The sequence below is a fragment of the Calypte anna genome, chromosome 1, assembly GCF_003957555.1.
Source record: "Calypte anna isolate BGI_N300 chromosome 1, bCalAnn1_v1.p, whole genome shotgun sequence".
Taxonomy (NCBI): domain Eukaryota; kingdom Metazoa; phylum Chordata; class Aves; order Apodiformes; family Trochilidae; genus Calypte; species Calypte anna.
In genome coordinates, this window is record NC_044244.1 from 184,130,391 (window position 1) to 184,202,479 (window position 72,089).

The following is a 72,089-nucleotide window of genomic DNA, read 5'->3' on the forward strand; positions in this document are numbered from 1 at the left end:
TGGAGTTTAAACTCTTCCTGGCTAGATTTTGCATACACATGTGAGTACCAGAAGCTATTTCTGCAGAGTGGCATTGTAGGTGTGTAAGCTTCACGGAAGAACTCTGCACTCAATTTTTAGATTCATTTCACCCACTCAGTTAGGGGCATCTAACAAAACTATATGAGTAGAATCATTATCAAAAAGCTCTCTCAGAAGTTCACTTACTCTGGGCTCAGCTGGCCGAGTTCTGGGTCATGCTGACCCTGAGCCTATCCATCTCCTCACAGGACTAAGGAGGAGGCCTCTGCCCTAGTGTCAATGCTTTGGTCAGGCGTCTGCTCTCAGGGCAGAAACTCAGTCCCCAGCAGACAACCTCAGCTGAGCCCCAGCAGCCTTGCCAGAGTCTGGCCCTGTTTTAGCTGCCCAGAGAGAGCATTCCCCCATTTCCCAGTGTGGATGGCCACCAGGCATGCTGTCCTCCTGAGATCTTTCTGGTACCAACACAGTGCTCGTAAGCAGGAAGCAATTTTAGCATATATCTCAAGAGCACAATATATTTATAATCTCTCCTTTCACAGCTCTACAACCCTACCAGCTCTGTGGGATGGGGTTTAGTTCTCTGCACATGCATCATCTCACCTGCCCTGCAGAGCTCTAGGTCTACCCTAAATCCCCATGTCAGCCTCACACAGAAGACTCATACACAGAAAGCTCTCCCCAATGGCTGCAGATCTCTCTCTTTAGGATTCCCAGAACCTTCACTGTCAGCTCTGCTTTCAACTCATTTCTGGCATGATGGGGCATGGATGGAAAGTGGGCCCAGTGTTGGAGTGGATCTGATGCTGGGTCTCAGAAGGCTTTACACCAACAGCAGATATGGAGGACAGAGGATCTTCTCCATTGAAGGGAAATTCCATCAAAGTGTTTGATCCAGAAAACCTCAGCATTTTTTTAAACCTTGCAATACCAGAAGGAGATTGTGAAATATGAAGTAATTGGGTAATTCTCTGAGAACAGTGGAGACTGATTAAAAAAAAAAAAAAAAAAAAAGTGGCTTGAAAACACCTTGGCTCAATTTTTATAATGAGTTTAAGTGTGCTGAGAGAAGTCTTTTCATTTCTGTGGGGGACTTCCACATTTTACTGCAGACAACAAGAATTTTCATCCAGGTGAGATCTGCACCAAAGGAAAATTGAGTAAACAAAAGTATTACTTCAGCAAGCAGGGAGTTCCAGCATTAAGCTTCTGATTTTGAAGGACTCTATCACTGGAAAAAATGATGTCACTACAATGATCTCCAGAAGTACATCCTCCTGTATACACACCTACAGAACACACAAGCAAACACTAACCTAAACAAAACAACCTAGATATTTTTTTCTACTTGTGATGTACAGTTCTGCAACTTTCTGTGAGTGTTTTTCCCTTTAGTACTTCAATAACCCATTTGAAATCAATAGTGACTTTGAATAGAAAGAATAAACAAGACATTTTATGGCTTTTGAGAGCAAAACTACATTTAAAAACTTAAAGTTAATGACCTTATAAAAGAACCCTAAAGTTCTCTTACCCTCTCATTAATCATATTTTCATGTTGCAAGATCTGCCCAAGGGTGGGATCAGATGAAAGACAGCATTATTCTTTTTTATGATAGAAACATTGTTTTTCATGTGTTCTGTTGCTAATGAGAAATTGTGAGAATCAGTTGTTCAGGGACTGAAAAGCTTTGTAAAGCAAACACACTGTATAAATGTGAAGCAAGTGGGCGGCAAACTACAAACAAGAGTTGTCTAAAGGCAAGTGAAAATGAGAATGGAGTATATCCCATTTCTCCTGTTGTTACGTGCAGCCCTTTCTTGTGCTTTTCCTGCAGACACAAGGCAGAAGAAAGAAGACATGGAGCTTATCCAGGTGAGGAAGGTACTTATCTGGGGAGGAGATCTTGAGGAACTGTTGAGCACCAAGTGTTGTCTCTGGGACTGGCATATTGTAGCTGACAGGTTAGTTCTGCAGATTCTAATAGAATGAATAACATCACTGAGTGTCTCAAAATAGAGGGGGGCTGAATTCTCTACCATGGTGATAAAGTCTTCTTCAGTCCCCACTTATTCTTGTTTTATTTTTTTGTGGAGACCAATTAAAATTATGATGCATCAATTCTGTGCTAATTCTAAAAATGATTAAACACCTGAGTCAGTCTATGTTTGATTTGTAATCCAGGTAGAAATGAGGTTATTTATGTGAATTCTGGTATTTTGAGACACAAATAAATATGAGACTCTTCATAAAATATATTCTTTTTTCTAGATTATTACTGTCAAAAAATATAGGGAAATGGGATACTACTGCTGAAATACTGTATTCAGTCATGTATTTCAAACAGTTTCTGCACTGCCTGCTCCAAATGACTTTGGGTAACCCTAAAGTACAGCGTAAGTGGAGGGTACCTTACCAGAAAGTAATCCATTCATTAGCCAAATGCTAATTTTTAATATATTCTGAGTAAACAAACAACATTTATAGTGCTAACATAATGCAAAAGGTCATTAATAGAAAAATATTCATTCAGGTTTTGGCAAACTCTTTTACCCCAGTTCCCATGGAACAGAAAGAAAAGCAGGAAAGAGACATGTCTGAAGTGGTGTTAGTATAAATTTTCATTTATACTAAATGCTTCAAAACAAATGCCATCAACAGTCCTAAAATGTTTCTGGTTTCGTTTTTCCTTTGTTTCATTAGAACTACGTGGAAAACCACTATGGCTTTTAAAAGATAGAGAATCTTTAATTTGGAAAAAACATAGTCAAATGATAAAAAATAATAACAGAAGCGCAGTAATTCTTTGGGCTAGAGGTGACAGGGAAACTGGATTCTGGCACTTTGGACCTGATACAGAAACATCACTGTGGATTCCCTGATGTAGCTGGATTCTCCACCTTTGGAGGAGAACCAAAGTGGGCAAAACAAGTGCTGGCATACAAGTAATTATAGTGCATTTCTTACTGTAAAGACAGTGTGTTACATAGCATAAGTTGGAAGAACATAGCTTTTTTTCTGTCCTGTATTTTAAAGGATATTGAACTACATACTGGACCTGCATCCAGCAGATGTCAATGCAGCAATCAAGAAAGCCTGAAGAGTTTGGAGCAGTGTGATCCCACTGGAATTCATCGAGAAAGACAGAGGTGATGCAGACATAATGCTCTCCTCTGCAGGCAGAGGTAGAGCTCCACATAACCATTATGAATTACTCTCAGGTTGCTATATGGAGCAGTTGACCTGGAATTTTTTCTTGTCATAGCTAACGTGTGCAAAGTTCAGTGCGAGGCTGAACAAGCAAACAGAAACATGAACAACAAGAGGCTTAGGGCTTGTGGGATATCCCCAGGTTTACAGCATTTTGGAGTGGGTAACTCCAGTTACACTCCTGGGATTAGTCATGTGCTTTGTGTGAGCTAAATAAATTCTAGACAGACTCCAGGCTTGTATTTCTGGCACTGCCCTCAGGGTAGACTTACCAGCAGCCGACCATCTTTAATAAGGAGTCTTACAGACATATCCTCTTCTAGTCACCTCCTCTCTTCCCACTCAGATCCACTCCCAAAACAGATACCAACACATTCCTAAACATATCCACTCAGCTGGGTTATGCAAAGTGTGCAGGCACCACACGTAACCTCTGAGTCCATAAATTTTGTTTTGTAGACTACAATCAAGGGCTTACAGTCTTCACAGGATCTTTCTTATGCTATTGTCACTTAAAATACCAGTCAGGTTCAGGTTACCACCTGATGGCTGCTGACACAGAGTTCATGAAAATTTTACCTCACAAGCACAATAAGGAAATATAGTTCAACCTAAACCAAGTTCTCCTCCTTCCGTGTGGCATTAGCATGTAAATGTTCACCCATTTCTTGTGGGAACCAAGACTTCACTTCTAATATCTAAGCTCAAATTTTCCTATGTTTTCCCTGTGAAAAACAGAGGTTTTGGCAGATCTATATGAACGGGGAATTTGAATATCCACAAAATCAGCAGAATAGAGAGCTCTGTGCATAGCTGAGATCTGCTATCTCTCTAACTCCCAGTCATCTGTGTATGGGACTTGGTCCTCAGATCCCAATGCATTTATCCCCTTGGATGTCCCAGGAGGGTCCATTGCTCATACCCTATGCTCCCAGCAAGGACTTTGGTGCAGATGCTCACTTTGATGAGTACAAAACCTGGACCAAAAGCACAGAGGAAACTAACTTCTCCAGGCCCTTCCTGAAACAGGTAGTACATGAAATCAAGGGTGCAGTGTCTGTCTCCTCTCTTTAAAAAAATGCTTAAAAATGGGGATTATTTCCACAGCTGTGAGAAGCCTCTAAGCCCCCTGCTTTAAAGGCCCCGGCTGAACTTCTGCCACAGACTGTGTGGAGATTTCTATGGAGGGAGCTGAGGGACCTTGCAAACCCCTTCTCCCCACTCCTCTAACCTGCTTGTCTCTACTACACTAACCTGCACAACTACATCACAGCACTGGTCCAGAGCCCTTCTCTCCCACTGACTTCTGCAGGTACTACAGACTATTTCCTTGTGCTCTACTGTAATTATTTATTTTTCTTTCTGACTAGAATTTAATCTCCAATTGAATTTCCCATAACATTTTCTTAGGCAAGCAGTTTTGAAAGCTTCTGACCTACCTCATGTCTTTCATGTTTTCAGGACTAATGAAGACACAGCTCTCCTATTATCTGTGTTGTTTGTTGTTTTCAGGTACAAATCTGTTTTATGTTGCTGCCTATGAGTTTGGCCACTCACTGGGGCTTTTCCATTCCCAAAACTCCAATGCTCTGATGTACCTGGTTTATAGGAAATTTGACCATTCAGTATTCTGCCTTCATCAGGATATTAATGGCATTCAGTGCCTTATGATAATTCATAATTATTAATCAAGTGATGCTTATAATTTCAAAGACTTTGGAATATCTTTAAATGACATTTTTGTGTACTGAGTTCTGACTTTTAATTTCTTCCATAAACTGCTTCTTCTAGGACCATCTTCTAACATCCTACAATGACCAGAGGGAATATGCTGAGATTAAAAATCAAACTGAGCCAAAAGATCCTGCCCTGCCAAACACTTGTGACTCCAGTTTAACTTTTGATGCTGTCACTACTTTCCATGGAGAAAAAAAGATACTATTTTGACTAAAGAGTTCATCTGTTCATCTTTATCAGGTTAGAGGAATCCCACCATGGAAATTGCCTTTTTCCACTGACATTACAGGGAACTTAAGGTAAGAAACTCGATGTACATGGCTCGGTTTAGTCAGATAAATCCTGCCCCGCTTGCCATGACGTAGGTTCATTTAATAGTGTGTACAAATGTCTGATGTTATTTAAAACTTGTTCTATCTTATGTAAGGCATTTTTGGCACAAGCATCCTAAAGTCAGAGCAGCTGATTTTAATCTAGAATCATTCTGGCCACGGCTGCCACCTGGTGTTGGTGATGCAGAAGAAATTCCTGAAAAAGACAAAACCTTTATAAAGGTAAACCATTTGCCTGTGCTGGTTTTCCAAGTAGCCTGGAGAGCTTGTGTCTGGTTTAATAAACATTTAAGTTCCTGTAGGAATTCAGCGCCTTTAATTTATTGCAATCAGTTGGTGAATTTCAATGACAAAGATAACAAAATATTATCCACTATAAGGAACACGTATCTTTTTTTTTCCTATGTCAATATATCAAAATATTTCTTTGACAAAATGAATGTAATTTTTTTTCTGTAAAATTATCTTTTGACTTCAAAAATGATGATAAATGCTTCTTGTTAGCTTGCAGAAAAATAACCTAAGTATGAAGGACAACTGAAATTTCAGTTTTCATAAGATTTGGTGTCCAGAAGTATTCCTGGATGGTTTTTTGGATTCTAGAGCTAGCATGCAGAATGTTTTAAAGGAACCAATATTTTTTCTCTGCATTTTTTCATTAAAAGATTAGCTTTTGTGAAAAGTATTGTGTCAGACCTGGAAGAAGATTCTAATAAGATGCTTTATCAACTTTTCATAATGGGAGTGAATTCTGGGTTATGAGAGGAGATACTTCCTGGATATCCCCAAGAAATCTACAGCCTGGGCTTTTCAAAGGATGTTACTAAAATTGATGCTGCTTTTAATAATGGATATGAAGGGAAAATGTATTACTTCATAGTGGGCAAATTTTGGAGGTAATATTTCCTGTGCTGCTTTCCTAAATAGAAGCAAACATCATCACATGATCAGTATCCTGTCGTGTTTTAGGATGCATTAGTCACACAATTTTGGTAATTTCTTTAAGTGTCACAACTGGCTATAGAAAAACATTTGAAAAGGTGCTGTGCTGAAATTGTGGTTTAGCTTTCCTTTTAGTAGATTTAAATATTTAGCCATTTATTTATTTTCATTTCATTTTTATAATAAAAAAAGAAATGGGGAAAAAAAAAGAAATCCTACATCTCCACCAAACAGGTCAGGAAATCAGTCAGAACCTTACTTTTTATATCAAATATATTTCTCTGTGGCCAGAAGCAGTATTCTGCTCTTTTTCCAGTTCATAAAGCTGCTGATAAATGCCACATATTGCAAAGATTTATTTGCTCTACATGTTTATTTCCTCAATGAAGTCCAGACTGTACTGTTCTGGTTTGTATTACAGGACATACATTTCTAATATCTGAAGGAGGTGCTCCTGTATTAGAAGCAGTAGGTAACCTGAACTTTTGCAGATGAATGACACAATTTCTCTTTCCTACCAGCATAATGCTCAGGTCAGAGATCATCCTGCAGTATCTGGTCAGCAATATACTTGAAGTTCAAGCAGGTGAACAGACTTCTACATTTTAGTTCAAACTCTCACAGCCTGAAGGGATTCATCTGAGCAGTTTGTCTGATCTTTCAGTCTCTTGCTCAGCAAAGGTATCAGAAGGAACATGCTCTCAGAAAACTTCTTATTCCAGCACTGAGAGATATAACTGCCTGCTATAAGTAACGTAAATAAGATTACTTAACTTGTAACTTTAGAAAAAAATTAGATTGTTCTTGATAAACATTTCTTACAGAGAGGGACCACAAAAGCAATGTTTTTATAATCTTACGAATCTAACATGTTTGAGATAAGATTATCTACTTCTCCCTTAGGTACAGCCACTTAGAAAAAATATTTAGAGGATTTATGATGGTGGCTGAAAATATTAGGTATTCTTACGTGTACCTTAAAGCAGAAATAGAGATGATTCTCGCAGTGAAGCTATATATAGAAATAATTATATATGACACATCATGTGTGCCTTGGCACTACCTAAATGATACTGAAAGTCTTCAATGAGCTAAACTAATTGTTGGTAGGTAGAAGATAATGAAGAGAACTGTATTAATTGGGAATTGATTTCAGTTTTCATTGGCACTGGGTTTTTTATCATTTTTCTCAGTTTTGGTAAAAGAAGTCAGTCTATGGACAAGAATCCCATGCTGATAAGAGATGTGTTTCCAGGAGTTAATGGGAAGATCGATGCCGTTTTACAACATGAAAGCAAGTAACTGTTCTTAATAAAATTTGTATGAAATGCTCAGGGTCATGGAGCTGAGAGTGCTTTGACAGAGACACTTCTAATTGCTGCTCACAGCCCTCAGGAGAACCCACAAGACCCTGAAGCAATCACATAATGTTCCCATGCTTCAGTTTACCCCTTTACAAAATAGTGGTGATTTATCTTCAGCAACAGGCTGAAAACCACTGCACAGCTGGAACGGCCACTTCTAAGGGCTGACTGATGTATTTGTATTCATGCTGAAGTGCACCTCACACCCTGAAGAGCAGCAACCAAGACAGTGGTGTCTCAACAACATGAGACCTACCTGCTCTGAGCAAGGCTGGCTGCTCTGCCACAGCCTGGCCCTCTGAAACAGGACTGCCTTGAAGATAATCATTGGCAATAACTTCTCTGGTGTGAGGGAGAGTATTACTTAGACATGAAGATGCTGGAAGAGACTCAAGGGTTTCATCCAGAGAGACCACTGGAATTTAGTTCCCTCTTTTTTAATGATACTGAAAGCAGATATTCAGATCTTGAGAAAGGTTTGCTATCTAGTGCAAGCTGTGAAGCAAGAAGAATGGATCAGGAGAGAACAGAGTGTGATTATTAGGGGACCTTCTTGCCTCCTAGATGAAGTCCATAAAGGGACAGCACTGACCACCAGTATTGCACAAAAGCCCAGGGTTTGTAAGTGCTGTGCCTATTTAGAAGGCATTAATGAAATCCTGGCAGTCACCCAGAGTAACACTAAAGTGTTCAAACTGCAAAAGGATATAGACAGCACTTTGCTATTCACACTTACTCCCAGCAAGCCCTCTCCTATCCTAGAGGCACTACTCTAGCCAAAGACATCTTACAGGAGTATGGTTTACCAAAGCATCATCTCATAGAGAAAATAATAACTGGAAATACCAAGCTGTGGCACTGGAGAAAAACTGAAATAGCTGAAGGTAGCACACAAGTGGGGTAACTTAGAGCAGTCTCCTTAGCTGCATAGCAGGGGACTAACCATATCTACAGTGATTCCTTTGCTGTCACAATCTCAGTTTGGTAAACTGACAGCTGGAAACTGCTAGAAATAGGAGAACAAAGGGTGTTGCACAGTGGTTGGGTAAAAGGACATGATGGTTGAAATTCTATCACTGCTCAGTTTAACCATCAGGTAGACAGCCTGACGTGGCTGTGACCAATTGATGTCACAGACACTGATCAAGAATGGAAGTACCTACTTGAGTGGTTACATCTTAAATGTGGTTACACTGGACAGGCTGATTTGTATGGAGAAGGCATAGCCTGAGGATGGCTTGTATCAATAGAGCTGTGTGAACAAATACTGACTGCCTGTTCAGTGTTGTTCATGACTTAACAGAGACCATTCGAGTAAGGCACCTCCATGACACCTCTGGGACAGGAAGACATTATGGAAATCCTGGCAGATTGACTACATTGGCCCACTGCAACCACCAGGTGGGAAAAAGCATGTCCCAGTAGGAACAGAAGTTATATCAAGTCTCACTCTGGCTGCTGGTTTCACAGCAGCTACTCGGGAAAACGCAGTGAAGGGTCTCAAGAGAGGGTTCAGTAATCTCCCTGTTCCAGAAGAAATTCAGAGTGATAATTTTACATCTACAGTGGTACAAGATGGGGCCAAAGAGGAATTGATTAAGTGGGTATTTCACATCCCCATCTATTCTCAAGCCAATGGCATTATTGAACAGACTAATGGATTGGTTAAGCATTTTGCAAAACTCATGAGCCCAGCTGGCATCTGCAGTTATGTGATGCCATCTATCAGTTAAACAATTGGTGGAGTGGAGATGGCTGTCCCCAGACTAAATCTTTCTGTGTATCCATACCTACAATCACTCTAAAGGTTCAGGTCGAATCAGAAAAACATAACAGAGGAATTTTACACTGGACAACCTGTGTTGGTGAAAATGTTCCAAACTGGAATAGTATCAATGGTGCTAACTGCACCCATAAATCCTTATGCATGGGAAGCCAGAGAACGTACATAAAAAACACACTGAATTAGTAATTGGTGGATTTACCCTCTGATTAACCCTGCTGGTTCAGTAAAACTGAGCATTTTCCTTTTCTTTTGTATTCACAGGAACCCTGGACAAACTGCATGTGAACAGACAAAGTTAAATGCACTGACCTGTGTGATGCATTGTTTGCAGCTGAAATTTAACCAGCTGAAATTTAATCAGCTGAATTAATAATGTGGTGTTTCATTTTGATTCTGATGCTACTCCTTTTGAGCAGTAGCCTGAAAGACCTAGAATGGCCATGGTCCCAGGCTTATACCAAGTACAACCAAGATATCAGAAGGCCCAGTGCCAAAGCAAACTTAAATTTATTCACTGTGGTCATTCACTGAAACCAGGTGTTTTCAAAGCATGAGTGGAGCCAAAACAATGGACTTTCATCCCTCAAAGGAAAAGCAGGGGAAAAATCCAAGTGGGGTGAAGGATGATTAATGAGTCAGCACATGAAAAAGCCACCTACATATTCTCAGTAAACCTGACCCCCTCCACCCAAGCCAATTTGGTTCCACTCACAGTATCTGAAATACCTACTGCTGACTATCCAGAACTTCTGTTTGGAATTAGAAATCTACTTAGTGCTCATCAGGTCTGGATAGGGAATACTACACATGCTGGAGCACTACAGGACCAAAAGGGTTTAAACCTTTCTGCTCTGGTTATACAAGGAATAAAACATTCTCAATGGAGGGATGGGGTTGGAATGCTTCTCTAACAGGTGTTGGTAAACCCATCATATTGTCTCAAATGGGTGGAATTCTCTATGCAAGCTAACAACTCTTCAATCAGCCACTTGCTCACCATTTCTGAGCACATCTTATGCAGGGTGGTCAGTATGGTTCCCCAGAGAGGCTTTTAGGCATCTGAAACCACTAAAGAGAGATGGAACTGGTGTCTTAGGAACTGGACTGGGTGTTCTAAATAGCACTGATATGGAAGTGCTTGTTAGTAAACTAGTTGCAGTAACCAGTGATCTGAATGGACTGGGACACCCTTTTCAATCTTCTCTTACAGCCCTGGGAACCAATCGATGGTTTTTATCTAACACCCTACCTCAGCTGGGGGAAGAGAATGAGAAAGACCACCAGCTGTTGGTAAAGGCACTTGATCATAACCCAGGGTAATGTTTCTCTAAGCCCTTAGGTGTATCCAAGGTATCTATGGATGCAATCAACAGCATCTGCAATCATACGGGAGAGTGATGAAGGTGCCTTGCCCACTGAAATTCAGAAGGTAATTAGGGATAATGATACTGATTTTGATAGAAAATTCCAATCCTGGTGGTATCTGGTCAACTTCAGTTACAACCCTACTGAGGATAAAACCACTGTCTTTGTGCTGACAATTTGTGATGGTTTTGGTGTTTGCCATACAACCAATCATTGCACAGGGAGTGAATAATTTTGGAACTGTGCTCTATCCTATAGAACATAGAGTATGGGCCCAGCAAAATAGGAGCAGCTGGCAGCTAATATCAGTGCATGTGCTGTGTGACAACAGTAGGGGCTCATCTGTGAAAGCAACACCCTCAAAGCTCAAGACATTTATCGTGACACAGAGCAGAACATCTGTCATTTTGAATGCATCCTGACAAAACCCCACAGGCAGTACTTGTGTATACTGGAAAGGGATATGTTTGCCTGAGAACTGCTTGTGATTTTGTGCTAATAGATGGTGATACCATAGATACAAGTAATCACTTGCATCACTCATTTGTGTTTGTAATTTTGTTCATGTTGGAGGATGTGACTTCAACTACTCAGCTCCTGACATGACTCATCAGTTGTTGCAATCTGACTGCACCTTATTTTGAGGTCTGCTGCCTGCTGCTATTGGCAAGAATCTTGCCCTGATAAGAAAACTCCTGCAGCATGAGGACTTAAAGTGATTGCTGGAGCAAGTGCAAGAAAATGGACAAAAGACTGATTACTGCCCATCACGACACAGGGGAGATCCAGTGAGTACTGGAAAGAGTGAAGGAAGATGGAGAACTCAGCTGGTGGGACACTCTTTCCAGATCATCACCAACTGCTACAGGACTCTCTAACAAGACGTTACATCCTAGTGCATCTTCTTTGGTTCTCAATGTATTGTGCTTTATTTTGGCAATCTCCTTGTATGTTAGAGTGGGAAAAAGTTTTACTCATTTAGCACCTTCAGCAAGTAACTTTGTAATTATTAACCCTTGCAATAAAGCCTGTGGCATTCCCCATTTGCCCCAGGCATCATGAAGCTTGAATGACTATATCATGGGTTGGATTATGTGGAGGAATTGCAATAATTGCTAGAAATGACCCAGACTACTTTTTTTGTACTTTTTAAGTAAATGTACAGCGTTTGGAGCCAGTGGGATCTGGCCAGTGTGCCATGACTACCATAGATGTGGCTCTATCAGGGATACTCCTTGTGCCAACTCCAAAGGAAATGGCATAGAGGGTGGAGTAGAGACACTGCAGCCGTGCTCTGTGGCAACAATACCCACAAACTGCACTTTTGATACCCTGGGCTGATAACCTGACACCCTCTGATAAATCCTGTTCCCAGAGTGTCTCTATCAAGGCCTGAAACATAACGCTTTCAGTCTTCCAAGACAAACTCTGCTGCCACACCCTGCGGTGGAGATGACAAACAGGACTTTGCTGGTCAAGAAGAACTAGATTCAAAATGATTGGTTTTAATTGCAGCACTTTCAGAAAAGGAAATGTGTAGCTTTTATTGATGTCTGATATTGTGAAGGTCATGGAAGCAGGTTCAAGTCTTCTAAACTTCAACATTTCTACTGAATGCTATTCCTGCTTTCAAATTTAGTTTTTCCTTCATATTTCTGGTATGGCGTTTTGAGTGGTTTCACAACTGCAAGACTTTAGCAGTCCATATCCTCAGCTACAACAGTAAAAGCCAAAAAAAGTGCATGGATGATTTGCTGACAATCTGTAGATTTTTAGTTCTTTAAGTATGTTTCTAACCCCCTCTGAATTTGGGCCGATTTTTCCAGCTGTCCCTTCTGTTGATCCTCCCTCTGCATTATCTGTGCTGCTATTGTGGTTAACTGCACAGGACTGAGTTATTTTAGATGGGATAATGCTTTCTGGGTCTGATCTTTCCAACTTTTCTGTTTTTAAAATATTTTATTTCAGATGGGATTACAGTTCTCAGAGTAAAGCTTGCTTGTTCTAGACCTTCTATGGTTGTTCTTTTATTTTCCGTCTTCCAAATACTTAGCTGAAGTTCTTCCTTGCTTTTGATGATTTCTGATTACTTGGGAACTCTTTTCTTCCTCATTTCACTAACTGTGCACACAGGTGACCATACTAATTGTTCAAGTCTTGGATCTGTAGCAGAAGTAGAGCTTAACTGACTAATTCTATCTGTCTAGATATAATTTAGCTGTTTTAGTGTTGGATGTTGATGTCTTTTTTTGCTTCATAGTTCTTATTTAGAAAATCTCTGGTACTACTGACAAGTCAGCCTCATCATTTGAGTGAAAAAAGGTTTTTTATTGAAGGTCATTTAACTATGTAATCATGTCACTCTTTCTCCTCTAGAATTCACATCACAAAAATTTATTTTTCCTCCATGTTTTATTTATAACAGTCTCATTCACTGTGTTTTTCACCAACTTGTTTGGAGGAGAATTTGCCTACTTCTCAATGCATGTATTTACCTTCTGTTTGCCAAGCACTCTGTAGGGCATCCATTAGACATAATCCAGCAAGTCCAACATGGAAGGAAGACACAATGCTATCTACCTCACGAAAAAAGAGTTTTGTTTAAATATTCTTTCTTACTATTTATTTTCTTGGTTTCATACACTAACCCTGCCTGGGAGGGACAAATGCCCTTTGATACTGTTCTTGGCATGGTTACATATCTATTATCACAGTAGGTAGGGCTGTGGTAGTGAATCAAAGAGCTATTGTGTAATGATTTGGACCCAGAACTAAACGAGCCTAGGGAATTTACCACCTAGACAAAGGTAAACAAGACATCCTGGTAGAAAAGACCAAAACTAAATTTAATCCATTTAATTATTGTTCAAAGAAGTTGTTCCTAATAAAAAGTTGCCTTGATTTTAAAGAAACATTGTGGGAAAAAAGCCCGTTCTTGATGACAGGAGCAGCAGATTTGTGAGTTCAGAAGTCCTGAAGGCAACTCAGAATTGCAAAGACTCATCATTCATCTGGAATGGGAATGCCAGAGAAAGTAGTTAAAGGCTACCAGGGTTCAGGCTTTGTTTCTGGACTCCCTGGCAGCCTCTGAACTGCCACCTGGTTGGTCTCCAACCACTCCTTTCTTGTTTGCTCCCTGCCAGCAAAGGAACTGTGATGCAGGGTGACAATCACAGATCTCTCATGAGATGTTTTGGCGTTGCTGCTACCTGTCCAGCTGGGGGCCTGGGAGCCTGTAGCAATTCCAGGATGTCCCAGGTGGTGAGAAGCCCCAAGGCAGATGCAGATGGATTTTGCTGATCAGTTCAGAAACATTGATCTCTTCTTGCTGACTCTTTCAGGGAAAATTTTATATCTGCACAGCTTGTGGGACAACCACCAGGCAAAGGGCTTCAAGTGGGTCAGGCTGGCTCTGGTACACATGTGCCTGTGTGCAATCAGTGAAGTCTTGTCTGGCATGTGTAGCAAGACGAACCTCTTTTAGGGTACGGCACTTCAAGATCCAACCAGGTGTTCCAGCAGAGACTCACGAACAGTGCTCCAAGCCTATAGCCCACAGGGCTGACTAGCCTGGATCAGTGCTGTTGCTCTGAGAGCGACTGATCTCTCTGCTGGCTAGCTCAGGAGTGAGCCCCGCCTGTGTCTCAGGCCTCACCTTTTATTGGCCCCCTGGTCCTGCTCATGCGCAGTGGGGGCCCACCCTAATAGGGCACAGGTGGGCTTGACACAAGCTCATGCTCACACCCTGGCAGTTAGTGGCACCTGGCTGCCTTGTTACACTACAGGCATGCAACAGAGAAAATATGATAATGGTACATATCTGTATTTCTCTCTCACACTTACATGTATTCTTTCCCTTTTAAGTTTTCCAAGGATGCCATTTAACTCCAACAAGGACAGCAACATCAAAACCATTCTGTACTTGATAGCTTCTAAAGTTAGCAAACATGCCCATACATGACCATTTACTCTGGTGCTTGCAATTAGCAATGTGTTCCTGACTTTAGAGGTCTATGCTGGGGGTTCCCATACGTGTCCTGGGTATCTAAACTCCTCCTACTGTTGATAGAAATCCAGCCAATCAATGAAGTATAGAGAGCAATTCATCTTATCCTAAAGTCCAGTAATAGTCAGTTGAATCACTCTCTAGAATCTATTGTCCAGGATAGGAGACTAAACACCTAAATAACTTGTGGCTATCTACATTATATCTACGTGATTTTTAAATACTTAAATCTGATCCAGACTCATTACTTATTTGCATGAGCTTGAGTCACCCACCTAGGGCAGGCTGGCATGACACAGGAGATATGGAGACCTACATCCTTCCAAGGCAGCTGAGGGTAAGGAAGGATTCCCTAAAATATCTCAAATAGCACCAGTCCTCAGACAGTTGAATCCCAAACCTCATATCTAAACTTAATCATGATAGTTTAAGACCATTCTACAGTCTTGGAGAAGAGTCACTGCTTCCCTTTTTGGAATAAATTTTAATAGTTTTAACAGAATTTGTCATGGCTTCCCTTGGTCTTTGTTTCATGAAACAGTGAACAGAGAGTCACAAAATAGTTCTATCTTCCTTTTCCACATACAAAAATTCCTCCTAGGCTTCATGGATTCTTTCCAACAAGAGTTCATCTCTGCCTAGATCCAAATACACAGATGCAGCTGAGACCTTATCCATGGTGGCAATAGCATGAACATTATTTTATTTATATATAGGAACCCAGTTTATGCATTCCAGTAACTTGTCTGATTTTTTCTAATAACAGTAAAAAAAAGCTGAATTATTTTAGCACTCATTTTTGCTAGCATAACAAGATTTTTTTAGATAAAATAAGTTAGCTGGTGACAGCTCCCCTGGAGTTATGAAACTGATTATTCCTAGAGAGGATCGGTTCTTTGCACTGTCTTTTATATTTTATTATTACATGTTATGACAAAAAATTTGATGTGTTTTGTGACATATTAAAACTTGTGTATCATATGTATAGTGTAGTGTTATTCACTATAATGCAATGTTATGTTTTTGCTACAATTTCTTATTGTTACTCCATTTGTAAGGATCATAACCTAAATTCCAAAAAGAAAAAACCTATGAAATTTTGCCTGAAAAACATTTCCTTATTTATGAAAAATACTAAAAAATTGCCCAAAACCAGAAGGTTCAGGCATAGTAAGGACAATAATATTAGTTAAACACATTGCATCACCACCTGAGGATGAAACTGTTATGTGTCATTTTTGCTAATCAGAGGATATTACACAGCATGAATCAGAGGGGCACCGAGCTACAAATGAGCTACATAAACACAGCTGAGAATCATGTCCCATAGCTCAGAAGTGAAACTGAGGCAGAGAACCTTGGACAAGGATGAAGACTTTTTCGCTTCTCCTGTTGCTATATGTGACCATCTCCTCTGCTTTTCCTTTGGCTTCAGAAACAGAAGATGAAGGAAAAAACCTACAGCTTGTAGAGGTAAAAACTTTTGTGCATTTCTAAGTGGAACATAAGGCAGCCTGAGAGATAATTATACAGATGTACTATTAATTAAAGATGTACTGTTTTGCAGAGATTTCAATAGAAAACTTTTGCTGTCAGTCTAGAAAACATTTGAAAATTATGTAGAACTTATTTACCCAAAAGAAATCTGAATATTGCATAACATCACTTTTGATGTTGTCAGTAAACCAATAGTGAAGCTACCAGAGCATCAGTTCTAGCAGCAAGGCTCTGTGGCTGTGCAGAAGCAGCCAAACTCCACAACAATTTACTTTTCAGTATGTGCTTTGTGACATGATTGGTCTCAGTAACAAAAGTGAGGAAATGTCTTTGAATCAGGAATGTACTTCAGTGTTTTGCTGAACAGATCTTTTAAGGAATACTTTAAAAGATGGGACATCTATAAGAAATAGAGCCTTTACATAGACACAACGCTAATTATTGGAGACAGAACTGCTGAAATTTGGTACAAAGACCTGAGTTCCTAGTATCATATTTTGTACCTAAATATAAATGGGGTGATTCCCCAAGTGGTGACTCTCTAGGAGTAGTCACCTGCATCACTGGGAGTCCTGGCTGTGTGGAGTCTCACTGCCAAACTCCTGTTTCCATTTTCCATTAAATTGGGCTGTTAGAGTAATCAGATACCACAGATAATGTGGAATTAATTACTGATAGCAAATATTAGATTTCAAAGACATATCTTCATATATCCCATTAAACAATTCAGATCACTATAGGAAAACTCTTACATCTGATTCTCCACACGAGTTCCTGGAGAAAAAAAAAAAAAAAAGGGTCTTGCTCTTGGTAAACAAAGGATATAGAGATACAGAAATAGTTCAGGATAATTTTAAAAATTTAAGTGTGAGTGAAGACTGTACTGCCATGTTACAATGCTCTTTTTAAATTCTGGTTCAGACTTATCTACAGAATTTCTACAGTCTTGAAAGGGATAAGAAGCCTCATCTAAGAAACAGGGGTGAAAATGTCTTTGCTGCAGAGCTCAAGGAAATGCAGGAATTCTTTGGACTGCAAGTGACAGGGAAACCTGATCTTCACACTTTGGAGATGATGAAAAAACCCAGATGTGGTGTACCTGACATAGGACAATATGTGTTCACAGCAGGGAATCCCAAATGGAAAAAAAATAATCTGACATACAGGTAACGTTCCCTAACCTGGTTCAAAAGATTGTAAATGTGGCATCCTGAGTTAGGGGGGAATCTGAAGTACATTATGAAATGTACAGAAATCCAGAGCTTTTAACTGATTTCTGGAAGAAGACAGGTGGTATATAAAATGAAGCCATTATTAATTTTCATTCATAAAAGTTGTCTAAGATTTGTGATTTTTGCACAAGCTATTATATCACAGCTAAAATGATGTATTCTTAAAAATCTATACTGTACTGGTTTTGCCTTGAAGGATTTTGAATTATACCCCAAAGATGAGACAGGCTGATGTAGATGAAGCAATCCAGAAAGCTCTGAGCATCTGGAGCAATGTGACACCGTTGACCTTCAGAAAGGTTGAGGACAAAGATGCAGATATCGTGATCTCTTTTGCTTATAGAGGTAACATTAATATATTTATGTAATAAACAACCATCTACAATTATAGAATAATTTTGGATTCTTGCTGATTCTTTTCCTCTTCATTTTAGACCATCGGGACAACTCTCCTTTCGATGGCCCCAATGGACAGCTGGCTCATGCTTTCCAGCCTGGTGAAGGTATTGGTGGAGATGTGCATCTTGATGAGGAGGAAGCCTGGACAAAATATGAAAGAGGTAAGGACTTTGTAACTGGATTAATTTATAGTTTTACCCTGTACAACCTTAGCTCAGGTGTTGGTTCATGGGCATAGTTGCAGACAAAAAAAGTAAGCCAAAGTGGCAAAACTTATCCTTTTAAATTGCTTTGCTCTTTTTTGCCCTTTGTAGCAAATATTTCACAGAAAAGGCATTTTTAGGTCACAGTGGTTAAAAATAGCAAATAAGTCAGCACTTAGAAAGGTTTTTTATTTGTTCAGATGAAACCCAAAACTCAGATACAAGAAGACATGGTTGTAAACTTCTTAATTTAAATCTTTTTCCTTGCTTACCCTAGCAGTTAAGTTTCTGATGCTAACCAGGTATTCAACTATTTTCTGTTGGATCACCAAATCTCTGCTCATCACTGGCAGGATCCTTGATCTGCACAGTTTATGTGAGAGCAGAAGAAACGGGTTTTGTGTTTCTAGGACACTAGAGAAGGGACAAAGAGACCATAAGTAAGGCATGACAGTCTTTAAGTGCTCGTATAGCTCTCCTGTTTCAATATTTTTGATCTCTAATGTTAATAGAATGACTTACAGCCTCTCTTGTACCTATTTTGGGATAATGCATAAGTGTTTGCCATTTATCCAACTATACTGAATACTAAGATTTTACCCTGTTTCATATCCTTCAGGCTACAATTTGTTCATTGTTGTGGCCCATGAGCTTGGCCATTCATTGGGTCTGTCTCATTCAAGTGATCCTGGAGCACTGATGTACCCAGCTTACTCCTACACAGACCCTAATGAATTCCTCCTTCCTCAGGATGACATTGATGGCATTCAAGCCATCTATGGTAAGGAAAACTATTTTTATTTAATAATTCTATTTGGCAGGTTGGTAAACAGTAATAAGAATATATTTAAAATATGCTTATCCCCCCAAAAAAAGAAGTTTAACTGTTGCTGAAGAATGGATAACAAGAGCAAAAATTCCTGGAAGGTAGCTGAGTTCTTTAAAAAATCCTTTTGGAAAAGATGAACACAGCTATTTTTATTGACATTAAAATACTGCTTTTAGTAATCAACCCTCAGTTTAAAACCATATACTTTCTAATTATCTGTAAAGAAATGTTCTCAGAGACCTCTGAACACTGTCTTTATATTTTCTGGTGGACCAGAAGCTCAACGTGAGCCATCAATGTGCTCTTGCAGCCCAGAAAGCCAACCATGTCCTGGGCTGAATCAAAAGAAGTGTGGTCAGCAGGTCGAGGGAGGTGATTCTCCCTCTCTACTCAGCTCTTGTGAGACCCCACCTGTAGTACTGTGTCCAGATCTGGAGTCCCCAGCATAAAAAGGACATGGAGTTCCTGGAACATGTCCAGAGGAGAGCCACTAAAATGATCAGAGGGCTGGAGCACCTCCCCTTTGAAGACAGGCTAAAGGAGCTGGGGTTGTTCAGCCTGGAGAAAAGGAGTTTTCAAGATGACCTTATAGCAACCTTCCAATATCTGAAGGGGGCCTACAAGAAAGCTGGGGTAGGGCTTTTTACAAAGGTGTGTAGTGAGAGGACAAGGGGAAATGTATTTAAGCTGGAAGAGATTTAGGTTAGGAATTCTTCAATATGAGGATGATGAGACACTGGAACAAGGAAGTTGTGGCTGCCCCCTCTCTGGAAGTGTTCAAGGCCAGGCTGGATAGGGCCTTGAGCAACCTGATCTAGTGGGAAGTGTCCCTGCCCATGCAGAGGGGTTGGAACTCGATGATCTTTAGAGTCCCTTCTAACCCAAACACTCTATGATTCTATGATTCTCTTTGCCTGTACTAAAAGATGGAATATTCTTCCTACAGGGCAGTCTAATACTGCTGTGCAGCCAACAGGACCTGTAACTCCACAAGCTTGTGACCCAAATTTGACTTTTGATGCCATAACTTCCTTACGTGGAGAAATAATCTTCTTCAAGGGCAGGTAACACAATAACCATATTATCTCTTTCAGATATTCAGGAGTTTAAAAAAATATCTCCAGTTCATGAGGGAAAACTGTCCTCGTGGAAAGTAGTATAAAGGAAAACACTAGAAAACCAATGTGTATTTACACAAGCAAGAGTTCTCAAATTGTGAATCCCTAAATCCCTAGTCCACAAGAGCAGTGATGGAGATGAGGGTTAGTAGGTTGTTTCCCAACTGTTCTGATGACATGCTGTGACAGACCTGTCTCTGAATTCTATTCAAGAATAGCAAAGCAAGGACCCTCTTTTATCCCTCAGCAATGTGTTCATGGGTCTCACCGTCCCACACTGTAACCTTTCTGCTACTCCTCAGGGCAGAACTGAAAGCACTGTAATGGCTGTTAGGTGGTTACTGAAGTCAATTCTTCTCCTGCCTTTCATGTAGAGGGGCTTACATTCATCTTGTGATTTTTGGCATGTAACTGGGGTGCTGAAGTGTAGCGGGAGGAGAGCGAGGTTAGCCTGCTGCTAAGAACACAACCAGCCACTCTCCAAGCTAGCTCTAGAGTGAGCTTGGGTCTGGCTGGTTGTGTTCTTAGCAGCAGGCTAACCTCGCTCTCCTCCCGCTACATCTGGTGGAGAATGCGGGCAGCCTGCAGAAAACCTAGCTGGCACAGAAACTGCAAGAACATTCTCCCTGTAAGGTATGATCAACAAGCTCTCTGGACAGGAAACCCCAGAGCAGAGGGGAAAATCCCATGAGGAAGGGTTAAATCCCGAGGCCCATGAGGAAAGAAACCCCGGAACAGAGGGAAACCAAGCCAGAAGAGCAGATACAGGAGGGAGAATAATAACTAGAAGAACAACTTGCAGAGACTCTGTGAAAAGTGCCTGGTGCAACTTGCAGAGACTTTGTGAAATATGCCTAGGCTAAGCCCTTGAGTAGAGGGAAATCCCATGAGGAAGGGTTAAATCCCGAGGCCCATGAGGAAAGAAACCCCGGAATAGAGGGCAAGTGCCTGGGACAATTTGCTGAGACTTTGTGAAGAGTGCTCAGACAACTTGCAGAGACTTTGCCAGAAAGGGGCTGACATCGAGCGAATATGTGGGTATGCTTAATTCCCCTTAAAGAAAGAAGGTTGAAAGAAAGAAGGTTGAGAATTCTCCCCAAAATACGTGTAAGGGTTGAGAATTCTCCCTAAAAATATATGTAAAATAAGTTATATGTTATATGTAAGTTATATTTTTGTGTAAAAATCCTCTAACCTCTCGGCGCCTCCTCGATGCTCTTAGCTGAGTGTCCTGCGGGGCCCGAAGAAAAATCCTGTAAGTGTATTCTTGTGTATAAAAAATCGTGCTATGTAAATATGTAAATGTCTATGTAAATGTCTGTGAAAAAAAAAAAAAAAAAAAAAAAAAGGGGGGAAATGTAGTGAGACAGGACCAGGTGCCCTGAGTTATTGATGAGTGGGTGTGGGTTCACCTGTGTCTGGCCTCCCTCCTGAGCATGTGCAGGAACAGGGGGCCAATAAGAGAGCAGCTGACACCCACAGAGAGAGCTCTCACTCTTCAGTGAGCATGGAGAAGCCCACAGCTCGAGGAGCCCCAGGAGCAGGCAAGAAGGGGTAGATCCCGAGGCCACAGGAACAGCCCTAGGACATCGTCCAGGAATGGGCTAAGCCCCGAGGCCTCAGGATCAGCCCTAGGAGCAAGAAGGGCTCCTCCTTCCCGCTTCACTGAAGTTCAGAGTGCAATCTCTCTCCAGGTTTCCTATACATCACACTCACACTACACTCACTCTACTCCCCCACCCCATCCCCCCATTATATTCTAGGAGCTATAATAATTGCTTTGCACCTATGTTAGGAGTGGAATTATTTTAATATAAAAATTTTGTTTAAACCAGATATATGCTGCGCAAACACCCTGCGAGGACAGAGACAGAGCTCAATTTTATCTCACTCTTCTGGTCAAAATTACCATCGGGAATTCAAGCTGCTTATGAAAACGTTGAGAGGGATGAAGTTTTAGTTTTTAAAGGTAATGCAATCTGAAATTCTCTTCATTTTCTGACCAGTTCTTACTACCTGCTCCTTTGCAAACTATGCAATCACAGAAGACAAAGTGATTTTTAAGGAAGATCAGTGAAACAGAGAATTAACAAACCTGCAAATAATTACAGCAGAGAATTAGAGAAGTATAGTACTGTAAAGAACCTCCAGATGTCATAATCTTGAAAAATTGCCCCTCTGTTATAATTAATGCTCTCAAGAGCAAGATGTGCAAATAGCTTCTCCAAGCCTAGTTCTCCTAGAACAGCATTTTGCTCCACACAGAAGGGTTTTTTCTGAATTCAGCAGGCAAATAGGGGTATTTCTGCACTACTGTTATCAATATGCTTATTGGTATTTTGTATATTTTGGAAAAGACCAAACAAACCCAAAACAAATGCTGGTGGAAAAGTGTACTGTGAGAGAACTGTTCACTGAAAAAAAAAATGTCCTTTTCTTTAAAGTCTCAAATACACTTTAAATTTCTCAAATAACTTCATTATGCACATATTACAGTACATTATATATTACTTTACATGAATATACTCATTGCATCTAACATTACCAAAGCATTTTGATTATACAGATGTCCTTCTTAATTGTCTAATTTAATGCACATTTTCTAGTTTTCAAGACATTTTATGGTTCCACAATCATATAGCATATGATAATTTTTTATAATTACTTTTGATAAAATTTTTGATAAACTCAATATGCCAACCCAATGTCATAAGATTATCACATCAGCCTCCATTTTCCCCCAAATTATTACCCAGAAAAATATTCATTTGAAATATATCTGGTGAAATATAGTTCTAGTGTTTTACTTATCAAAAAAAAAACCAAAAAAGCCCCCAGTTCCACAATCTTGAATTATTGTATTCATAATATAGTCCCAGCATAAGAATTAGATCCATTTTCTAATGTTTGTTACCCATCTAAAACACGATGCTGTTAACAACTAGCAAATACAAATGAAATGTGCTTATATTTTTCAGAGAGTAAATATTGGGTTATCAGAGGATATGATGTTGCTCCTGGCTATCCTAAACCAATTCATCATTTGGGATTCCCAAAGACTGTTAAAAGAGTTAATGCAGCTTACAGTGATGAAACCACAGGAAAAACTTACTTCTTTGTAGCAGACAGATACTGGAGGTAAGATTTAATTATCATTTACCAGACAACATATTTTCACTTGCCCTTAGGATTTATGCATTACTATTATATACAAGTGCAATGGTGTTTATACCAGGTACATTCTAGAAATTTAAACAGGATCCTTTGGAATTTTAAAAATTTAAGCATTTGCTAGGAAAGTTAGTTTGCTATAGGATTTTTTTTTTTTTTTTTTGCCATTCATTATATTTCTAATATATGCAGTAACCTGCAACTGAATGGAATATCTGGCCAATGAAAGAGTGATCATTCACATTTGTTCCACCACAGTGATGCTTTTCTGTGCAGTGTTTTGATAGTGTCCACTTTTCACATTTCAAAGAAAATGAAATGCTAATAAAAGGTGTTGTAATTTAATTTCTCCATGGACAACCTATAAATATTCTCCAATTGTAGAGCTGGTTGTATTTATAACTCAACAACTCATGACAAATTTCAGAAATACATGGTTGACACTAGTACAGGTATGTTTCAGGACTGTTCTATTGTCTTCTAATTTTTATGTTTTGCTCTTATAATGAAGCGGATATGCAGTGCTTCAAAATATAAGCTCATTTTATGTGCAGGGGATGGCCAAGGCTCTGGACAGGCCAGAAATGGATTAATATATTCTTGGGCTGCATTCCCCAGGTCCTTGAGAGCCTTGTTGCAGACTTTACCAAAGGCAGGATTTTCTAATCTAAAGAAACTCATAATGTGAGAATCCTTAACACATAGTAGGAAGAATAAAAGAGTTACTTTAGCTAATCTTTATAAAGCACCTTAGTTACAGTACAGTTGTGTATGTGTATGGATATGCTTTGGACTTCCTCCCTTCTCACAAATTGTAATGATGTTTCTTGTGTTAAGATATGATGAAAACAAAAAATCCATGGATCATGGTTACCCCAGGAAAATAGTCTCCAGCTTTGGAAAAATTGGCAGAGTTGATGCTGCTTTTCAGAAAGATGGTAAGCAAAACTTACCTTTGATCTGGCTTTACTTGAATATTTGGGCTTTTGAAAATAGAAGTATTTGTTTTCAGAAATCTGTTATTAACCTTAAAGAGATGGGAATGAAAAATAACAAGTATACATGGAGTGTTTAGGCTGGGTTGTTTTGGGTTTTTTCCAAATAACTGAAAATAAGTAATTCATGAAATATAATTAGATTACATTTTATTTCCAGGCTATGTTTACTTCTTCCATGGAACAACTCAGTTCCAGTTTGATCCTCGCACCAAACGGATTGTCAGACAAATGAAGAGCATCAGCTGGTTTAATTGTTAATTGTAATGTTTTTCTATATGCACACTGTATGGTTTTATGTGCTGAATTTTTCAGCATTTCATGACTAATAAATCGGTATTGATGCCTGCCAAATTTATGTGGCAGTATAGCCTTAATAATTATTTATTGTAAAAAACATATTTTTATGGAATGTATCATGATTTCATTTGCCACATTGCAGTTCTGTAATAAATTATGTTTGTCACATCATTGTGTCCTTGGTATCTTAATTGCACTAGTACTCATGAGCTTCCAAACACTAAAAAATATATTCTGGCATGAAAAGTCTGAGTTTTTTCCCAAAGAGAAGGGAGCAGCCAGCTGGGTCCTAACTTCGTCACCCACAAAACCCCTGGTTAAAATATGATGAGTGATTAGGTCAGCTGGGGCTCATTGGTATCAGCCTACAAATCACACTTCCACTTTCTGTTCCCCTTTCCCAACCTTCCACACTTAGACTTCCCTCAGGGCAAATATCTTTGTAAGTGCATTTTTTTTTTCTCGTATTTTGGGGTTTAGGAACTACATGTAAGCCTGGAAATGTAGATTAGAAAGGACCCCAGAGGACACTGAAACCAGTCTCCTGCTATCACAGGTAGCTACATCATATAATGGATAAAGCTTTTTACTCAAGCTCTTTCAAGTGCTTACTGCTACAGTAGTTAAATCCTTAAAAGCTCCCCAGGTGGAGGCTTTGTTTCCAAATGATTCCCTGGCAGCCTCTGAACTGCCACCTGGTTGGTCTCCAACCAGCCCCTTCCTGTTTCCTCCCTTCTCATGGGATATTTTGGCATTGCTGCTGTGTGTCCAGCTGGGAGCCTGTAGCAATCCCAGTATTTCCAAAATGGTGAGGACTTCAGAGGAAGAAGAAGATGTATTTTGCAAATTGGTGCAGAGACATTAATCTCTTCTTGCTGTCTCTTTCAGAGCAAGTTCATGAAGCTCCTGAAGTCTCTGCTAAGGCAGATGAAAAATGTTGACATCGTTTGTGGCAACAAGGATGGCTTCACTGAGAACAAATCATGACTGACAGGTTTGGTGCCTTTTGTGATGGGGTCACAGTGTCAGTGGACAAGGGGAGAGCAACTGTCGTCATCTACCTAAACTAGCACAAAGTGTTTGACACTGTCCCACACAGCATCCTGGTGGTTTAATTGGAAAGATAGGGATTCAATGGGTGGACCACTCAGTGGATAAGGAATTGTTTGGATGGACACATTCAAAGAGTTGTGGTCAATGTCCAAAGGGAGACCAGAGACAAGAGCTGTTCCACAAGAGCTGGTACTTGGACTGGTGCTCTTTAAAAGCTTTGTTGGAGACATGGACAGTGTAATTGAGTGCACTCTCAGCAGCTCTGTGGGTGATACCAAGATGAATGGTGTGGTCAGTACACTGGAAGGAAGGGAAGCTGCCCAAAGGGACCCTGACAGACTTTAGAGGTGGGTCCATGCCAAGCTCATGAAGTTCAATAGGGGCAAGTGCAAGGTCTCTCACATGTGTTGGGGCGCTCTAAAGCAACTACAGGTTCAGTGGAGAATGGGCCCAAGGAGAAGGCCCTGAGGGTGTTGGCTGATTAGGAGCTCAACATGAGCCATAAATGTGTTCTTGCAGCCCAGAAAGCAAACTTTATCCTAGGCTGAATCAAAAGAAGTGTGGTCAGCAGGTTGAGGGAAATGATTCTCCCCCTCTACTCTGCTGTCATGAAACCCCACCTGTAGTAGTGTGTCCAATTCGGGAGTCCCCAGCATTAGAAGGATACAGAGCTCCTGGAACATGTCCAGACAAGAGCCACTAAAATGATCAGAGGGCTGGAGCACCTCCCCTATGAAGACAGGCTAAAGGAATTGGGATATTCAGCCTGAAGAAAAGGAGGTTCCAAGATGAACTTATAGCAACCTTCCAATATCTGAAGGGTAGGGGTTTTTACACAGGTGTGTAACTGAGAGGACAAGGGGTAATGTACTTAAGCTGGAAGAGGGGAGATTTAGGTTAGACATTAGCAAATGCTTTAGTGTGAGGGTGCCCAGCTTGCCCAGGGAAATTTTGGCTGCTCCTTCCCTGGAAGTGTTCAAGGCCAGATTGGGTGTTTTGAATAACCTGGTCAAGTAAAAGGTGACCCTGACCATGGCAGGGGGATTGCCACTAGATGTTCATGAATGTCCCTTCCAACCAAAACCATTTTGTGATTCCATGGTTCTATGATTTTTCTGTGTGTTCAGGAAACAGGTGCTTGGCATGGAAAGTGGCACTCCTTCCTTTCTCTTCACTGATGATACCATATCTGAGACTGTGCAAGTCACTGAGGTGTAACTCAAGCCCTGCCCCAGTCTGTGACTTGTCACATCAAATTGCTCTTCTACAATAGAATAACTAGGACTGAATCAGCACCTAACTTCCTGAGCGTTATCGTGGTGGACTTTGGACTCCAGCTTGATGCACACCATACCCTTGTGCTCCTAACATTGCACTCCAGTTCATACATGGAATGACTGATCATTCTCTTGGAGCAGAATCAACATCATTTCTATACAGGAAATGTTTCACCTTGGGTGGCGTTAACCTTGTGTGAACTTTAAAACATCTGATTTGGCATTTGACTTTTTCATCGAGGTATTAAAACATAGTTGACCCATAAAGAGAAAAATCCTGATTAATTCTCTAACTTCATGTGAATATCTGGCAAGCAGCTGAATATTGCTGTAGAACAACATGATTTATATCTACGACACTTCAGTCTTTGCATTGAAAAGTTTCATCCTTGAAGGGAAAAAGCTTGTTTCAGGATAACAGATTGGGTTTGCAGAAAGATTTTTATTTTGTTCCTTCAAAACAGATTGGAAGCACAGGAAGAGATTAGGATATGCATAAAAGCACGGAATGGACCTAGAAGTACTTCTGCAAGAATGAAGATCGTGCCACCTGCTACTGAGAAAGCAATTTTTAAACATTATTGTGGTGAATTAGAACAGTAAACAATTCTTAGAATTCTGAAGTACCTCTTTTTATTTTCGTAATATTACAATTACAGAACTAAGAAACAAAGTTCCTTTTTCCACACCAATTCTGTAGTGAGAGACTTTGATTTAGGGAAACCTCACTATGATTCACACTTTGAGCTTATTTTTTCATTATTTTGTCAGTGGTATGAGTGGAAGTTTGTCATTAGGGATAGAAGGATGAAAGCTATTAGAGCATTTAAAAATATAATTATAGGTAACTAGGGGAAAAGGGAAAAAAACTGAAGAGTCAAACGTAAGGCCTAGGTTAGTGAGATACAAAGCAAATGGAAATCACTGATATGGAAAATTGTGCAGGGCTGGGAAACTCTTCTGGGGAAATATTTCTCCTCTTATGCTTCTGTCTAAATGTCCTTTTCAGTCAATGCTGAAGAGAAGAAACATGCTGGGTAGGCTTCTGGCAATGCTTACATTCCTATGCAGACAGAAAAAATGAGGAGTGATGTGTAGAGTGCTGCCTGGGTGTACAAAGGAAAAACCCTGTAAAGTGTTCATCCTTTCTCAACAGCAGTGCCAAACCTCTCCTCCTTAGGCACCCAGTCTGAGTTTAGCAGAGTCTTTTGGGGTCACCTGAGCAAGGTACTGATGCCCATGATCCAGTCAAAAGCTGTCTCTGAAGAACAGATGGGTGTATGTTAGGGCAAAGTTTATTTCTTTCCATTGCTATAATGGAGATTTATTTACCACAGGCAGGTAAATGTCAGGCAGGAACAATGTGTTAGGAGTTGTTCAAATTTGGTACCCTGACAGAGATGAAGATGCTGCAGCTCCCTGTGCCCAGATTCAGCCAGAAACAAGGCTGAGAGTGTGTTCCTAGTAGGCTCAGGCACACATGCACACAAGTACACACACAGAAAGACACTCGGATCGTCCAGCATCTGCCCTGGGATGTGCTGGTGTTCCCTGCTACCTCACACACACAAAAAAAGAAAAAGATCTCTCCACCAAGCTCAGATCCCGTAGCCTCTCCAGCTGCTGGTTTGGGCTTTCTGTCCTTCCAGTAGCCAATCCACAGAACCCTGGTCCTTCCAGTATCCAGCTCTGGCTTATGGCCACTATGACACCCATCTACCAGACTCTGACCCTACTCACTGGCTCATCCATCTGGACCTTTGTTAGTGCTCACACACATCATGTGCACCCCACTGACATGGCCAGATGCTGGTCTCTCCAGTCACAGCACCACAAACACAGGGGTCTTCAGGGTGGCCAGTGAGTCCCTCCCACACAACCCAGCACACAGGACAGAGCTTCTGTTCCTGGAAAACCACAGGAAATGGGGTTCAGTGAGAGGCCAGGACAGACTGTGCTGGTCAGGCACAGGTGCAGCACCATGGTCCTGCAAGCAAAGTGAGGGACTGTGTAGACACTGGTTGGCACTCAGTACAAATTCTCCTGCGTTTTGAGGGTTCTCTATTTCATTTTGATACAGCTGTGTCTCCTTCTGTTCAGTTTTGAAGTTTTTTTTGTCTGAAGGCAAGTGCTTGGAGAGGCTGGCAATGTGATGGCTGCCTTAGCATGGGAAGAGCACATGACTGAGGTCTCTCTTCCCCTCATATGGAGGAGGAGGTGTGCTGAAGAACACGCAGCAAAACTCAGTGCAGACAGTGAAACAGGACATGATTTCATAGCCCAACACTGTGGAAATTCCCAAGGCAGAGAGGACACTGCTTCTGCTTCCTCTTCCTGATGCTGTTTAAGGTTTTCCAGTCAACGATTCTTTAAGTATGTAAACAGTTCCCATGGTTAGTGCTAGAGGCTAGGAATCTCTAGTCCTGCCACTGGCTGCACTGGTAAGTAACTTATTTCAAATTTCTCAAAAAACAACAAAATGCCCTCTCTCACACTTTGCCAGTATTCTCTTGATCACACTAAAATTTGGCTCTAGACCCTTCGCAGAAAAGTGCAAGGCAGGAGAACCTCCTGTTTTAAGCCATGATATGTTCTTAACACTCCTGTATCAGTCACGAGACACATCTGACTTATCTGACCTTATAGCAGTCTTCCAGTACCTGGTGAGGGACTATGAGAAGGCCAGAGAGGGACTTTTTATATGGGTGATCTGTCCTTTGGGTGACAGGACAAGAGGTAATGGTTTCAAGCCAAAAGAGGGTGGATTTAAATTAGATATTAGGATATTAGATTTAGATATTACTAATAAATTCTTTCTTTTAAGGGTGGTGAGACACTGGCACAGCTTGCCCAGGGAAGCTGTGGATGCCCCATTCCTGGAAGTGTTCAAGGCCAGGTTGGATGGGGCCTTGAGCAACCTGGTCTGGCAGGAGGAGTCACTGCCCAGGCAGAGGCTTTGAATTAGATGATCTTCAAGATCTCTTTCAACCCAAAGTATTCTATGATTCTATGATAGTGACAAAGGATGAGGAAAATCTGAGGAACTTAATGCCTTCTTTGCCTCAGTCTTTATTAGTAAGACTAGTTGTTCTCTGGGTACCCAGTCCCCTGAGCTGGAAGGCAGGGATGGGGAGCAGAATGGAGCCCCCATGCTCCAAGGGTAAGTGGTTTGCAACGTGCTGCACCACGTAGACACACACAATTCTATAGATCCTGCTAGGTTACTGAGGGTACTGAGGTTACTTGCTATCATTTAACAGCAGTCTTGGGTTACTGAGCTTGTCTCAGTTGACTGTAGACTGGCAACAGTGATGCCCACCTACAAGAAGGTCAGAAGGATGATCCAGGGAACTACAGGCCTGTCAGTCTGACCTCAGAGCCAGGGAATGTTATGGAGCAGATAATTTTGAATGTCAACATGTGGCACAACAGGAAAAACAGTCAGCATGGGTTTATAAAAGGCAGATCCTCCTTGACTCACCTGATCTCATCTATGACAGGTTTAGTGAATGGGGGAAAGGCTGTGGATGTCTACCTAGACTTTAGTAAAGCCTTTCACATTGTTTCCAACATCATTCTCTTGGAGGAAATGGCTGCTCATGGCTTTCATGGGTGCACATTGCATTGGGTAAAAAGATGGCTGGACAGCTGGGTCCAAAGAGTTGTGATGAGGGGAGTTAAATCCAAGGGGTGTCTGGTGAAAAGCGGTGTTCCCCAGGGTCAAGTCCTTGGGTTCTTTATCAGGGATGGGGGGACTGAGTGCACACTCAGTAACTTTGCAGATTACCCTAAACTGGGTGGAAAAGGTGATCTGCTTGTAGTCTGTCCCTACAGAGGGACCTGGACAGGCTGGATTGGTGGTCTAAGGCCAATTGTATGAGATTTAACAAGCCCAAGTTTTTGGTCCTTCCCTTGGGTCACAACAACCCCATGGAATGCTACAGACTTGGAGAAGAACGGCTGGAAAGCTGCTGGATTTTCAGTTTAGGAACTGGGTTTAAGCTTGAAAATGTAAATTAGGAAGGAGCCCCAGGATCAGTGAAACAAGTCCTTACCACCATAGGTTGCCTCATAATGTAACAGATAAATAAATCACTTTGCTCAAGAGTCTTTCAAGAGCTTACTTCTCCAGTAGGTAGAATTCCTACCTAATTTCAGTGGCTTATAGAATGAGGAATTTTACTTTAAAAATTAAAATAATTAAAAGAATGCTCCTGATTTTTATGAAAATATTAGAGGCCATCTGAACATAATAAAATTTATCTCACACAACATTTGTATTATTTCACATATTTCAGAGGAAGGTTTTAGTTTTATGTAGTGAAATTAATTCCATTTTCAGAAAAGAATATGGAACCTTATAAGAACATATCTGTTATGGGTTTTTTTAATTACTTAGCTGTCTGTATTAGAAGCCTACTAAACTATTATAAGTAAGTAAAGAACAGAGTTGTTTCTTAAATTCAGGTGTAAAAATTAGTCTAAGTACTATTCAAAGATAAATTTTATATCTGAAAATTAACCTGATTATATGATTTTAAAAAAAATAAAAATAAATTATTATAAAACAATAATTTAAAAATTTGAGGAAATCAAGTTCTTTTTTATGAATTTCCATTGAGCAGGAAGGCTGAGAGCTCAAAATGAGGTGATTTCTTTGTAAGAAATATTCCCCATTCTCATGTGAGTGAATATTTCCTTTGCCTGTGTGAGTGGGGGGATTGCTCCATCCCAGCCACAGGAGCAGGATGAGGCCATGCCTAACGCTGGCAGCCACTGCGTTGGGGGGGGGGTGTCACCACTTTTGGTAATTTGTAATCTGGGTGTTGTGTCCAGCCCAGTCCACCCAACTGCCTCTTGTTACTCCTTTTTAAATAAGTTTGTGATCCTTTTTGCTAATTACTGAACTGCAGTAGTGAAATCCATACCACTCCCTAGTGCCTGGTCACTATTTCTGTGAGCCGTCACAGCCTCATTGCTATTAACTGAGACTGATCTGCCCAGGCAGGAATCCAATTCCCTAAACATATTCAGTACATTTAAGTTCTGTAGGGTATTGAAATCACCCATGCAGGTGCCAAACAGGACTTCAGGGAGACCAACTCTTCCCAAAGCCCCACAATGTTTCTAGGCTCCTATGTACAGATGGCTCAATCCTGCACTCACGGGTTGCAGTCTTTGCTAGAGGTTTGCCAAGGGTCCAATACATTGTTTCAACCATTTCCCAGTGTCCTGTGCTTTTCACTCAAGCTTTGTTGTGTCTATAGTAGGATTGAGCCTACAAAATAATGGCTCAACTCACCTGCCTGAACCTGTACCTACTGCTATTAAAGTGCTTGGAGGTTTCCAGCTGGCCACCAACTAGCAATCTGGAAGCCACCTGTCCCCCACCAAGCCTGTGCCAATGTTTCAGGTTCACTAAACTGTTTCAGAAGCACAAGTTATGAATCTTAATTGCAATCTAAGTGTTTTTGCCTGATCTCAGGCTTAGGCTCTCATCACAGCCAATGGTGTTGGTCAAAGCATTTGGTGAGCTCCTGAGAGATGTACAAATCATCCAAAGTTTACTTCTTATATGTGGTCAGATGAAATACACCCTAGATACCATGTGACCATTTTAATTAGTTTTTTGTTGATACAATGCAAGCTTAGACAGTTAGCTCAGATGCAGACACCCTTGTTGTGCAAACTTAGGAAAGCTGAATCCCTGCTGGTATTGTGCTAAGATCACCATGATACAGCAGGATTGATGGTTCCTGTGATGCCCTCTGTAGTTTCACAGGGTATTACTGATGTGATGAGGATAGGCAGTGACCTTTCTGGGTTAAAATACAGGTGGCATTACTGCAGTTTGGATAAAACCAATTGCAGGATGACAGAAGTCATGAGATAGATCAGCATCCATCACCTAACCAGTGCCAAAGATAAGCATGAGGAAACCATAACCAGCAGTTGCTTATACAGTTTCCTCTTTTCCCAGTACACAAGGCCAGCTATAGGCATAAATGTGAAATATCACTTGCAAAGAAATTCTCTTAGGCATCTCTCCTACAAGCAGTGAGAACTGGCTGCAAGGATGTGTGGGTGGTCAAATTGTGAGTCCTAAAAGCACTTTGAGTGACATAGGTTCCCACCACCTGGAACTGCAATGTTTCTGAGGAAGCCCTAATGTAGCGTGAGCTATCAGATGTAACTAGAAATTCAGTCTAAATTACTTGTTTAAGCTTTTCAATGCTCAACAAAGACAGAGGCCAGTTAATCTTATTCTAAGATAGGTGGTTGAATCACTCTCCAGAGATGTGTATTTCTCCATGTTGTATAGAAATATGCATAACTAATGAAAGTATGAAGTTAGGTGCAACTAATCTTAACCTTGCTGCTTTCTCTGTCTTTCCTTCCACTGCTACTCAGAAAACAGCTGTGAGGTTTCTGATTGCCAACCACAATGCAAAGAAAGATAGCAGCTTCTAATTCACAGCAAATCTACTCATAGTTCTGGCTTGATATTTTACAAAATTAAATTCATATCAGCCAAAACATGTTTTCCAAAATGGTATTTTAATTCCACTGCAAAATACACTTGGTGCAAAAGCCACTGAACAGGGGTTTGCCTTTGTGATGTATACTGTGTACAGTCAGATGATAGCACCATGGTCATTCCTTCTAGATTTAAAACCTTTGAGACAAATAAATATATCTATCTATAAATAGTAGACAGATCTCAAAAAATACATTCTCTATTTTTGGATTAACCCCACTTGTCATTTTCAATGTCAGTTAAGCCAAGCTCCTCATCTCAGAAAATTTGTTGTCACAGTTTGTACCTCGGTTACAGACGTGAATGGGATCCAGGCGTCATGTGTCTCTTACTTTACAATACAATGATAATAAAAGCAAACTGAGGTGAGCATTTTTGGGGGCCTCTTTATGGTAGCTAGGAAATGCCATTAGCAAAGAAGTTTAACTAGCAAGGCTACATTGTGAAATTTGGGCAAGAAAATTCATCATTAAGGCCTCCAGCTGGAGAAAAGTTGGCTGCAAGTGACAACAAAAATGCCAAAAACATGGAAAAAAGGATTTCCTGAAAAAGCCACAGTTCAACATTAGGGTACTTCTCACAGCTGTTTTGTTAATGTTGAGCACATGCTGTCAGAATTCCTCTGAGGTGCCAAGCACATCCAGCTCCCATTGCTGCCAGTGGAAGAGGAAGGTGTTTGACCAGCACAGAGTGAAATCCCATAATTTGTCACAGCTTGTGTGACTTTTGAAACTTCCTTTATTCTGAATTGCTTAAGTCAGGAAATAATCATATCCCCTGTGGCTAATGTGGTTAAACTGAAGAAACGTCTTGTGCCGAAACAGCAGATAGATGATAGATCAATAGATAATAGATAATAGATAAGTGCAGATACATAAGCTTATTCACATCCTTTACACAGGATTTATAGGGTAAATCTTTTTCATTTACATATATCTGGGACTACAGCAGAACAATTTAAATGAAACACACATTTGCAAATATCTGGAAGGAATAGCTGGGAGTGATTTGGGGTCTTCATCCATTTTCCAACATACCCAGTCTCACTTTATGGATCAATTTTAAAAGAAAACTTTCTGCTTACAGTCATTTCTCCCAAACTTATAATTTTTTGGAATGCATTCCATAGCTGGTGCATAACTCACATTTTCAAGTTTAGAGTGGTAAGGATCCCTTACCACACATTTGGGTGGCTCCATTTCACACAGCTGGGTTGGGACCACTTTAAAAGTTTTATATTTTTTCTGGCATGAAATTGCTCAGGTTCAGTAAAATTCAGAGTAAAATAACTAAAACTGAGTGTCAGTTTTGAAGTGGCAGCCAAGAAGCTTATAAGTACTCAAATACTAACTGACTTCAGATGTCTGTGAAATGGGATGGGTTTAATTAAGTTTACTGTGGAGGTAACCAGAGCACAATAAACTCTGCGTCAGTCCACAGCTGACTCCACAAAACACCCCATAATCCTACGAACTGGGATGCAAGAGAGGATGCACAGGGAGCAGAAATCAGAGTGCTCCCCTACCAGGACAGAGACCAGGGTGAGAATGAAGGATCTTTCACTGTTTCTTTTAACATATGCAGCTGTTTCTGGCACTCTTCCCATCCACCCAGAGAAAGACAACCAAGAAGAAGATGCGAAGCTCGTTCAGGTAACTGCATTGTCTCTATGTGAGATCTACCAAGTCCTTTCAAGTTAGATATAGCCTGTGTGTACCAGCTACACAGCTGTTTGCTGTCTTTCTGAGACAATGTCTTTAACCAGAACTATGTTCTCCAACCCTTACTAAAGTAGGAAAATTCTGTACAAACTAGAAATGTCAAGTAAGTAGGAGTCAGAGACTCTGTTTCTGTTTAGCTAAAGTCCTAAGAACAACATCTGTTTTTCTCCGAAATCACAGGCAGATGAAATGCCAGCAAAGTACACAAAGAGTATCAGTCCGGAGATATTTTTTTAAGAAACAGGTCAAAATGTGAAATCTATTTGCTTTATTTTTTTTGCTAGGACTATTTGAGCAAATTCTATGTTGTTGAGGAAGATCCAAATCAAGGTGGTTGGAAAGTAAATGCTGAATCCACAGCTGAAAAACTTCAGAAAATGCAACAATTTTTTGGTTTGAAAGTGACTGGAAAACCAGACAGAGAGACATTGGAAATTATGAAGAAACCTAGGTGTGGAGTTCCTGATGTGGGTCTCTATGGTGTTACTCTGCCAGGATGGAAGAAAAACAAGCTGACATACAGGTAGGATTTTGATAACCAGTTCTTTAATTTAAATTTTGGCTTTGTGAGTATCCATATTTGTTATATTTAAGCATAACTCCTATAGCAATTGTTTCCAGTTGGGAATACAGAAATGTTTCTCTTTCCACAGTTGTTAGCTATGTGTATTCCTGAGAGAGATTTCTGAGAGTCAAAATGGGTATTTTCCATTTTCTGAGTTAACTGTAGTATTTTGCCTTCCATATATCATTCCAGACACACATTCTGTGAGCCAAAAGGATATCAGTTGCATCCTGTACAAGCCCCTTATCTTTAAAACTTGCTAAGACCAACAGTGTAGTAGTCATAGAAACCTGAGGAGACAATTCCCATCTTCAAGGACAACTTCTTGGTTTGGGGCCATTTTGAGAAAAACTGATACCACATACACAATTATTACTAAAAACACATGTTGGACAGTTATCATGTGACTAAAACTCACTCAGTCCAAGATTAATCTTGCAAGCTATTGGATGACAAGTTAAATTGCTTCTTGTACATCTCTGTTCATCATCTTAATGATATTGGAGATTTTTTTTCTGCAAACCCCAAGTATTATTTCTTGAACTCTCATAACTGTAGAATTGTGAACTACACACCAGATATGAGCAAAGAGGATGTGGATAAAGCAATTCAGAAGGCATTTGAAGTGTGGAGAACTGTCACTCCTCTGACCTTCACTCACATTCATGTGGGAATAGCAGATATAATGATTGCTTTTGGGACCAGAGGTAATAAGCTGATTGCATACCAATGGTAAGATTAATTTAAAGATTTTCCTGTAGTCATGACATAAACTCAATGTTGTTTCAACATCATATTATTTAGCTCATGGACATTGCCCTCGTTATTTTGATGGCCCCCTTGGTGTCCTTGCTCATGCCTTTCCACCTGGCAATGGTTTTGGTGGTGATGTGCACTTTGATGAGGATGAAGATTGGACCACAGGTTCAGCTGGTAGGTAATAAATGGTTTCTGATGTGCTATGCAGATGGATAAATTCCCTTTTGATTATATTTAGGTGAAAGAATAGACTGAGATGAAACAGCATTAACCATAAGAGCAGTTTGAGGATGTTACAGGCCATTCTCCAACTGGAATACTTGCAGTGATTATAAAACTGGAAAAGATGTAAATGGGACAACTCTTTTCAGATACAAATGCTGCACAGACAGGTCACTTTTATCTGGGGATTGTCAGGGCCCATGCCCCCCAGAGTTTCCCAACTCATCATAAAAGCTTTCTGACTTTTTCCACTCCTGGTGCACTGCTGGTACCAAGCCTGGCACTGCCACACACTGGAGAGGAAGGAAGGAAGGAAGCACACCATGCCTTGCAGCAGGCCTCAAAGTAGACACCAACCACCTAAAAAACATTACAGCCACCAGTGATAATGAAGAGTCTTCACTAAGAGAACAGAGATAGGTCCAACCATGGGCTGTTATGGCTTTACCCCACTTTCAGGCTAGGATGGGATTATACTTGGAAGTGTTCTCCAAGCAGTTTCAGCTGCCTGCCAGCAGCCAGGAGCTGAACATGCTGTTCAGGTCACCCACAGGCTGAGATGCAACATGTACAGCTGACTACAGATGTGTTCCACCAGGCCAGAAGAGAGAGGAACACCAAGTGTTCAGTCATCTATCTGCTCCAGCAGGCATTACAGAACTCAGTGGAGAGCTCAGAGAGCTCGTGAGAGGGGAGGAATGGAAATACGTGTGGAAAAAATGAGTCTCTGTTTGTTTGGATTTTTTTGAGAAACAGAAACCTAGGCTTCAGCCAGCCTTTCTTGAGCAATCAGTGACCAGTCCTCTGCTCTGCCACAGACTTGTGATCTTCACTAAATCTGTTGGTATTGAGGGCAGGTCATCATTCTTCCTTACTTTAAAAGTCATATTACTTGGAGAGATGCATGATGAAGGAAATCACATTTTTATCTGTTTACTATGTTAATATATTTCACTGGGATTTAGCCTGCATAAGCACATTTTGAACCAGTAATTTCTTTGACAAAGCTATCAAGGACTCATACACTTGAAAGTCCTAATGGCAAAAATAATTCCTCTAGAGTTTTGTTTTTCCCTACATATTCACAATCACATTTTCTCTGGAAGAAATCTCTTCAGATTTCTCAGGTTTATAAGAAAGACAGTGACAGAGAGTGACACTTGGCACCTCAAGTGAACACTGTGCACCATCTTATCCTTGCCCTGGGGAGCTTTCAGATTGATCTGATTCACTTTGTAATCTGTTCTAGCTCAGCCAGGAAACCCTGCCAGGACATTCCTCAGAGCTGCACCCACACTCACCCCCAGACATCCACTCATGCTGCACATATGCTTGCAGTAGCTAGCAGAAAAAAAAAGTAGAAAAGACGGCCAAAAGCCACTCCCTTCTTCTGGGGTAAGAACACAACCTTAGCCTATAGAAAATATATATTTACTCTATGTTTACATGCATACCCTGGTGAACTTCTGTATATTGTATGGAAGTCATCACTGAGGAATAGTCCTGCTGTGTTCACAGTGTATCACCCATTTGCAGTCCAACGTGAGGCTGAGCACTTCTCTCTATCGATCTTTTAAGGGTTCAACTTGTTCCTCGTTGCTGCTCATGAGGTTGGCCATGCCCTGGGCCTCTCCCATTCTAACGACCAGAGGGCTTTGATGTTCCCCAATTATGCCTATGTCAGCCCCAGGGAATTTCCCCTCTCTCCAGATGATATAAGTGGCATTCAGTCCATTTATGGTGAGTAAAATCCATGGCTTTAAAAAAGAAGTAAGCAGGAGAGAAACAGTATCTTCCGCAAAAAAAAAATCTCATAATATGACAATTGCATTTATATGTAAAAATCTTAATGTTTCTACAAATTTGTTCTATCTTGTCTAAAACATCTGCCTTAGGATCTCAATCAAATACCCCAGATAACAAACCAACCACCCCCACCTCACCTAAAACCTGTGGCTCCCACATGTCTTTTGATGCTGTAACTACACTCCGAAGAGAAGTCATTTTTCTAAAGGGCAGGTAAAGATGGATATGACATTTGCCTCTGCAAGTTTTTCATTATTTCTGCAAAGACTGAATACTGTTGTGGTTTGCATGCTTATGACTGTGGGATTTATAATGAGTCAAATGGATACATCTCAGTTTGTGGAAACAAAACTATTTGCTGATAAAAGCTATATTCATATTTTTCATTATTCCCCTGGAAAAAAAAAAAAAGAACAAAAAACGTGCTTCACTTTTTTCCAGAAAACCTCTTAGCCCAAATAAAACTTTATTTGCAAATCTATCAATCATCACACCAAGAAGTGACATGAATGAAGGCTGCAATAATTTCCTAAGAAGTTAGCATTTTTTACTACTTAATCAGACTAATCTGTCTTCCAGTCACCTGTGCAAGACCAAAATCATCCAGTTGTACGAAGAGTAACTTACAGTCAGGCTCATCTGGCATCCTATAACTCCCTTATTATGTGGTACAGAAACAATCAGAATTTTTCAATTATTTGTATTTGATACCATTAAGCTCTCAGAACCAATGAGAATGGTAATTCTAGAAAGAATTCAGAAATTTTAAAAAAGCCCCCTTGGTTCCCTCCAAGGGGAATGTTTTCCTTTCTGACACATCAATCCAAGTTGCTCCACTGACAAGAAAGAACTTGAATGTCATAATGTTTCTCACATTCTTGTGCATGTACAGAAATCTGTGTGGTTTGTTATTTACTACAGAAGCTGTTTCATATTTAAATCAGGCACTTATGGAGAGTCTATCCTGATACCTCAGAAGTTGAACGTGAATTAATTTCTGCCCTCTGGCCAACACTGCCATCTGGCATTCAAGCTGTGTATGAGAACATGAAAGATCAGATCCTATTTTTCAAAGGTGATGTATAGTTTTTCTTCAAATTTTTCTTACCTTTAATTTTGTGGGAAGATGGAAGTAAGGAAAGGTAGCTATAGGGGTATAAAATTCAAAATAAATATTCTCAATATTCTCAAAAAATTCTCAAATAAAAAAAAAAAAAAGGACATTTCATCTAGTTTTCCTACGACCTACAGTAAGGGAGGAAACTTTTTTCTTTTAGTATCTCAAAATCACTAACACAACTAAATACTTTTTTTTTCTCTTTTAACAGGCAATCAGTTCTGGGTTGTTAGCGGTTATCAGGTGTTGCTTGGTTATCCAAAGAATATCAACACACTGGGCTTCCCCAAAGGCGTCAAGAAAATCGATGCAGCTGTTTGTAATAAAAATACAGGGAAGACAGATTTTTTCATAGGTGACAAGTACTGGAGGTAAGAGAAGTTGTCAAATGTTTTCTTGTGATTAAATCAAATATAATCTGTTTAAAAGTTGTCCATCAGATAAAAGTACCAACTAGCAAACCATGGAAGAAGAGTAAATGGCTTCAAGTTGCACCAGGGGAGGTTTAGATTGGATATTAGGAAAAAATTCTTTACTGAAAGGGTTGTCAGGCATTGAACAGGGTACCCAGGGAAGTGGTGCAGATGCAGTGCTCAGGGACATGGTTTAGAGGTTGACCTGGCAGTGTTACCTTATGTTAACAGTTGAACCTGATGATCTTAAAATTCTTTTCCAACCAAACCCATTCTGTGATTCTATAGAGAAAGAAGACTTTTAGGTAACTATATGCAGCTAACTAACTATAGTAATCCTACTTTTCAAAGAAATATTTCTTTGATTCTTACCCAGGGAAAATATGGCTTTCACTTTTGAGAGTTTAAGGGTATCCTAAAACAGGTATTCAAGAAATGAGCCTATTTTGATGCATTGTGCCTGGAAGATGAAAAAAACTAAAGACAGTAGGTAATTTTTAGAAATACAGTACACAAAGGTACCTCTAGAAAGAAAAAAAAAAAAAAAGATCTGAAAGCTAAACTACTTCAGCAGAAGGCTGGCTGGGATGGCTTGTACATGATTTCTCTGCTTTTGAAAAAGTCGTGGATTACTTTATCTATTTAGAAAGATAATATGATAGTTCACTTTCCTTTCTTTGGCTGGTTAGCACTGGATTTGCAACACACTTCTTTCCTGATATACTAATACCAGGGAAACAGAAGCAAAAAGTCAGCTTTGGGATGCTGATAGGTTCCTCCATGCAAGGACAGCCACTGCAAGAGCCTTCTATGGACACCAGGAGTGTGTGGGGGTCAAAACACTTTATAGTGATTAATTGTGAATTGCTCTGAGGTGTACAGTGTCAGCTGGATTTCCATCTGTATGTCGTTTCCTCTTCATTTGGTTTTTATAGTTTTGGAAATGCAATATCTTTTAGTGTTATTTTACTGCTTTGGTCACAAGACCATGGCATGTAGGAAAGCCACAGCAGGGATTTCTTATCTCATTTTTTCAGCTCATGTCCCTGTGAAAAGCATTTCTTGTATCCAGGGAGAAGTAAAACAAAGGCTTGTTTGCTTGCTTTTTTCCTCAGAGGGTTCATCAAATTTTCAAGAAAGTTTTAAGTTCTCCTTTCAGACCCCAAATTCAGCCCCATCTAATAAAAATTGGCCTGGTTCATTTAAGAATAACTTGTTTGTCCTCGAAATAAATGAGCTTGCTTTCCTCCACCTAAATCTGTCAACTGGTACAGGACTATGTGCAATATTGTATCACAGTCTAAGAGGAGTTTAAAATTCATACAGTAAATCTGAGCAGTCCCTACAGCAGGAATTAGCCTGGCCAGCTTCCCTGTGCTGCCTGTAGCACTGCTACCATTAGAGGAGGTAAATGCCAGCCCTGCTACCAAAAATGAGGGATTTCCATCAATTTCTCTCACTTCAAATGCTTTTTTGGAGCTGTGCCTGCCTTTATCAGCAAACAAGAAGCCATCTCATGGGAAACACAATGGCCAGTGTCCCACAGACATTTGTACCAGTGGAAAACTTCACCCTTTGTATCCCCAGTAAAATCAATCAGACTACAGATGGTGGACACCTTTTGGCAGCTGCTTAATTCTTTGAATAATTTATGTCTAAATTCTGTAAAAGTATGTATCTCCCTTCATATGATTTAGGTTTGATGAAAACAGACAGTCCATGGAAAAAGGTTATCCTAGACACACAGTTGATGGTTTTCCAGGAATTAGCCAAAAGGTTGATGCTGTTTTCCAACAGGAAGGTAAATAAAATGAGATTTTAAGTAAAATCCATTTACTTATACAGAACATAAGTTCTAGAGTTATGATGAATGTCATTATTGCTGCATCCTGCCAAAGACAAAGATGCTCTTCTGTGTGTTCAAAGACGATATTCCCCACTTTGTCAGGATGAAGCTATTTCTAGTATTGATAATAAAATGCTTTACTTCTCTATTTCCAGGATTCTTCTACTTCTTCCATGGATCAAAGCAGTGGGAGTTTGACCCTATGGCAAAAAAAGTTATCCGTGAAATGAAGAGTAACAGCTGGTTTAACTGTTAATATCATTAACCAGCCTTAAACACAACAAATTAGGATTAAAATGATTCTAGATTCCTCGGAGTTCCTATACACCAGTACACAGAAGAGGCAGCAGTACTAATTTTCATGTGTCTACTGTGTTACTAAAGCAGCATGTCAGCTCTTGTTGTATCTCCAAGGGCTAGAATAAAACTGCATTTTTTCCTGATTAAGTTCAAAAGGTCCAACAGACTTTATTATTTTATATTTCAGGTGGATTTTCAAGCATTTTGGCAATAAATATTTTCAGATTAATGTCAACTATTTTCTGCTTCACTTGTTGAAGGTGTTCCATATTTCTGAGGTGTGAAAGACTTGATAATATGTTAAAATGCTTCAAACAAACAATGTTTGTATTTTGCTTCTTTTCTCTCTAAATGTCTTCAAAACCAGGCTTTTCATTAAAGACTTCCTTTGCTGACTTCTCTCCTGTTTTCTTCTGCTCTTCTTTGACTCCTGGAACTTTATCCCTTTCACATTACATCATTATGTTGCCACTAAAATCACCCTCCAGTCCCTGTGTCTAAGCACATTATCTCGTTATCATACCCAGTGTAACAGCATTTCATCAATGACTATTTTTTGTGAACTTGAGATCCTTCAAAAATCATCCCTGCCTTATTCAAGAAACAGATTTTTCCACCATGTTGTGGACCACAACCTTTACTCCACTACCACAAAGCACGAGCTTCAAATACATATATATATGTGTGTGTGTATATGTATATAAATATACATATATATATATATATAAGATTTATTGCATTCTGCCATCAGGTGAACAAACACCTCACAAAATCAGGCCATATAATATAAAGCTTAGTCCATAGCCTCTACAAGTATTTCCTTCACATTTAACTCTGGAAAAAGGCCCAGAATGCACTGCCAAAGGGCTGGTCATACTGCAGGCACAGCTCAAAATATGGTCAGAATAGCACTGGCTTGTCCTCCTGCTCCCTAGTTCTCATGTATCTGTCTGATTTACACACCAGTTGCATGTTTGCCTGAAAAATTTCTTTTTCCTATGTTACCAGATACACTAATGCAATGACCCCAACCTGAACTTTACCAACCTAATCTGGTGTAGACAGATTGGGTACAATTATGTTGCTGCCATTGCTGTGAGAACCCCACTGGTTTGGTTCTCAGCAGGAAAACAAAACAGGGTCTCAGATAGCTGTTCCACTGATCAACAAAGCTAATGGTGGTGAACACCTATGATATTCAAAATTTAAGTTTAAATTGGGGTGAAAAGGTAACAATTTGTGTGAGATTCCTAGCATCATAGAATGGTTTGGATTGGAAGTAGCCTTCAAGATCATGTAGTCCCAACCCCCAAGTATGGGCAGGGACACCTCTCACTAGACCAAGCTGCACAAAGCCCCAACCAGCCTGGCCTTGAGCACTTCCAGGGAGTGAGCATTCATTTGATCTAACTTCAGTTTTCTATCTGTATACCTGATCTACATGTGTTAGGGGAGAACCTGAAAGAAATCAAGAAGTTCTCCACAATGTTACTTACCTCATATCATTCAAAGACTGGGGCAGGGCAGAAAATTATCTCCAGCCCCTGGAGAAAACACCTCTTTGCAGAAGAAGTCTGGCTTACTAACTTAGAGCATCTGACTTTCAGGTGGCTAAACTCTGGTGAAATTTATAGCATTTTTGCTAGGTAACTTTTACTTTGTATGTGTTCAAAAATAGAACATCCTATTTTTCTCGTCCTGTTGTTCAATTTTTGGCAAGATATGCTAAAAGAAAAAGCTTTTAATCTCACCACAAGGCAGTGAGAAAGTTGTCTGACAGCTCCTACTTGGAAGTACACTTCCTGCCTTTGAAGTGACAATGACATCCCACTAGACAAGAGCAGAACACGATGGAAGCAGGTGAGATGGAGACAATTCCTTACCTATTCCTTACCTATTTCCAGCCTTCTCAAACTCTTTTCCAGCATTCAGTTCAGCTCCTGGCTTTATAGAAAGCATAGTTTAACAGCAGAACCACAGAAGCAGCAAAGTTACACTCAAATGTTTAAACCCAGTGGCAAGATTACTCTTTGACACACCCCCTGCTCAGTGTGTAATACAACTGTAGTTTGGGCCACAACAAAAGTTTAATCATTGAGTCACTGAGGAGACTATTCTCTTCTTTATAATATGTGGCCAAGTTCCTCTATCTTCAAAGACATAAACAAACATCATAATTATTTGGTGCTCCCTTTTCTCAGGTGAAACCTTGTTTCACAACTTAGATAAATCCCTCGCTTGAGGAAAGTTAATCTTTAACAGAGAGATGCTGTTAATGCAGTTTTGTGAGTGGTTGCTTTGGCATTCTGTTAAATCCTGTGTGGGGTGTGTGTTCACTGGTTGCCTGCAAAAACAAAGCAATGGGCATTGCTTTCCTTTTCTTTGTGATGAAGGTCTGAAAAGTGGCTTGCAGCTCAAAAAGATTTGACTTTTGAGCAGTGATAAGAGCTTGGTCACTCAGTTTTCCCTCTTCACTTGTCATGTCTTTGGAGAAATATGAACCAGAACAGAAGCCAGGAGCCTGGCTAACCTGGAATTATGTCTTGTACCTCACCATACTCTCCCACAGCCCTAGAGCTCCCAATACCACCACCAACTCTCATATGCCACCAACAGCTCCCATAATATGTGCCCCAACACTGCACTTAGTTTACCAGGTGAGTACTGCTGTGCAGTTGTCCACAGCCCAGCCAAGGGATGAATTAACCTTCTCCAAATTAATAGCTTTTTTTCTGCTCTATCCAGCTACTATTTCCCACAAAATCTGTAGGAGCTGCAGCATCTCAGTTTGGCTTGGCTGCAGTTGGCCAATAACTCCATTTACTGTTGGGCCAGAAGGACACACAAACCAATACATAGAAAACAGGATTCTACATGGTCAAGTTGAAGTAATTTTTTTTGTTTTTTTAATAAACATTCTTCTTTCTTTTCACTGAATGCTTCCATTTGGTTTTGTTATGTCATATTCCCCTTACCATTGACAAGAACATTTTGGAAGGGCAGGCAAAACAAGGCAGAAAAGACTAATCCATAGTTGTATTTGCACTTGTGTTTTATAACACAAAATAAAAATGATTGTTCATGTCCTGGCCAATTAATTGGAGTTTTTTAACATCTGATTTTCAAATGGATCATATGCTCATGATGATGAGGCTATATTAGGAAATGAGAAAAAATTCTGTATACTAATGTAATGTGCTGCTGAGACACATGAAGTGGTGTCCTGCTGTATTGTCCTGAAGGGTTCTGCTCACTGCCCTGCCTGCAAGGACACAGTGTCCCAGCACTGGCACAGGAGTGTGCTTGAAGTACCCAGCAAGATGCAGTAGCTGTGTATAATCAAATACTTGCTAGAGTAAAGCTTAAAACTCACTGCTTAACCTTGCCCTTTTGAGTGAGCAACATATCCCCTAGGCTCTTGGGTGACAGATGAAAGCCTCGAGAAAATCAATGCAGCATCTTTCTAAGGGCTTGGTACCTTAAAAGAAGAACACAAATGTAGGAGGTTACATATGGAGAAGGAGCTTGTCGTTACCTGGATGTACATAACCACTCTTCCCTGCACTCATAACTTTCTGCCTCTTTCTGCTAATTGCCCAAATCCTGGTAATAGAAAAGGAATCTGCAAAGCAGGTGTTTTAGCATTGATAGACACACTCTCTTTGAACAGCTTAGAACATTTCAGCCTTTTTCAAGGCTGAACCTTCAGACATGCCAGAAACACCAGAGGCAGAGCACTGAATTGTATGACAGGGCTCTAGCAAGATATGCCAGTGAGCTGCAGCATGTGCCTGGCTGAAACAGGGGAGAGCACTTCTGAGAGCTGCCAACACAGGCAGACCCTGGCAGGGTGGGCACTCTAAGTGACACCCAGGACAGTGACATTACTGAGAATACCCTGTACACATACATTGTAGATAGGATGCAAAGTTCTGAGATTTAACTGCTAGGGCTTTGGCTGTGAATACTGTCTAGGAACTGCTGGCTGTTAGCCTGACCTCAGTGTCTGGAAAAATTATGGAGCAGTTCATATTGAGTGTGGTCCCATGGAAAGTGCAGGAGAGCCAGATCAGGCCCAGGCAACATAGGGTCAGGAAAGGCAGGTCCTGCCTGACCAGGTCCTGTTCTATGATCAGGTCACTCCCCCCAGTGGACGAGGGGAAGGCTGTGGATGTCTGCCTGGACTTTGTCACAGTCTGCCACAGCATTCTCCTTGAGAAGCTCAGCTCATGGCATAGACACATATACTCTTCATTCATATACTCTTCATTGGGTTAAAAACTGTCTGTGTGGCAGGACCCAAAGAGTTGTAGTCAACAGAGTTAACTCCTGTTGGCAATCAGTCACCAGGTGTTCCCCAGGGCTCAGTTTTGAGGCTGATCCTGTTCAATATCTTTATCAATAATGTTGATGATGAGGTGATAGAGGGTTTCCACAACAAGTTTGCAGATACCACCAAGTTGGATGAGAGTGTTGATCTGCTCAAGGGTAGGAAGGCTCTGCAAGTGGACCTGGACAGGCTGGACCAGCAGGTCAAGGTCATTAAAATGAGGTTTAACAAGGGCATTTTGGTCACAACAGCCCCAGGCAACATTACCCCAGGCCTGGGGAGGAGTGGCTGGAAAGCTGCCTGGTGGAAAAGGACCTGGGGGAGTTGGTCAACACCGACATGAATATGAGCCAGCAGTGTGCCCAGGTGGCCAAGAAGGAAACAGAATCCTGGCTTGTATCAGTAACAGTGTGGCCAGCAGGAGAGGGGAGTATGTCTCTGTACTCAACACTCGTGAGGCTGCACCTTGAGCACTGTGTTCAGTTCTGGGCCCTTGCTACAGAAAAGCCATTGAGCTGCTGGAGTGAGTTCAGAGAAGAGCAACCAAGCTGGTGAATGGTCTGGAGAACAAATCCTGTGAGGAGAGGCTGAGGAAATTGGGAATGCTTAGTTTGGATGAGGCTGAGAGGAGACCTTATAGCTCTCTACAGCTACCTGAAAGGAGGTTGTAGGGCGCTGGCCCCTTCTCTCAAGTGAACAATGATAGGATTAGAGGAAAAAGCTTCAAGTTGCACCAGGGGAGGTTTAGACTAGATTTGTGGAAGAAATTCTTCACTGAGAGAATAGTTGGGCATTGGAATGGGCTGCCCAGGGAGGTGGTGGAATCGACATCCCTGGAAATATCTAAAAAACATGTAGATGAGGCACTTCAGGACATGCTGTAGTGGGTGATAGAGGTATTAATACATATATATATATTATTTGGGGAGAGGGGGGATAGTGATAGTTGGATGTAGTGATCTTAGAGGTATTTTCCACCTGTGATAATTCTGTGAAAAGGAGGGTTTTCCCGCATTCGTTAATTAAATCAGCTTGATGGAGGGCAGGAGGGGAGGGAGGAGCAGGCTGTCTGCTCAAGTTTTTCCTTACACATCATGTGCTTGATGTGTCTTGCTACCTTCCAAAAAGTGAATACAGGGATGTGTGTTGTGTGCTTGCAAACAAGTGCCTTTCCCACAGATGCCTGTGGCTCTGTGCAGCCCCTGTGGTGTTCAGGGAGGGGCAAAGGAACAGAGGATGTTACCAGCTGCATGGAAATGAGCTTTTTTTTTCTTTCCCACACCAGTGGGAGGACAGAGAGTAATACAGCCTCCACACAGCTGAACAACACAAGGTTTTAAACCATCAGATAAAAAGACAACATGAATTTTCAAGGACATACAGAGTAGGTTGCTCAGGCTTATCAGGATTTGATGTGTTATGTGACTGTGGGGTGTCTGATCTGAACTGATGAGGGTGATGGCTCCTTTTGGAGCAGCTGCTGAGAATACAGAAGATTGGCATAGATGGAAAGTGCTGCTTCTTGCAAGAGGATGGAGTTATGAACCTTACACACAAGAGTGCAGCACACAACACATCCCACAGCAGCATCCCACAGGGACCTGATGGCCATCCCCACCATCCCGCACATTGGGGATCCCGGGCAGGGAGGTGATGGTCACAGCTGCCACCCGGCAGTCACAGCTGCCACCTGACGGTCACAGCTACAGCCCGCAGTCACAGCTACACCGGGAGGGCACAGCTGCCACCCGACGGTCACAGCTACACCCCGCGGTCACAGCTGCCACCTGGGTGTCGCAGCTGCCACCTGGGGGTCACAGCTGCCACCTGGGGGTCACAGCTACACCCCGCGGTCACAGCTACACCCCGTGGTCACAGCTGCCACCTAGGTGTCGCAGCTGCCACCTGGGGGTCACAGCTACAGCCCGTAGTCACAGCTATACCTGGCGGTCACAGCTGCCACCTGGGGGTCATAGCTACACCTCGCAGTCACAGCTACACCTGGCGGTCACAGCTGCTACCTGGGGGTCACAGCTACACCCCGTAGTCACAGCTGCCGTGGCATCTGTTCCAGGTTTGGCTCGGGGCAGGAGGCTACACAAGTGCTGAGTCTTGATTGCGTGGTCACACAGCTCGTGATTTTCTAAATAACAGTTTAAATAAATATATTCTGTTGAGAGAAATACATGCAAGGGAAAGCACTTAAATTTGAAAATTACAAATACTTTGTTAAATCTCTTAATAGCTTAATTTAAATTAAATAAATTGAGCAGTGTGTTTTTCGAATTGCTGGTGATTCAAAATTGTCAAAGAGAAAACATATAGAAAAACACTGATAGAATATGAGAAACTATGTCCTGAGGGACTGAGTCCCCTAAATTGTCAGCAACTATTATGTTAAATTATTACTGGTAAAAACTGGTTTACCCTAGACTGAGAAGGTTATACTGCTTAAAATGAAAAAAATCAATATTTAAAAGGAAGATGTTTTTGAAAAAAAAACAGCTTAAAGACATATGGTAAATGGCATTATTAAATAGGATTACATGGTAATAAAGATGAAAAATTTATAGTTTACAAAGATCACCGGAAAACATTTCTCAAACGTGTGTATGTTTATTCTACAAATATATAGATGCATATTTGCCTCTAGCTATGTTTCAGACTACTGTCATTATTTCTGTAAGCACTGCTTTTGACTTTCTCTAAAGTTTATAGGAGGAAGGGATTAATAAAATAAATACATGAACGCTTTTCTTTAAATCATCATGTAATGTACTTAGGATATTACACTTCTCTAAGCAGCTGGACAGTGTATTTATCACCTCAAACTACTGTGAACTGGAATACTGTAAACAAACCAGGCTCTGACTGCAAAAAGAAATACACCTTGCCTAGGGAAGAAAAGAAAAGGTTACGCTGATCTCAGGAGGAGACCAAACTACTCCAAGTATGTTCTGGATCAAAATTCTGCAAGTTAATGAGAAAGATGTAAAGAAACAGAGAGGTACAGAAACATCACCTAGACATGCATTTTAACTAAAATATGATATGGAAGAATTGTTATTAAAGATGTCTTTGTCATTTCCAGTAGTGATATACACTTTCTTCATTTCCAGCACCACAGTGCAGCCTGTGCACATCAGGCACAAAAGAGGACAGATTTTAATTTGAAGATTCTGATTCAGCAAAATCTTCAAACTCATGCCAAAATTCAAACACATATTAAAGTATCTCTACTTTTGAAATCTCTTGCTCAACCAGAATCCTAATAAAGACATCTGTGCTTCTTCTGACAATAGAAATGTACTGACAGTACAAAGTTTACACAATTGAGGCCACTCCTTGAGCTCTTGGCTCAAGATATGTGTACTCGCACTATGACATTCAAAAGGATCTGTGCATGAAAACAAGAACAGACCCCACAGTATTTTTCCCTTTGGAGCCCCCTCAGCTCTCATCCCTATAGATGAACTTCCCATTCTGCATACTCCTCTGCCTCTGATTTCACCAAGTTATCCTCAAATGCAGATTATTGGACTTCACATTTATGAGAAACAATCCTATGAAAAGGCAGAAAACGAAATAAAATGCAAAGTGTATCATTCACTTTGATTTATGCTGTGGGACATGTTTGTTCACACTTTTGTGTCAACATTTCTTTAAACTGCAAATGTCAAGCTCCAATTATTTGATTTCCACATATATCCTTGTGCCTTGGTGCCCTGCTAACTGGATCTGAAACTTTGAATCCATAATGACAATGGAGAGGAGCAAAGATATCTATTAGAGCATCTCTTTGCTGTGAGGGAGAAGGGAATGATAGACTTTTAACAAACCAAGATAAGCATGCTTGGAAAGGCTGAATTTGTGTCAGTATTTCAGTTTAGAGCTGTGTGGGTTTGAAGCCAGCCTCCTCATCACCCTCACTTGCCATTTCAGTTTGTGGAGCAGTTTGTGGTCATAAAAATCAGGTTCCTTGTGGAGCTGTCTGGGAAGCTACCCAGGCACCTAATGGAGAGATCTGAGTCTGGACCAGAGAGCAGTCCTTTGGACAACTCCAAATCTTGCGACTAAAAGAAAGTGTTTTAGCACCAGAAGTAAGTGCCAGGTCTCCCACTGAATGCTTTGCCTGTCTGTAGCCAACAGAGGGGAAGCATAAAAAATATTATATAATGTTTATCACACCAGCAGTTATAAAAATGTAATTGTTTTCACCTGGAATACATTTGTGGTGTTCAAGGCAGATGGACACTCAATCTGGGCAGCTTTCCACGACAAAAAAATACATGTTTGTGTTTGCTTGTAGTAAGCACAATAACCTGAACTGGTAAGTGTACAAGCCTCCATACAATTGTACACTTTCTGTTTACTTAGAAATTACAAAATCAAGGTCAGTTTTGCAGCAACATGACCCTAAACTGTCTGACAGGAGTAAATATTTAGTGTAACACACAGATGCTAAGAAGGTAAAACAAATATGCACTGTGGAAAAACAAATATATACTCAGTAAAGCAAATATTCTCTCAGTCTTTAGTAGTAGGACCAGTTCCTTTGCTGGGTACTCAGCTCCCTGAGCTGGAAGACATTGATGGGGAGCAGAACAAACCCCCCTAATCCAAGAGGAGATGTTTAATGACCAGCTGCACCCCTTAGACATACAGGGTTCTGGGGGGCCAGATGGGGTCCACCTGAGGGTATTGAGGGAGCTGGCAGAAGTGCTCACCAAACCACTTTATATCATTTACCAGCAATCTTGTCTAACCAGGGAGGTCCCATTTGACTGGAGACTGGGAAATGTTCTTTCCATCTACAAGAATGAAGGTGGATCCAGGGAACTACAGGGTTTTTAGTCTGACTTCGGTGCTGGAAAGATTATGGAACAGATTATTTTAAGTGACATCACATGGCACATACAGGACAACCTGAGGATCAAGCCCAGCCACGGTGGGTTCATGAAAGGCAGGTGTCACTTGACAAACCTAATCTTCTGTGACAAGGTGACCCTCCTAGTGGATGAGGGAAAGGTCATGGGTGTTGTCTACCTGGACCTAAAATATTTTCCCATAGCTTTCTCCTGGAGAAACTGGCTACCTATGGCTTAGACTGGTGTACACTTCACTAAATAAAAACCTGGATAGCTGGCTGGGGTCAAAGAGCTGTGGTGAACACAGTTAAATCTAGCTGGATGCTGGGCACAAGTTCTGTTCCCCAGGGCCAATTCTCTTCAAATTCTTTATCAGTGGTCTGGATGAGGAGACCAAGTGCACCCTCAGTAATTTTGCAGATGACACTAAGTTGGGAGTGAGTGTTGGTCTGCCTGAAGGTAGAAATTCTGCACAGCAGGATCTGGACAGGCAGGATTGATGGGCTGAGGCCATTTGTATGAGTTTCAACAAGGCCAAGTGCTGGGTTTTGCACTTGAGTTGCAACAACCCCAGGAAATGCTACAGGCTCAGGGAACAGTGACTGGAAAGCTGCCCAGAGGAAAAGGACCTGAAGATGTTGAACAACAGGCACTGAATATGAGCCAGCAGTGTGCTCAGGTGGCCAAGAAGGCCAAGAAGCCAACACCTTGACTTATATGAGGAATGGTGTGGCCAGCAGAAGTAGGGAAGTGATGGTGCCCCTGTACTAAGCACTGGTGAGGCTGCACCTTGAGTGCTGTGTTCAGTTCCCACACCACAAGAAAGCAATTGAGGTGCTGGAGCAAGTCCAGAGAAGGACAATGAGGCTGGTGAAGGGTCTGGAGTGTAAGTCTGACAAGGAGTCTTTGAAGGAACAGAAGTTGTTTAGTTTGCAGAAGACAAAGCTTGTTCTCAACAGCTACCTGAAAGAAGGATGTAGTGAGGTGGGGGACAGTCTCTACCTAGTAACAAGGAAGAGAATGAGAGGAAATGGCCTCAAGTTGCACCAGGGAAGGTTTGGATTAGATATTAGAGCAAACTTCTTCACTGAAAGGGTAACTAAACAATAGATCAGACTGAGCAGGATCAGGGTCAAATCAGCATCTCTGGAGGGGTTTAAAAGATGATAGATATGGTCCTATAGGAAAATGGACTTTTATACTGGACTCAGTAGAGGTTGAAGTTGAAGATCTTAAAGGTCTTTTCCAACCAGAATGATTCTGTGACTCTGTGGGAAGAGAAATAAGATGACCTGGAGTGGGTGTGCACAGTCAGGCCGTGTAAGTACCCCACATAGGTTACCTGCAGCTAACTGAAATCCCACAGCTTCATTTCAGGGATGTGCTTTGCAAAGTTATTCTCCGTCCAAAATTAAAACCAGGAGAACAATACTGTGTCATTACCCAAGTGTGGAAGAGAAGCTGTGGATGCCTCCTCCCTGGAAGTCCCAGGGAAGGGAAGTCCCTTTGGAAAGCACCAAAGAAGGGCTTTGAGCAACCTGGTCTATTGGGAGGTGTCCCTGCCCGTGCTGGGGGAGTGGAACTACATGATCCTGAAGGTTCCTTCCAATCCAAACCATGATTCTGTGATTCTAAGTTCAAGTGCACATTTTTTTGTCTGTTTTAGTGTGAAGTACACACTTGTTAGTGTGCCACCAAGTGCATTGCATCACATAAAGAGTACTAAATATTTAATAACATAAGATGTCTGTAATACAATGAAATTATCTCATGTTACTTTTAACCTCTAAAATCTTCCCATGCTATGACATTTCTCACCTCTGGCTGGTTTGGTTTTTTCTCATTACCAATACACGGTGCTGCCACTAGATGTCAGGTCACGACGGGGCTCTCCAGTTCCCACGGAGCAGATTAAGCGATGAATTAAAGGAAAGTATTGCACAGGGAAGGGGAAATGGCTGGGGGGAAAAAAAGAAGAAAAAAAAGCTAACGTGGTAACTAACTTTACTGATCTTTAGCTTTTGGCTGTATGAAGTTATTGGTTTTCTATGAAGAATCACACTGCTGTGACCCACAAGAATGTAAGAAAGCTCCTGAAGCCACATTCTAAAGCAGCTTTTAAAATGAACCCTGATTCATTACAGAAACTTTTAAGCATTATCACAATGCTAACACTAAATAATTATAGAAAACGGAGACACAGAACTTACCCAGTGCAAATTAAAACCACATAAAGAAAAAAAAAATCAGGTCTAGATTTTTCTGTCATTATAAACTTATATATTTACAGCTCATCCTACTCTATAGCCTGGTCCTTCAGCCCCATGCTCAGAGATAGATTATTCTTAGGTAGTTATGCTTATACTTAAGAAAGTTGGGTGAATGATACCAAATCCAAAGATGATATCAGACTTATCTCCTCGTAACTATGGAAGGAAAGACATGGGACAGGATGCATAAAACATAGAAATCATGAGTTAATTGCTTGGGATGAGAAAGGGATTTCAAATTGCATCATATTTGGAGGGGGCAATCATCTTGACAGCACAGAGAAGCAGACCATGGGAACAAACAGTCCATGGAAAGAGTTTACTCATCTTGCAGACTCAAGGACTTCCTTTGAAATGATCTGCAAAATTTACATCCAGGAATTAGATGATTCCTGGGCTACCTGGTGAGAAATAGCATAACAGTGTGGGATATGAAATAATTTTAAAATGTAGAAGTGTGAAATGTGAAATCCTACATTAGGAGATTATTTGAGGTCAGTTTCAAAAGTGAATACTACATGAACAGACTAATAAACTTTAATCCCAAGCAAACTTATCCTCAAGTATAAGGAAAAAGGTATAATCTTAGTCTTTCAATTATAGACTCAGTAAATCCTGAATGAATTATTTCTGACCTATCATTGCGTAGCAAGAGACAGAAAACCGAAATTTGATCTGTCACTATCTGTGACATAATTTAATAAAATAGCACAAGCCACAGTTTTTACTACTGGCCACTGAGGATCCACACACACACATAAATTTATTATGCTGCTCATTGTTGTGGTTTGCCAAGGATCTGCTGGGTGACACTTCCCTGCTGTGTGTCAGGAGGCTGTCTCACCCTAAGGTGTGATTGCTGGTTTAATGCTAAGCCCATCCTGGAGATCTCTGCAGTATCAACACTGGAACAGTCACCAAGTTGTAGTGTTGTGGAGAAAAATCCTGAGAGGCCTGTGGGTCATACTGGTTCCTTGTCTACAGAAGAGAAAATTAAGCAATGTTAGAGAAGTTACAATCTACACTGTTAAAATATTACCTTGGTCCCTGGTACAGCTTTGTCCTGGACAAAAGAGCATTTGGACATGATTCAAGAGTCAGTTCAGAGACTTTCCTCAAGAAGCAATCTGCATGTTGCCCTGTTTGAAAGATAATTTTAGATAAGAGGAAAGTGGTTGCAGTCCTATTTATTTTATCAGTATACTGATACTGTTTGTTCTTTGCACCTTGATGGCTTGCCACACTCATGTGGCACAGTTTCTCTGTTTTGTGCAATTTTTCAATGTTTTGTATAGTTTCACTGGGAAATATGTAAAAGCTGATTTTCTTTGTGGCAGTAAGTTTTTGGAGAAGAAAACCATGTGTTTCCATAGGATTTTATTGTCCAGTTGAGATGAAGGAGATGAAAACTTTTTCCTCCAAAGAAGTTAAATCATTACTGCATTGAAGTTAGCAATAAGCTCATTTATATGTGGGGGAAGACTCTGACTTCAAAAGATTATCATATCTTGACTAAAAAACAGTCTGAGAGGTCTGTGAGACAGGTCATCATTCCCCCCTTTACAAAGAATCCTTTGAAAGCAAGGCCATACCTTGACTTGGACTTGTTACCTCCTGAGCAGGCACTTCAGCTGCTGGGGAGGATGAAGAAGGATGTATGTGCATTCCAGGGAAGCATCAATCAAATTACCACTTGGAAGAAGGCAGCCAGTGGTTGATTGGGTCCATTTCAGCCCAAGTTTACAGCAGAAATCCCAGACTCTAATTCTCCTTCTGACCTGGAACAACTCCTTTTCGTGGCCTGCTACAAAACCAGAGACCAAAGGGACCAAGAACTCCTTCTGTGAAAAATTTAAAGTTCTTTCAGATAACAATTAATCTTCATTCTTCTTAAATCACAGTTTTCTTGAGCATTCCAGATGTACAGTCAGCAAGGTTGCACCATTTTGGAGCAACAGACCACTGAAACCCCCTACATTTCAGACACATTTCACCACTGCCTAGCAAAAGCTGGGAGGGAGTCACGAAGGATTTCACGGAACTTGTGCTGTAGTAGCACTTGGGCAAAAAAAATAAATGATTGTCAGCAATATACTATGGAAAACAAGGAAAACTTCCTTAAAAAAACATAGTTGATGTGATTTTCATTTTTCATCAGGAAGTGAAAAATGCCCCAGATTTCATAAACTGATTGCCATATCCTTTGTGGCCTGTGATTCATATTCTAGATCTATGGAAGGTAGAATTTCCCTTAGCAAATTTTTTATTGCTATTCAGTCTCTCATTCTGAGGCTTAGAGAAGAGACACCACCAGCAGAAAAGCCTGAAAGACCAGGGATACCATGACTATAGCTGGACTAGTGCATTAATCAGTGCTGGGGGACTGATCTCCAGCTGCATATGTAACCAACATGACCAGATCAAAGAGGAATCATAGGACTAATATGTTGAGGCTACTAGACTGAAGCATATGGATGGGACCATTCTCTGGCAACAGAGAAACCAACAAGCATGAAACAGCTCATGCCCAGGCTATTAAACTCCTTTAATCTCTGAAATAAGTTGCCCACATCCGAAACAGTTATTGGGAATCATTCCTGACCTACGACATGTCCTGTATAGCACCTGGGAACTCTTTAGAGGGTTAGTCCAAGATGAAACCACATAAGAGCCACTCCAGAAACTTTACAGTATAGAGGATTTGGATCTAGTTCCTGGCAATGGTTTTGGTACCACAATATTCACTGATACCAGCCCTAGCCTGAGCATCTCCTCATATCTCAAATACCATCAAACACCAGGATCACAGATGCCAGTGCAGCAGCTTCCAGCTGCTCACCAGGCAAAATGATTTCTGCTCTTCTCACGTAATCTCAGACCTATTATTTTATGCCCACTTAGTTAGTTGACATTTAATTTTATGCCTAATGGTGTGACAAGAGAATTTAGATGACGTGGATAAGAATTTGAATCAGAGTTGAAGCTGCTGCAGCCATTTCACAGGAAGAAACATAACAGTGGCTTATAGAAAGCTGTGACACCCAAGTAAAAAAAAAAAAAAAAAAAAGTCAAGAAAGGATAAAGCAGATTATCCTTTGGACACTGCTCATACTCATTCAAAACAAATGTGAAATAATTTTCTCTAGAGCTAAGAAGAGCAGACTCAAGATCACCTTGGAGAGCTATCCCAGTAAAACTGCACAGAAAAATTTTAGACACACAGACAAGCATATGGATAGATGTACATGTGCATATCTTCATGTAACTTTGAGAAGGATCCAGCCATTATTCTAAATCAATATTCTAAAGAAGCCTCATTTAGAAAAGCTGTAAAATCTTTGTAGGAGTTATTAAATTCACTTTACTTATTAAATACAGAGCATGTGTATTTTCTGGCATAGAGCTGAGTAATAAAATAAATGAGGATGAAACTAAACCAGATGTCTGTATTGCTGTGGTTAGTACCCAGCAAAGTTGCTATGGAGTACATCCAACCTTCCTCAAAGACTAGCATTAGAAGAAGCATCAAAGTTTTAAATCTGATTTTCCATTATATTAACCTAACAGAAATCTTCAAACTTTTCCATTTCTGGCCTATGTTGTCCATATTTTTAAAGGTATTATGTACCGTATTATGTAAGAAGACCGTATTATGTAAACCAGACAATCCAAGTGAAATTGCCCAAAACCCACTGCATAGGTGAGGAGCAAAGGTTGTTAGGCAGCCAAAGAGGGGGTACTGGGAGTGAGCAAGTGTAAGGGCTGCACACTTACATGATGGAATCATAGAATTGGCTGGGTTGGAAGGGACCTCAGAGATCATCAAGTCCAACCCTTGAACCACTGTTGCAGTTGCTAGACCATGGCACTGAGTGCCACATCCAGTCTCTTTTTAAATATCTCCAGGGACGGAGAATCCACTACTTCCCTGGGCAGCCCATTCCAATGCCTGATCACTCTCTCCGTAAAGAAATTCTTTCTAATATCTAACCTAAACTTCCCCTGGCACAATTTAAGACCATGCCCTCTTGTCTTGTTGAAAGTCGTTTGGCAAAAGAGATCAACCCTCCCCTGGCTACAACCTCCTTTCAGGTAGTTGTAGAGAGCGATGAGGTCTCCCCTGAGCCTCCTCTTCTCCAGGCTGAACAGCCCTAGCTCCCTCAGCCCTTCCTCACAGGACTTGTGCTGGATCCCTTCATCAGCTTAGTTGCCCTCCTTTGGACCTGCTCCAGCACCTCGATATCCTTCCTGAACTGAGAGGCCCAGAACTGGACACAATGAAGAAACAGCAGAAAGGCAGGAAAGGTTTGTTTATTGTCTTATTGCTCTTCATACACCACAAGTAGTCTGAAAAGAGCTGCCTCTCAATTTCTGATTTCACATATTCAGAGGTCTCTATCAAAGGCACTGTTTATATCTCATTTATTGATGACAGTGGAGAATTCTTGCCATTCCAAATAAATGTTCAATAATTTGGAAAAAAGCAGCATTAACATTGGTTCATTTATAATAATTGCTTCTTACTCCAAATCCACAATGAAAAGAAAAAGAAAAAAAATCCAAAATTATGAGTTAGTTAGAGTTCAGAGGAATCAGCAGCAAGGTAAACACAGCAGTAGAATTGACTGGTATGTATTTAACTGCACAGCAAATAGGCCTGATCCTGCCACCATGTCCTCTGTGGAAGTGAGGAAGTTAATGTAAACCCAATTTCTGTTTCCAAAATAGTATTTTTATTGATTTATTTCTTTGAGGAAGCTGAATATTTCCTGTCCAGCTGCTTTAACAAAGACTTTGAAATGCATTAGCTCCACATCTGAGCCATGAAATCATCAGATATAATGAGGATTTGTATATAATTCTACATTTTTCTCCATGTTACTTTCGAACTCACTCTCTTCAGCTTTGTTCTGAAAAACTCACAGCACACAAGAACTAAGAGGTATCAATTAGGAAAACTTGTACAAAATTATTGCACAACTGAAAATTGCCTGGAAAATTTTAAAAAATGAACTTCTTGAAAAAGACTTGGAAAATGACTTGAAAAGTCTCATACAATCATAGCTCCAGCAGCAAAGCTTTGAATCCCAATTACTAGACTTTATAGGAATACCATATGGCTGTGAAAAGGAAGACTGGGAAATCTCTAAATTTTGTTGAAGATAATTTCTTGTCATAGTAATAATTTCTTGTTATTCAATGTGACAGCTAGGAAAGATACCCTGCCAGACTTGTTATTTGTGAATGAGGAGGCCTTATCAGAGATATGATGGAAGGTAGCTCTCTTGGCTATAGTTATCACAAAACGGTTGAGCTTAAAATTCCCTATATAATGAGAAAATAGTTGAGCAGTGTTGCTGTTCTGGATTTTAACAGAGCAAGCTTTAAGCTATACAGGGAGCTGCTTAGCGATGTTCCATGGAAATCTTTTCTTGTTTTTGGTGGAGGGAAGGGCTTAGGTCTCCACAATTGCTGATCAGTTTTTAAGCACAGGAACAGTCAATTCCATTAAAGTGTAAGTCAAGCAAGTAGGGCAAATATACTTTTTTTTTTTTTTTTAAATACAAATAGCTTGTCTAGAGCTTATAAAAGAGCATGCAGTTAGCAATAGCTACTGATAAGTATTCAACACAAAACATGTTCTGCAGATGTCCAGAGGTATCAGACCACAGCAGATGGTGCTCACTGGGGAACACATCTCATAAATTCAGACATCCCCAACAGCAGCATCTGCTTCTGGAAGCTCTGTCTAGAGATGATTGTGAAACCCTTCTCAGTGACTCAGCAACAAATACATAAATGTGGGTTTGCCAACAGACATTTTACCCCACAGACAGCAGCAGGAGCATACCATGAGTGCAGACAGGATGTGACAAGCAGGAGGTTGAATCCCAGAAATTTTTCATGATTTTTTTCACAGCAAGGTAAAAATGTAGATGAATGGATTTGTCTATTCTGCCTGAAACATTGATATTCAGGCTGAAACACTGACATTCAAGCTAGGTGTAGATAAAACATCTCAGGAACAGCTTAGATTTGCAGTAGGTCGGAGCTCAGCACATTGTATAGGAACGGGGTCAATTCTTAGATTCAGCAAGCTTCAAGCTACTCACACTTTTAATGGCACCCAAGCAATGCAGTTTAAAGCTGACCTGACTGTTTTTGAATGACACAGCTTCCAAAGCAGACTATTGATCTATCTTAAGTAAGATTAGAAACCGGTTTGATCATGATGGTTAAGTCCATCCTGTTTATCTTTAGAAAATCACTTGACACATGAGAGGCTTGGGGGTATTCAGAACACCTCTGTGGGGTAATACATATGAGACAGGACATGCTAAAGTCATGTCCTCTCGAGAGGCACCTGAAGCCCAGGTAATTTATTCTGGGGCCTTTCAAATAGCACTTGATGCTTATCTTTAGACAGCTGCATCAAGCTGCAGCTTAATGCCAAAGACATCCACATAGAATAAGAAGACATGAAACAAAACAAATGGGGACCTGTGTGTTTCTGGAGAAGCATCTGAAAGCCATCCAGGACACTGCACCTCACATTTCTTTATGTAATTATATGTGGGCAATTGAATTTCACACCCAAATTAGCTTTGATTTGAGGTTCAGATACTGGATTTGGTATCTTAACATAATATAGTTGTCTACATGAAATTATGCAATGGAGATCTAGTCAATACACTGGAAGATCTAGTCAATACACAATGTAATAGACATTACTGACCAAATGTAAATGTCTATTCCTGTTCATCTGTTATCTGATGTCCTGGGTCTTAATTCTGCCTGAGCTCTCAAATGAGGACTTTATCACTCATAAAACTTTCATTTGGCAGACAAAAGCTTGCCTCTTGAATTCAGTGTCTAATTCCCCTGCACCTTCGGGGCTTCTACACAAATTTGAGAATTCTACATTAGACCCCATTGTATTAAAACAAACAAGTGTGTGGCTGTGAATTTGTGCTTAAAGTTGACTCCCCAGATTTAGCATGCCCACTTCCTTTTTCCTTTTCCTTAATATTAAGGACTTATTTACTTCTTTTCTGGTCCAAAACCTGTGAAGATGACAGAGAGAAGGAAAATGTGATTAATATTATGAAGAACAGTTCCTAGATTGGCTGCTGTATCAGTCCTAAGCAGATCGTCAGACAGAAGTAGAAGAAAGAAGAGAAAGTAGAAAGAAGTAGAGAAGTTACTTCTCTTCTAATCTTTTCTTTTTATGTAAAGAAAGGAATACCACAAGGTAGCCCATCAATATAAAATTATTGCAATAAATACACGAGTGGCATTTTGAAGACCTTCAGTCTCATCTTAGAAACTCCTGGACTCATAATATTGTTACTTTTTCTACCCACAATCACTTCCAATGAAATTCAATGAGAAATCCATTCTGACCACTTCCTTAACACCTGCATTTCCAGGGAAGTCGGTGGCATAATGGGAAACCATGGAAGAAGCTGTGACAAATCTGTTCTGTATGGAACAGCAAACAGAATCCAGAGAGAGCCACTCTCTGGGGGAAGGATCTCTGTTCTGGATTAGTGTTATGCAAGGCAGATAAGCAGAGCAGCAAATATTCACACCTCTCCAGTGTCTAATGATTGGAGTGCAATCTACAGCCTCCTCAGTCTGACCTTTCATCAGTATAATCTGATTTCATCAAGGAAAAGGTGATGACAGAGCAGGAGATAATTGCCTCTTCTCCATTTTAGTTTGGAAGAACTTATTCTGTGATCTTACAAATAAGGCCTGACAGAGTAACAATACAATTATTTAGTTGAAAAGAATGAGTTTGCATATCACTCACTGAAATTCTGGGGAATCACGGGTAAAGTGTGGATATGACTGAAGTCTGGTGCTTTTTGTTGTCATGCTGTTGTCACAGTTGTTTGCATTAACTGAAAAAAAAAAAAAAAAAAAAAGGGGGGGGTATTTTTATGTATGCAGGTTTTTTATTCCTCCCAGTGTGCCTTTGTATGCCAACCATAAATTTCTTCAGAAACTCTTCCAAGCATCACTCCTTAAACAACTGCCAGAAGACTGGCCAATGGGTCAGGCTTTCAGAGAAATTGCAGATGTGTAAGATACTTGCACCTAACAAGCAAAAGATCCTCTGCTTCTGTTCCATTTCCTTATATGAGAGAAAAAGACATTTTAACCCCCAGAAGAGCCTGGGACCAAGGTATAAGTGAGTCATAAAACTGTTATGCCTCCCTTTAGAATTGTGGAACCTACACAGAAGACAAACGTATTTCGTTTCAGGTATCTGCAAGTGTCTAGAAATTAATGATTTTTAGTCTTCTGTCCCACTTCTTGTGGATGAATCTTGCTTTCTATCTACTTCAGAACAAAGACAAGTGGGAAGAAAATGCTGTGATCCAAACCAGCAAAAAATTTTTCCTGTTTGGGACTACTGCAAATATCCTTCATTTCTACACATCCGAATGGGAATCCTTCATACACATCCCTTTATTTTCAATTGTCAACAGTGAAAAACAAAACTTTTTTCATCTCTGGATCTATGAGCAAGAAAGTTTAAGCAAGATTTGTCAAGCATGCTGATAAAAGGGAACACTTATTTACTGCTGTTATGGAATTTATCACTGAAAATCAGTGTGAGAACATAAGGAAAGGGTTGTCAAGAATTGAAGAGTCTTGTTTAAAGCAATAAGGCTATAAGAAAACATGGTAACTCTTTGAAAGTGTCTATAAAAGACTGACTAAGATAAAGGAGGATTACTTTTTCCAAAATAAGAAATGCAGGTGCCATTTTAACATGAATTCTCCATCTTAGATTAAGAGTCTGGGGTTTTTTTCTGTGATACACTTCCTAGAGCCATAGCACTATCCCTCCCTTGGAACAGAAAAAGGAAAACAAGACATTTAATCAAATTTAACTCTGTGGGTAGAGATGTAAGAGGACTAATTACTCTGTGCATGAAACTGAACTTCTTCTGGTATAATATGATCAAAATGATTGATTTGGTATCTGTACATATTCTAGGTTATTGAGTAAAAATATTTTTAAACACCAAAATAGCTAAATAATGTGACAATGTGTTATAAGTATAAATTATTAAAGAAAACATTTGTGGACTTACAAGCTAGCAGTTAGTTCATATCTATAATTCTTGTATTTTAATTTTTTTTTTCAGGGACTGGTAAATATACCAAGAATCCTGTGAGCTAACTGGATTTTAAGAGCTCTAGCAAGATGCTGTGCATTGATATTTGTGTTGGTTTTATTTTCTCTTGGAAGAGATAAATTGTGTCTGCTTTTCAGCTTGTCCTCATTTCTTTAAAGGTAAAAGGGAACAGTGACAGTGCTCCTCAGTAACATCTTCTTCTCACTGAAAGCTGATGCACAGACAGTCTATAATGCAATAGTTCTTAATTTTTTTTCTCTCTGGCATCTGGTGAGTGGAGTGAAGAGACCTGAAGGGAAATACAGGACTTGCTGAAATCATCAATTTTTATCACTGCCCCCAAGGAGTCACTGGTTTTCCTTTGAGACTTCTTGAAGCCAGCATCCCAAAGTCTTGCTTGCACATACAATTTATAGAAATTTGAAGTGTATTTCACCATGCTTAAACAACCAAAATCCTGCACAATAAATCCATTATGTAAGTATTTTCCTCATTTTGAAGCTTCTCATACCCTGTGCTTTATAATAATGGCTCTCTTGTTATTCTTGCATGGTACAAAGAAGTATAATTCAGACAAAACTAAGAAAGCACTGTGCACTCTGGCTCAGCTTGGGTGTCACAGAAAGGCTCTGCACTTTGCCCAACCAGTCACCCACATTTTTATCAACCCTTCATTTAAGTATTTTCTCCCTCTTTAGAGACCCCACAGGCAAGTACTGCAGCACAGCACACTCATATCTAGAAAGCCAAGGCACCTTCAGTCATAGAATCATAGAATCATAGAATTGGCTGGGTTGGAAGGGACCTCAGAGATCATCGAGTCCAACCCTTGAACCACCGTTGCAGTTGCTAGACCATGGCACTGAGTGCCACATCCAGTCTTTTTTTAAATATCTCCAGGGACGGAGAATCCACTACTTCCCTGGGCAGCCCATTCCAATGCCGGATCACTCTCTCCGTAAAGAAATTCTTTCTAATATCTAACCTAAACTTCCCCTGGCACAGCTTAAGTCCATGCCCTCTTGTCTTGTTGAAAGTCGTTTGGTAAAAGAGCCCAACCCCCACCTGGCTACAACCTCCTTTCAGGTAGTTGTAGAGAGCGATGAGGTCTCCCCTGAGCCGCCTCTTCTTTAGGCTGAACAACCCCAGTTCTCTCAGCCTCTCCTCGTAGGGTCTATGCTCGAGTCCCTTCACCAGCCTGGTTGCCCTCCTTTGGACCTGCTCCAGGACCTCGATATCCTTCCTGAACTGGGGGGCCCAGAACTGGACACAGTACTCAAGGTGTGGCCTCACGAGGGCTGAGTACAGGGGCAGAATCACTTCCTTGGACCTGCTGGCAATGCTGTTCCGGATACAGGCCAGGATGCCATTGGCTTTCTTGGCCACCTGGGCACACTGCTGGCTCATGTTCAGCTTCCTGTCAATCCAGACTCCCAGGTCCTTTTCTTCCTGGCTGCTCTCCAGCCACTCTGTCCCCAGCCTGTAGCGCTGCATGGGGTTGTTGTGGCCAAAGTGCAGGACCCGGCACTTGGCCGTGTTAAACCTCATCCCATTGGAATCAGCCCAACTCTCCAGTCTGTCCAGGTCCCTCTGCAGAGCCCTCCTGCCTTCTAGTTGATCAACACTCCCCCCCAGCTTAGTGTCGTCTGCGAATTTGCTGATGATGGACTCAATCCCCTCATCTAAATCATCAATGAAGATGTTGAACAGACCTGGGCCCAACACTGATCCCTGGGGGACACCACTAGTGACCGGCCGCCAACTGGATGCAGCCCCGTTCAGCACCACTCTCTGGGCCCGGCCCTCCAGCCAGTTCCTAACCCAGCACAGGGTGCTCCTGTCCAAGCTGCGGGCTGACAGTTTTTTCAGGAGGATGCTGTGGGAGACGGTGTCAAAGGCTTTGCTGAAGTCTAGGTAGACCACATCCACAGCCCTCCCCTCATCCACCAGACGGGTCACCTGATCATAAAAGGAGATCAGGTTGGTCAGGCATGACCTGCCCTTCCTAAAACCGTGCTGGCTGGGTCTGATCCCTTGCCCATCCTGCAGGTGCTGTGTGATTGCACTGAGGATGATCTGTTCCATAACCCTGCCAGGCACTGAGGTCAGGCTGACGGGCCTGTAGTTTCCTGGGTCCTCTTTCCGGCCCTTTTTGTGGATTGGCGTGACATTCGCCAATTTCCAATCATCTGGGATGTCCCCAGTGAGCCAGGACTGTTGATAGATGATAGCGAGAGGCTTGGCGAGCTCTTCTGCCAGCTCCTTCATTACCCTTGGGTGGATCCCATCTGGTCCCATAGACTTGTGGGGATCCAAGCATCGCAGTAGGTCACAGACTGTGTCCTTCAGGATTACAGGGGGGCTGTTTAGATTCATGTCACTTTCTATGAGCTCCAGAAGCCATCCGTCTTCAGGGTAACCTGTCTTTCCGCTGAAAACTGAGGTAAAGAAGGTGTTAAATACCTCAGCCTTTTCTTCATCTTTAACAACTATACTCCCACTCGTGTCTAGTATAGAATGGATATTTTCCTTGCCCCTTCTTTTGCTGCTAATGTATCTGTAGAAGGACTTTTTGTTATCCTTCACAGAGGTGGCGAGATTCCGTTCGCATTGTGCTTTTGTGTCTCTGATTTTCTTTCGACATGACTTAACAATATTCCTAAATTCCTCCTCAGTAGTTATCCCTTTTTTCCATAATTGGTAGGCCCTCCTCTTAACCCTAATTTCTTTCAGAGTCTCCCAATTCAGCCAGGCCGGTCGTCTTCCCCGCCGGCTCGCTTTTCGGCATACTGGGACAGCCTGCTCCTGTGCTTTCAGAACTTGTTCCTTGAAGTACGACCAACCCTCCTGTACCCCTCTGTTTTCAAGGTCTGTTTCCCAGGGTATACTCCGAACAAGTCTTCTGAAGAGGTCAAAATCTGCCCTTCGGAAGTCCAGCGTAGAGGTCTTATTGACGACCCTCCTTGTATCCCTGAATATTGAAAACTTTATTATTTCATGGTCACTAAGTCCCAGGTGACCACCGACCACCACATCTCCCACCAGCTCCTCTCTGTTTGTGAAAAGAAGGTCAAGCGAGGCTCCATTCCTGGTGGGCTCATTTACTAGCTGGAGCAGGAAATTATCCTCTATACACTCCAGGAATCTTCTAGACTGCTTCGTCTCTGTGCTGTGGAGTTCCCAGCAGATGTCTGGTAGGTTAAAGTCGCCCACGAGAACAAGGGATGACGATTTGGAGACATCCGCCAGTTGCCTGTAGAATACTTCATCATCCTCATCATCTTGATTGGGTGGTCTGTAACAGACTCCCATCACAATATCAGCCTTGTTGACCTTCCCCTTGATTCTGATCCACAGGCACTCCACCTTATTATTACAGACTTCAATTTCTACAGTGTCAAGGGACTCCCTAACATATAGGGCTACCCCTCCGCCTCTCCTACCCTGCCTGTCCCTTCTGAAAAGCCTGTAGCCACCTATAGTAGCACTCCAGTCATGGGAGTCATCCCACCACGTTTCCGTGATAGCGATTACATCATAGCTTTCCTGATGCATGATGGCTTCCAGCTCCTCTTGTTTGTTGCCCATGCTGCGTGCATTGGTGTACATGCACTTTAGCTGGGCTGCTGGTTTGTCTCGTACCTTGGGCAGACCACCCTTAGGCTCCTTTCTGGAGAGCCCAGTTTCAACCCCATCCCCCTTCAAACCTAGTTTAAAGCCCTCCTTATGAGCCTCTCCAACTTATACGCTAGAGTCCTTTTCCCCTTGTTAGTTAGGTGAAGTCCATCTGTTTTGAGTACACTAGGTAGTACGGAAGTTGTCCCGTGGTCAAAAAACCCAAAGTTCCGCCGGTGGCACCAATCCCTCAGCCACCTATTGATCAGATTAGTTTTCCTAGTTCTCTCCTCATTTAAATCTTCTATTGCTGGAACCGAGGCGAACACCACCTGTGCTCCTGACCCATCAACTAAACGGCCCAGTGCCTTGAAGTCTTTTTTAATCACCTTTGTACTTCGTCCAGCAATGTCATCACTGCCAGCCTGGACTACCAACAGTGGATAATAGTCTGATTGCTGAATTAGTTGAGGGAGTCTCCTACTAATATCCCTCACCCAGGCACCGGGAAGGCAGCAGACCTCTCTGTGGGATGGGTCAGGTCGACATATAGGGCCCTCAGTTCCTCTCAGAAGGGAGTCACCAACTACAACTACCCTTCTTCTTTTCTTCGTGGCTGTGGTTGTAACCCGTCTGGTGGAGAGAGGGCAAGCAGGAGACCTTCCAGAGAGATCTTCCTCTTGTCTGGCCTCCGCCTCATTTTCTGAGTCCAGGGCCTCATATGTGTTCTTTAAGGACACCTGGGGGGGTGGTGGAGGTTGCGGGGAGATTCTTTTGCCTTTCCGATGGCGTACCTGTTTCCATTCCCCCCCATCCACCTGGTCTGCAACTACTGTTTGATCGGAGGAGGGGCAGGGTTTCACTGACTCCTTTTGGATTTCTTTTGCAGTCGAAAGGGTGCGACTCCACCAGTCAATTTCCCTTTCACTGTCTCTAATACTTCTTAGTCTCTCTACCTCCTCCTTGAGCTCTGCCACCATGTATAGGAGGTCATTCACCTGCTCGCATCTCACGCAGACACTGTCCTCAGATGTTAGCACTAGGCTCAAACACTCTGCGCAGCCAGAGGCTTGAACAGCTGCATCCATCTTAAGGGGTTCTGTCTGTGTGGACACACGTTTTGTTGTAACAGCCGAAGTTTTTCCTCTTTTGGATACCATGGCTCCTTCAAGAGAAGCGGGAGGTTGTTGTGACCCTTCTGCTTGCTCTGCCTGCGCGAACTGCCTCGCTAACTGCCGCGTCACCTTCCTGTTTGCCTGCTCCTGTTCGCCGCGCTCCAGGTCGCTGGCGCTCCCAGAAGCCGCTTAAATCCCTCCTGCCGGTCTGGGTGCCACCCCCTTACCAGCTGATTGGCCTCTCCGGAGACCCGTCAGTAGAAAGAGTGTGCAGCACGCTGCCGGTAGCCGTAGTCTCTAGGTTCATGTTGCCAGGTACCAGTGAATATGGTTCAGGACAGGAATATTTGTCACTGCTGTCATCTCCCATTTTTTTATTGCTGTTTTACCTTATCATAAAATCTGAGGATAAATACTGAAAATAATGAACTAGTGTAACCTGAGCATATCCAGCATGGAAGGACTTAAAGGATGAGGTCTCCCCACATGAATGGAAAGCATGGAGAAAGATTTTTGGCAAAAAAGGCCTCTTCATAGATGTCCTAATGTGTGTTTAGATACCACTATTATCAGTGCCACTTCTTTCTTCAATTAAAACTTAAACATTTTTCCCGCTTTTTCACTTTGTCACCTACACTTGTCTTCTAGTTTCTTCAGCTAACGTTATACAGAGTATCAATGTGTACATATGATGTAGCACTTAATTTCTGTAGTTTTAAGAGTCTTGAGTGGTACTGCACCTCATGTATTACTGCTACAGGGTGCAAGAAAAGCTGCTACAGTGATAAACTATATTCAAAGGTATTTAGGAGCATACTTCTGTCCTCAGTCTGTAAAGTTACTGAACTTTTCATTCAGTAACTTCCTAAGCACTTACTGCAGGTAACTTGGTGGTGGATTATTCTGCAGATTCAAGAGTATAGTTAGTACACAGCATAAATGAAAGCCTGTTTTCACAAGGACCTTTATAGCTCATGGAGACTTTGGATGGTCAGAAAGGAAACTGGCTCATGTGTTTGGACCTGCTCCTGAAGGAGATATATACTGTGATGGGAATGCAAAATTAATTCTTCTGCTTTGTAGTGTGAAAACCAGGGATAAAAAAAATGGGGGAAAGAGGGAATTCTACTTTTGTGGCTGAGCCTGGTTAGAGAAAGTCTTCATCCCATTTTGTTCAGAGACATCTTGTATCAAGACAAAAATTCCCCAGCAGTTCCTTCGTATTTCTTCCTAATCATAGTCATGTTCTACTTCCCTGTGACTCACTTACTTCAGCTTTTGAAACTGCTTTTTCTCCTCTTCATCAGCTGCACTGTTCTTTAATGGTGATAACCTACACTTTGTTGCTGCTTGTGAGTTTGATTGCTCTGCCTTCTCCATTCAAAAAGCAATCATACCTGAAGCAACCAAGTACCAAAACCACAGCATTCCTGGGCCACTACTCCCCCTTGAGGATCCACATAAATAAATGTGTAAATAATAATCAATGGGTAAATAAATCAGTGAATTATTTGAGCTACGTTTTGCAGTTCCGTGCTCAGTGTATCAAAGCACACTTTATGTTACCAAACAGGCCTTGCTGCCAAGAGCATCATCAGGTTTAATATAGAAATACAAAGATGAGTTAAGGAGTGGAGAGAATGCTAGCACAATGCTAATGTTTGTGAACCCAAGGATTTCATTCTGAAAGCAAACATGAAGTTTGAGGAAGCTGTAAAATGTGCCAAACCCAGCAAATCCTTCCTGGTACATACCTCTTTACATTTGTGCTTTCAAGTAGAGAAATTCAACAGACACAGTTACTTCTTCAGATCCCCACCACCACAGATCCCCTGCACAGCATCTCAGGCTGCAAAAATAACACACTTTATTTAACATTAGCATAGAAACACTCTCTCCCCTTCCTGGCTGCTGTACGAAATCAACAGCAAATGTGTAATCAATAAATATTTTTCTCCCTTTTCAATAGATCTCATAAGGAATTAAATCCATTTTGGATTATCCTGGTCCCATTGAAATCTCCAGCAAAGCTGCCAATGACTTTAAGAAACACACAATAATACCTTACTAGATGAGGTTCAAGAACTCCATGACTGACAGCTGCAGATGCCTGGAAAGTAAATGACAGAGGATGTAGACAACATACTTGCCCTGGCAACTACCTATATTGTTTGGTCAAATACAATAAATACATGTTCATCGTTTTGTTCTTTTTATATCACCTAGGAATGATCAATCCAAGTCCTCATGTGAAACTAAATTAACATTTACCCTTAGTAATTTGGGAGCAAAGCGTTGTATTATTCAGAAGTGGGCACAGTAAATACTGTGCTCATTCTGTGATACAGAAAGAACAAATGCTGTCATTCCAGAAGAAAGAGGACTTCCTGATTCATTCTTATCTGCATTGAGGAAGAAACGGTAATCTCTACCTGAGAACACTTTATGGGAGAAGTTATTTTCTTCTGCCTTAGACTTTCCCCTGAACCCAGAATCCAACAGCCAAGAGAAGGCTGCAGAATGCCCGTTCAGTGCTAAGTAATGTGCAATATGTATCTGATTAAGGGGTTTGAAAATGAAAGCAAACTAACCTACATTTCTCTGATCTTTATACAGTTTGCTCTACAGCTTTCAGCAGCCACTGAAGGTTTTCAAATTCATCTGTTTTCAAAACAGACAAAAGAAAAGAATGTAGTTTTGTTTCTTCTTATCCGAGGCTTTAAATAAACAGATAGCTATTGCTTGAAACTAAACAATTGTCTGTTAAGAGTGATGTTCAACATGCTGTATTGAGAAACTTAAACTTAATAAGGAATGAAGAAGTATTTGCAACTTATTAAAAGTCTGGTGAGACCATTTTGGAGCACAGTGGCCAAGCAAAGAGCTCTGCCTCTCACCATCACATGTATGCAGGCCAGGACCTGCTAAGCAGTAGGAGTGTGGGCCTGTTAACTGCTGTGCTACTTTCAATGTTCCCCAGAATATTTCAGGGATACCTCCTGATTCAGTGTGCAAATAATATTGTGGAACATTTCTTCTTTCCATAGGAATGGTATTTTCTTGCCCAATGGTTTCTGGATGCACAAAATGTCAATAGGAAGCTAATGGTGTCTGTGGGAATGGATGCAGAGAGACTTTTTCTTACTCTGAGTTGAGCAGGCAGGTGGCAGATACCTCTCTCTCCCCGTTGACTACAGAAAGAGATTCAGTAGTTATTTTAAGTTGGACACATTAAGTGTAGGTGTCTGAGTGAAACCCATACCACAACTTAAGGCTGAATGCTGAATATGTCCATAAGCACCTCTGTGCTGATAACTCCAGCAGCTAGGTGCCTCTCCCATCTCCTAGGTCCCAAGGCTCTCTCAGTTAATAATTTCTTTGACTAACTCTTCTAGGTTTCCTCTCACCAAGCACATGAAGTAATCTCTTGTCTACAAAATTGTACCCAGCTGGTTCTCTTTCCCCTCTCAAAGTGTGGCTTCAGCAGTAGCAGCTGAAAGGTGCCTCAGCCTGAGGCAGAAGTTCAGAACTAAGGATCAGAAATGGATGATATAATCCCTGTTATGAAAGAGGGCATGACCCATGACTTAATATTTTCTACTGTTCAGGTGACTGAAGCACTTTCTGTTGCCTATTTTAGGATAGGATAAATAATTTCTTAGTTGAGTCTGGCTGTCATTCTTGCTGGTTGAAGCAGCACACATGACCAGATAACATTAGATAAGAGCCTTAATCATGGGCTTGTAGGCACTGGTATAGCAACCACACGGAGGAGAAGTTCCCCATCTAACTGATTCATACCCATCTGCACATTCCTCCTCTGATGTGTCCACAAAAGGAAACCAAAAAAAAAAAAGAAATCCATGAAGGCATGAAAATTTAAGTGGTGTGATGTTGAATGGCTGGGGTCAGAATGTAGAGAAGAATCAAAATGTATTGTTGAGAAAAAATATGGAGGAATATCACAATAACCAACATGGAGCATTGGGAAAATTTAAACATAATAGCAGTGTCTGAGTCTGTACCTTGTCAGGATCTCAGTCTCTGTGAACAACTGAAATATGATTCTAGGAGTGAGTGAAGATGAGCTGCTAAGAATAGAGGTGTGAGATCAGACCACACAGGACCAAAGGATGCTCTCAATTTCTCATTTCACTGAATAGTATAAAGGGTGGGAAGAAAAAAAATCCATATTTCTTCATTAGTAGGTTCAACTAGAAGACAGAATTTGAAGATTAGGAATCCAGTAGATCTGAGTTCCTGATAATTTGTCATAAATGAGCAACTACAAGTTCAGAGAGGAAACAGTAATTTACAATTAATTTATCAAAAGGTATAGTTTAAAATTATAATTCACATTCCTAAATAGCTGCTTGATTCCTTCTTTTGCTTAATGCAAATCAGCAAGTACCCAATGAGTATTTAATTGGTGTTCATATGACAAAGATTACCAAAATTCACATGCAAACAAGTATGCACATCAGAAGAATAAAACTAACAAAATGTGATTTCTATATGAAGTGTTCTGTGAAGCAGAGAGCACAAAAGAGTATCTCTCTTCATTATCTTTGAGTTCAGCAAAGTTTTTTATCAGACACTGCACATAATTAAGCT

At 41.0% G+C, this 72,089-nt stretch overlaps 2 protein-coding genes across 2 annotated transcripts; both read left to right on the forward strand.

Moving 5' to 3' along the window:
• Positions 1-17,257: 17,257 nt before the first annotated feature.
• On the forward strand, positions 17,258-24,466 carry LOC103534503 (interstitial collagenase). Its single transcript, XM_030454222.1, has 9 exons — positions 17,258-17,424; positions 17,687-17,835; positions 17,925-18,050; positions 18,712-18,873; positions 19,868-19,985; positions 21,875-22,008; positions 23,018-23,177; positions 24,048-24,148; positions 24,366-24,466. Exons 1-9 carry the CDS (start codon positions 17,273-17,275, stop codon positions 24,464-24,466), a joined length of 1,203 nt encoding a protein of 400 aa, XP_030310082.1. The 5' UTR covers positions 17,258-17,272.
• Positions 24,467-34,917: 10,451 nt separating this feature from the next.
• Positions 34,918-42,180, forward strand: LOC103534504 (matrix metalloproteinase-27). The gene is made up of 10 exons (XM_008500472.2): positions 34,918-35,025; positions 35,379-35,617; positions 36,218-36,366; positions 36,464-36,592; positions 38,219-38,380; positions 38,536-38,659; positions 39,391-39,521; positions 39,775-39,934; positions 41,674-41,777; positions 41,978-42,180. The coding sequence occupies exons 1-10, from the start codon at positions 34,921-34,923 to the stop codon at positions 42,076-42,078; spliced, it is 1,404 nt and encodes a 467-aa protein (XP_008498694.1). The 5' UTR covers positions 34,918-34,920; the 3' UTR covers positions 42,079-42,180.
• Positions 42,181-72,089: the final 29,909 nt, after the last annotated feature.

What these genes read in the sequence shown, in the direction of transcription:
- LOC103534503 (XM_030454222.1), top strand. Translation starts at nt 17,273, where the DNA reads ATGCAGGAATTCTTTGGACTGCAAGTGACAGGGAAACCTGATCTTCAC. An exon ending in ATAATCTTCTTCAAGGGCAG is followed by an intron (nt 19,986 to 21,874) that starts GTAACACAATAA and finishes TGTTTAAACCAG; the next exon opens with ATATATGCTGCGCAAACACC. An exon ending in TGAAGTTTTAGTTTTTAAAG is followed by an intron (nt 22,009 to 23,017) that starts GTAATGCAATCT and finishes TATATTTTTCAG; the next exon opens with AGAGTAAATATTGGGTTATC.
- LOC103534504 (XM_008500472.2), top strand. Translation starts at nt 34,921, where the DNA reads ATGAAGGATCTTTCACTGTTTCTTTTAACATATGCAGCTGTTTCTGGC. An exon ending in TGGCATTCAGTCCATTTATG is followed by an intron (nt 38,381 to 38,535) that starts GTGAGTAAAATC and finishes CATCTGCCTTAG; the next exon opens with GATCTCAATCAAATACCCCA. An exon ending in GTCATTTTTCTAAAGGGCAG is followed by an intron (nt 38,660 to 39,390) that starts GTAAAGATGGAT and finishes TATTTAAATCAG; the next exon opens with GCACTTATGGAGAGTCTATC.